Source organism: Mus caroli, unplaced genomic scaffold (genome assembly GCF_978045245.1).
Source record: "Mus caroli unplaced genomic scaffold, Mus_caroli_1 scaffold_3, whole genome shotgun sequence".
Classification (NCBI taxonomy): domain Eukaryota; kingdom Metazoa; phylum Chordata; class Mammalia; order Rodentia; family Muridae; genus Mus; species Mus caroli.
The window spans coordinates 67394782-67466870 of record NW_028227258.1 but is presented as its reverse complement, the minus strand read 5'-3'; the positions used below and the strand labels follow the sequence as shown (position 1 = coordinate 67466870).

The window sequence follows — 72089 nt, the reverse complement described above, 5'->3', positions numbered from 1 at the left end:
CCATTCGGTATTCCTCAGGTGAGAATTCTTTGTTCATTTCTGAGTCCCATTTTTTAATGGGGTTATTTGACTTTCTGGAGCCAACCTTCTTGAGTTCTTTATATATATTGGATATTAGTCCCTTATCTGATTTAGGATAGGTGAAGATCCTTTCCCAATCTGTTGGTGGTTTTTTTGTCTTATTGATGGTGTCTTTAGCCTTGCAGAAGCTTTGCAGTTTCATGAGGTCCCACTTGTCAATTCTAGATTTTTCCCCTGTGCCCATATCTTCAAGGCTTTTCCCCACTTTCTCCTCTATAAGTTTCAGTGTCTCTGGTTTTATGTGAAGTTCCTTGATCCACTTAGACTTGACCTTAGTTCAAGGAGATAGGAATGGATCTATTCACATTCTTCTACATGTTAACAACCAGTTGTGCCAGAACCGTTTGAGGAAAATGCTGTCTTTCTTCCACTGGATGGTTTTAGCTCCCTTGTTGAAGATCAAGTGACCGTAAGTGTGTGGGTTCATTTCTGGGTCTTCAATTCTATTCCATTGGTCTACTTGTCTGTCACTATACCAGTACCATGCAGTTTTTATCACAATTGCTCTGTAGTAAAGCTTTAGGTTCGGAATGGTGATTCCACCAGAGGTTCTTTTATCCTTGAGAAGAGTTTTTGCTATCCTAGGTTTTTTGTTATTCCAGATGAATTTGCAGATTGCACTTTCTAATTCGTTGAAGAATTGATTTGGAATTTTGATGGGGATTGCATTGAATCTGTAGATTGCTTTTGGCAAGATAGCCATTTTTACAATGTTGATCCTGCCAATCCATGAGCATGGGAGATCTTTCCATCTTCTGAGATCTTCTATAATTTCTTTCTTCAGAGACTTGAAGTTTTTATTATACAGATCTTTCACTTCCTTAGTTAGAGTCACGCCAAGATATTTTATATTATTTGTGACTATTGAGAAGGGTGTTGTTTCCCTAATTTCTTTCTCAGCCTGTTTATTCTTTGTGTAGAGAAAGGCCATTGATTTGTTTGAGTTAATTTTATATCCAGCTACTTCACCGAAGCTGTTTATCAGGCTTAGGAGTTCTCTGGTGGAATTTTTAGGGTCACTTATATATACTATCATATCATCTGCAAAAAGTGATATTTTGACTTCATCTTTTCCAATTTGTATCCCTTTGATCTCCTTTTGTTGTCGAATTGCTCTGGCTAGGACTTCAAGTACAATGTTGAATAGGTATGGAGAAAGTGGACAGCCTTGTCTAGTCCCTGATTTTAGAGGGATTGCTTCAAGCTTCTGACCATTTACTTTGATGTTGGCTACTGGTTTGCTGTAGATTGCTTTTATCATGTTTAGGTATAGGCCTTGAATTCCTGATCTTTCCAAGACTTTTATCATGAATGGGTGTTGGATCTTGTCAAATGCTTTTTCCGCATCTAACGAGATGACCACGTGGTTTTTGTCTTTGAGTTTGTTTATATACTGGATTACATTGATGAATTTCCGTATATTGAACCATCCCTGCATCCCTGGGATTAAACCTACTTGGTCAGGATGGATGATTGTTTTGATGTGTTCTTGGATTCGGTTAGCAAGAACTTTATTGAGGATTTTTGCATCAATATTCATAAGGGATATTGGTCTGAAGTTTTCTATCTTTGTTGGGTCTTTTTGTGGTTTAGGTATCAGAGTAATTGTGGCTTCATAGAATGAGTTGGGTAGAGTACCTTCTGTTTCTATTTTGTGGAATAGTTTGTGAAGAACTGGAATTAGACCTTCTTTGAAGGTCTGATAGAACTCTGCACTAAACCAGTCTGGTCCTGGGCTTTTTTTAGTTGGGAGACAATGACTGCTTCTATTTCTTTGGGGGATATAGGGCTGTTTAGATCATTAACCTGATCTTGATTCAACTTTGGTACCTGGTATCTGTCTAGGAACTTCTCCATTTCATCCAGGTTCTCCAGTTTTGTTGAGTATAGCCTTTGGTAGAAGGATCTGATGGTGTTTTGGATGTCTTCAGGATCTGTTGTTATGTCTCCTTTTTATTTCTGATTTTGTTAATTAGGATGCTTTCCCTGTGCCTTCTAGTGAATCTGGCTAAGGGTTTATCTATCTTGTTGATTTTCTCAAAGAACCAGCTCCTTGATTGTTTGATTCTTTTTATAGTTCTTCTTGTTTCCACTTGGTTGATTTCGCCCCTGAGTTTGATTATTTCCTGCCGTCTACTCCTCTTGGGTGAATTTGCTTCCTTTTGTTCTAGTGCTTTTAGGTATGTTGTCAAGCTGCTAATGTGTGCTCTCTCTAGTTTCCTTTTGGAGGCACTCAGAGCTATGAGTTTTCTTCTTAGAAATGCTTTCATTACGTCCCATAAGTTTGGGTATGTTGTGGCTTCATTTTCATTGAACTCTATAAAGTCCTTAATTTCTTTCTTCATTCCTTCTTTGACCATGGTATCATTGAGAAGAGTGTTATTCAGTTTCCACGTGAAGGTTGGCTTTCTATTATTTATTTTGTTATTGAAGATCAGCCTTAGTCCATGGTGACGTGATAGGATGCATGGGACAATTTCAATATTTTTGTATCTGTTGAGGCCTGTTTTGTGACCAATTATGTGGTCAATTTTGGAGAAGGTACCATGAGGTGCTGAAAAGAAGGTATATCCTTTTGTTTTAGGATAGAATGTTCTGTAGATATCTGCCAGATCCATTTGATTCATAACTTCTGTTAGTTTCACTGTGTCCCTGTTGAGTTTCTGTTTCCACGATCTGTCCATTGGTGAAAGTGGTGTGTTGAAGTCTCCCAATATTATTGTATGAGGTGCAATGTGTGCTTTGAGATTTACTAAAGTTTCTTTAATGAATGTGGCTGCCTTTGTATTTGGAGCATAGATATTCAGGATTGATAGTTCCTCTTGGAGGATTTTACCTTTGATGAGTATGAAGTGTCCCTCCCTGTCTTTTTTAAGGACTTTGGGTTGGAAGTCAATCTTATCAGATATTAGAATGGCTACTCCAGCTTGTTTCTTCATACCATTTGCTTGGAAAATTGTATTCCAGCCTTTCATTCTGAGGTAGTGTCTATCTTTTTCTCTGAGATGAGTTTCCTGTAAGCAGCAAAATGTTGGGTCTTGTTTGTGTAGCCAGTTTGTTAGTCTATGTCTTTTTATCGGGGAGTTGAGTCCATTGATATTAAGAAATATTAAGGAAAAGTAATTGTTGTTTCCTGTTATTTTTGTTGTTAAAGTTGGCATTCTGTTCTTGTGGCTGTCTTCTTTTAGGTTTGTTGAGGGATTACCTTCTTGTTGTTTCTAGGGCGTGGTTCCTGTCCTTGTATTGTTTTTTTTTCTGTTATTATCCTTTGAAGGGCTGGATTCGTGGAGAGATAATGTGTGAATTTGGTTTTGTCGTGGAATACTTTGGTTTCTCCATCTATGTTAATTGAGAGTTTGGCTGGGTATAGTAGCCTGGGCTGGAGTTTGTGTTCTTTTAGTGTCTGTAGAACATCCGTCCAGGATCTTCTGGCTTTCATAGTCTCTGGTGAAAAATCTGGTGTAATTCTGATAGGCTTGCCTTTATATGTTACTTGGCCTTTTTCTCTTACTGCTTTTAGTATTCTATCTTTATTTAGAGCATTTGTTGTTCTGATTATTATGTGTCGGGAGGTATTTCTTTTCTGGTCCAGTCTATTTGGAGTTCTGTAGGCTTCTTGTATGTTCATGGGCATCTCTTTCTTTAGATTTGGGAAGTTTTCTTCTATAATTTTGTTGAAGATGTTTACTGGTCCTTTGAGTTGAAAATCTTCATTCTCATCCACTCCTATTATCCGTAGGTTTGGTCTTCTCATTGTGTCCTGTATTTCTTGGATGTTTTGAGTTAGGATCTTTTTGCATTTTCTATTTTCCTTGATTGTTGTGCCGATGTTCTCTATGGAATCTTCTGCACCTGAGATTCTCTCTTCCATCTCTTGTATTCTGTTGCTGATGCTCGTATCTATGGTTCCAGATTTCTTTCCTAGGGTTTCTATCTCCAGTGTTGCCTCATTTTGGGTTTTCTTTATTGATTCTACTTCCCTTTTTAGGTCTAGTATGGTTTTGTTCAATTCCATCATCTGTTTGGATGTGTTTTCCTGTTTTTTGTAAGGACTTCTACCTGTTTGATTATGTTATCCTGTTTTTCTTTAAGGATTTGAAACTCTTTAGCAGTGTTCTCCTGCAATTCTTTAAGGGATTTTTGTGCTTCCTCTTTAATGTCTTCTACCTGTTTACCAGTGTTCCTTTGTATTTCTTTAAGTGTGTTATTAAAGTCCTTCTTGAAGTCCTCTACCATCATCATGAGATATGCTTTTAGATCTGTGTCTAGCTTTTCCGGTGTGTTGGGGTGCCCTGGACTGGGCGAAGTGGGAGTGCTGGGTTCTGATGATGGTGAGTGGTCTTGGTTTCTGTTAGTAAGATTATTACGTTTACCTTTCGCCATCTGGTAATCTCTGGGATTAGTTGTTGTCGTTGTCACTGTTTAAAGATTGGAGCAGAAGCTGTGTTCCACTCACCAGCAGTCTCAAAATCCTGTGGCGGGGGTGGGAGTCCTGGGTAGCTGGCGGGTGTCAGCCGACCCTGTGCTCTAGCTAACCCGGTGCTGGTCCGGCCGGAAGTGGCCTGTGGTCCTACTCAGGCCGTTTTTCGGCTTCCCCGCGCGCAATTGGATTGGAGCAGAAGCTGTGTTCCACTCACCAGAAGTCTTAAGATCCTGTGGTGGGTGTTGTGGGTAGCTGGCGAGTGTCAGCCGACCCTGCGCCCTAGCTACCCCGGCGCTTTTCTGACCGGAGAGGCTTGTGGCCCTACTGAGGCCGGATTTCTGCCTCCCCAACCAAAGCAGTCTCAGGTCCCGCGTGATTGGACTGGAGCAGAACCTAATAAAATCTTAATAGTGAATTGTTGAACAGTCATTCTATGTACATTTGCTTTCACTTAAATAAGAACTGATCCCAGAAGAACTGAGATTCAATGATTTTGTTAAATACTTTAATAAACTGTGCCAATTTATTGGAAAAAATAGATTTCAGGTTATACTGATCTTGTAGTCATATTACATTTTCGATGACACACTTGAATGGTTTACATACACAAAATCTTTTCTCCAATGTACAAGAATTATATGATATTTAACATGAATTGAGAATAGAACAGGAGATCATAATTGCAAAGTAAAGACTGACTGAGGGTATTAAACTTTAGTGCCTAGATATATGTGTGTGCCTTTTTGTCAGTGAGAGACCCCCCTGTGTGTGTGTGTGTGTGTGTGTGTGTTTCTGTGAGTTTGCCCATCCTTGCACAAAGAAAGTTGAGATGTATTATTTGAAAACTGGAAAAGCATGAAAACTGGGAATGGGTGTATCATATGAAGCTGTTAGTAAGAAAATATAGATGACAATATCACATATGAATTGGAATTGAACATGCACACAGAATATCATGAAGGGAGAATGAGGTTCATTGAACTGAGGAATGAGTCACTAGCAAGATAGGCAAGAGATAATGGTGATGGAGGTGCAGATATCAGTAAAGTAAATGCTACATTTGTGTCAATGTCACATAAATAACCCAAAATTAAATATGGTATTTTCAAATAATGATAATTAATAACCACAAAAAATGGACACTAAATTTGGACTCTTCGAAATTTCACTTGCAGTTATTTTCTTCATTATTGTATTGTATTTATTTATATTTCAAATATTACCCTATTAACCAGTTTCCAAATTGCTATGCAATCCTGTTTAAAAACATGAGTGATGTTATGGGGCCTGAGAATATACTATTCTATGTATTTACCTATCTATGTTATTGCATGGGCGGTGGACACCAGTTGCAGAACCCCAGGGTAGACAGTGTTTAAGAATTCCTCCAGGGCTCAGGAGCAATCTGAAAATAATATGAATCATAACTATGGAACAAACACCTCCTTTGATTAGAGAAATAAAAGCAGGCAGAAATTTGATGTGCTGATATGAATGGCACTTTACAATCCAGATTGATCAGGTTTAAAACAGGACAAATATGTTCCCTAGAGTGGGAGTCTTCTTTTTTTTTTTTGATTTTTAATATTTTTATTACATATTTTCCTCAATTACATTTCCAATGCTATCCCAGAAGTCCCCCATAGCGCCCCCCACTTCCCTACCCACCCATTCCCATTCTTTTGGCCCTGGTATTCCCCTATATTGGGGCATATAAAGTTTGCAAGTCCAATGGGCCTCTCGTTCCATTGATGGCCGACTAGGCCATCTTTTGATACATATGCAGCTAGAGACAAAAGCTCCGGGGTTCTGGTTAGTACATCATGTTGTTCCAACAATAGGGTTGCAGATCCCTTTAGCTCCTTGGGTACTTTCTCTAGCTTCTCCATTGGGAGCCCTTTGATACATCCAATAGCTGACTGTGAACATCCACTCCTGTGTTTGCTAGGCCCCGGCATCGTCTCACAAGAGACAGCTATATTTGGGTCCTTTCAGCAAAATCTTGCTAGTGTATGCAATGGTGTCAGCGTTTATAAGCTGATTATGGGATGGATCCCTGGATATGGCAGTCTCTAAATGGTCCATCCTTTCATCACAGCTACGAACTTTGTCTCTGTAACTCCTTCCCTGGGTGTTTTGTTCCCAATTCTAAGAAGGTGCACAGTGTCCACACTTTGGTCTTCATTCTTCTTGAGTTTCATGCGTTTATCAAATTGTATCTTATATCTTGGGTATCCTAAGTTTTGGGCTAATATCCACTTATCAGTGAATACATATTGTGTGAGTTCTTTTGTGATTGTGTTATTTCACTCAAGATGATGCCCTCCAGGTCCATCCATTTGGCTAGGAATTTCATAAATTCATTCTTTTTAATAGCTGAGTAGTACTCCATTGTGTAAATGTACCATAATTTCTGTATCCATTCCTCTGTTGAGGGACATCTGGGTTCTTTCCAGCTTCTGGCTATTATAAATAGGGCTGCTATGAACATAGTGGAGCATGTGTCCTTTTTACCGGTTGGGACATCTTCTGGATATATGCCCAGGAGAGGTATTGCTGGATCCTCCGGTAGTACTATGTCCAATTTTCTGAGGAACCGCCAGACTGATTTCCAGAGTGGTTGTACAAGCTTGCAATCCCACCAACAATGGAGGAGTGTTCCTCTTTCTCCACATCCTCGCCAGCATCTGCTGTCACCTGAATTTTTGATCTTAGCCATTCTGACTGGTGTGAGGTGGAATCTCAGGGTTGTTTTGATTTGCATTTCCCTGATGATTAAGGATGTTGAACATTTTTTCAGGTGCTTCTCTGCCATTCGGTATTCCTCAGGTGAGAATTCTTTGTTCAGTTCTGAGCCCCATTTTTTAATGGGGTTATTTGACTTTCTGGAGTCCATCTTCTTGAGTTCTTTATATATATTGGATATTAGACCCTTATCTGATTTAGGATAGGTGAAGATCCTTTCCCAATCTGTTGGTGTTTTTTTTTTGTCTTATTGATGGTGTCTTTAGCCTTGCAGAAGCTTTGTAGTTTCATGAGGTCCCACTTGTCAATTCTCGATCTTACAGCACAAGCCATTACTGTTCTATTCAGGAATTTTTCCCCTGTGCCCATATCTTCAAGGCTTTTCCCCACTTTCTCCTCTATAAGTTTCAGTGTCTCTGGTTTTATGTGAAGTTCCTTGATCCACTTAGACTTGATCTTAATACAAGGAGATAGGAATGGATCAATTCGCATTCTTCTACATGTTAACAACCAGTTGTGCCAGCACCATTTGTAGAAAATGCTGTCTTTCTTCCACTGGATGTTTTTAGCTCCCTTGTCGAAGATCAAGTGACCGTAGGTGTGTGGGTTCATTTCTGGGTCTTCAATTCTATTCCATTGGTCTATTTGTCTGTCACTATACCAGTACCATGCAGTTTTTATCACAATTGCTCTGTAGTAGAGCTTTAGGTCCAGCATGGTGATTCCACCAGAGGTTCTTTTATCCTTGAGAAGAGTTTTTGCTATCCTAGGTTTTTTGTTATTCCAGATGAATTTGCAGATTGCACTTTCTAATTCGTTGAAGAATTGATTTGGAATTTTGATGGGGATTGCATTGAATCTGTAGATTGCTTTTGGCAAGATAGCCATTTTTACAATGTTGATCCTGCCAATCCATGAGCATGGGAGATCTTTCCATCTTCTGAGATCTTCTATAATTTCTTTCTTCAGAGACTTGAAGTTTTTATTATACAGATCTTTCACTTCCTTAGTTAGAGTCACGCCAAGATATTTTATATTATTTGTGACTATTGAGAAGGGTGTTGTTTCCCTAATTTCTTTCTCAGCCTGTTTATTCTTTGTGTAGAGAAAGGCCATTGATTTGTTTGAGTTAATTTTATATCCAGCTACTTCACCGAAGCTGTTTATCAGGCTTAGGTGTTCTCTGGTGGAATTTTTAGGGTCACTTATATATACTATCATGTCATCTGCAAAAAGTGATATTTTGACTTCATCTTTTCCAATTTGTATCCCCTTGATCTCCTTTTGTTGTCGAATTGCTCTGGCTAGGACTTCAAGTACAATGTTGAATAGGTATGGAGAAAGTGGACAGCCTTGTCTAGTCCCTGATTTTAGAGGGATTGCTTCAAGCTTCTGACCATTTACTTTGATGTTGGCTACTGGTTTGCTGTAGATTGCTTTTATCATGTTTAGGTATAGGCCTTGAATTCCTGATCTTTCCAAGACTTTTATCATGAATGGGTGTTGGATCTTGTCAAATGCTTTTTCCGCATCTAACGAGATGACCACGTGGTTTTTGTCTTTGAGTTTGTTTATATACTGGATTACGTTGATGGATTTCCGTATATTGAACCATCCCTGCATCCCTGGGATGAAACCTACTTGGTCAGGATGGATGATTGTTTTGATGTGTTCTTGGATTCGGTTAGCAAGAACTTTATTGAGGATTTTTGCATCAATATTCATAAGGGATATTGGTCTGAAGTTTTCTATCTTTGTTGGGGCTTTTTGTGGTTCAGGTATCAGAGTAATTGTGGCTTCATAGAATGAGTTGGGTAGAGTACCTTCTGTTTCTATTTTGTGGAATAGTTTGTGAAGAACTGGAATTAGACCTTCTTTGAAGGTCTGATAGAACTCTGCACTAAACCCATCTGGTCCTGGGCTTTTTTTAGTTGGGAGACTATTAATGACTGCTTCTATTTCTTTGGGGGATATAGGGCTGTTTAGATCATTAACCTGATCTTGATTCAACTTTGGTACCTGGTATCTGTCTAGGAACTTCTCCATTTCATCCAGGTTCTCCAGTTTTGTCGAGTATACCCTTTGGTAGAAGGATCTGATGGTGTTTTGGATGTCTTCAGGATCTGTTGTTATGTCTCCTTTTTCATTTCTGATTTTGTTAATTAGGATGCTTTCCCTGTGCCCTCTAGTGAGTCTTGATAAGGGTTTATCTATCTTGTTGATTTTCTCAAAGAACCAGCTCCTTGATTGGTTGATTCTTTGAATAGTTTTTCTTGTTTCCACTTGGTTGATTTCGCCCCTGAGTTTGATTATTTCCTGCCGTCTACTCCTCTTGGGTGAATTTGCTTCCTTTTGTTCTAGTGCTTTTAGGTGTGTTGTCAAGCTGCTAATGTGTGCTCTCTCTAGTTTCCTTTTGGAGGCACTCAGAGCTATGAGTTTTCCTCTTAGAAATGCTTTCATTGCGTCCCATAAGTTTGGGTATGTTGTGGATTCATTTTCATTGAACTCTAAAAAGTCCTTAATTTCTTTCTTTATTCCTTCCTTGACCAAGGTATCATTGAGAAGAGTGTTGTTCAGTTTCCATGTGAAGGTTGGCTTTCTATTATTTATTTTGTTATTGAAGATCAGCCTTAGTCCATGATGATCTGATAGGATGCATGGGACAATTTCAATATTTTTGGATCTGTTGAGGCCTGCTTTGTGACCAATTATGTGGTCAATTTTGGAGAAGGTACCATGAGGTGCTGAGAAGAAGGTATATCCTTTTGTTTTAGGATAGAATGTTCTGTAGATATCTGCCAGATCCATTTGATTCATAATTTCTCTTAGTTTCTCTGTGTCCCTGTTTAGTTTCTGTTTCCATGATCTGTCCATTGGTGAAAGTGGTGTGTTGAAGTCTCCCACTATTATTGTATGAGGTGCAATGTGTGCTTTGAGATTTACTAAAGTTTCTTTAATGAATGTGGCTGCCTTTGTATTTGGAGCATAGATATTCAGGATTGATAGTTCCTCTTGGAGGATTTTACCTTTGATGAGTATGAAGTGTCCCTCCCTGTCTTTTTTAATGACTTTGGGTTGGAAGTCAATCTTATCAGATATTAGAATGGCTACTCCAGCTTGTTTCTTCATGCCATTTGCTTGGAAAATTGTTTTCCAGCCTTTCATTCTGAGGTAGTGTCTATCCTTTTCTCTGAGATGAGTTTCCTGTAAGCAGCAAAATGTTGGGTCTTGTTTGTGTAGCCAGTTTGTTAGTCTATGTCTTTTTATCGGAAAGTTGAGTCCATTGATATTAAGAGATATTAAGGAAAAGTAATTGTTGTTTCCTGTTATTTTTGTTGTTAAAGTTGGCATTTTGTTCTTGTGGCTGTCTTCTTTTAGGTTTGTTGAGGGATTACCTTCTTGTTGTTCCTAGGGCGTGGTTCCCGTCCTTGTATTGTTTTTTTTCTGTTATTATCCTTTGAAGGGCTGGATTCGTGGAGAGATAATGTGTGAATTTGGTTTTGTCGTGGAATTCTTTGGTTTCTCCATCTATGTTAATTGAGAGTTTGGCTGGGTATAGTAGCCTGGGCTGGAATTTGTGTTCTTTTAGTGTCTGTAGAACATCCGTCCAGGATCTTCTGGCTTTCATAGTCTCTGGTGAAAAATCTGGTGTAATTCTGAAAGGCTTGCCTTTATATGTTACTTGGCCTTTTTCTCTTACTGCTTTTAGTATTCTATCTTTATTTAGAGCATTTGTTGTTCTGATTATTATGTGTCGGGAGGTATTTCTTTTCTGGTCCAGTCTATTTGGAGTTCTGTAGGCTTCTTGTATGTTCATGGGCATCTCTTTCTTTAGATTTGGGAAGTTTTTTCTATAATTTTGTTGAAGATGTTTGCTGGTCCTTTGAGTTGAAAATCTTCATTCTCATCCACTCCTATTATCCGTAGGTTTGGTCTTCTCATTGTGTCCTGTATTTCTTGGATGTTTTGAGTTAGGATCTTTTTGCATTTTCTATTTTCCTTGATTGTTGTGCCGATGTTCTCTATGGAATCTTCTGCACCTGAGATTCTCTCTTCCATCTCTTGTATTCTGTTGCTGATGCTCGTATCTATGGTTCCAGATTTCTTTCCTAGGGTTTCTATCTCCAGTGTTGCCTCATTTTGGGTTTTCTTTATTGTGTCTACTTCCCTTTTTAGGTCTAGTATGGTTTTGTTCATTTCCATCATCTGTTTGGATGTGTTTTCCTGTTTTTCTGTAAGGACTTCTACCTGTTTGATTATGTTATCCTGTTTTTCTTTAAGGATTTGTAACTCTTTAGCAGTGTTCTCCTGCAATTCTTTAAGGGATTTTTGTGCTTCCTCTTTACTGTCTTCTGCCTGTTTAGCATTGTTCTCCTGCATTTCTTTAAGTGTGTTATAATAGTCCTTCTTGAAGTCCTCTATCATCATCAGGAGATATGCTTTTAGATCCGTGTCTAGCTTTTCCAGTGTGTTGGGGTGCCCTGGACTGGGCGAAGTGGGGGTGCTGGGTTCTGATGATGGTGAGTGATCTTGTTTTCTGTTAGTAAGATTATTATGTTTACCTTTCGCCATCTGGTAATCTCTGGGGTTAGTTGTTATCGTTGTCACTGTTTAAAGATTGGAGCAGAAGCTGTGTTCCACTCACCAGCAGTCCCAAAATCCTGCGGAGGGGGTCGTGGGTAGCTGTCGGTTGTCAGGCAACCCTGCGCTCCAGCTACCCCTGCGCTGATCCGGCTGGATGAGGCCTGTGGCCCTACTCAGGCCGGTTTCTGCTTCCCTAACTAATGCAGTCTCAGGTCCCGCGCGCAATTGGATTGGAGCAGAAGCTGTGTTCCACTCTCCAGAAGTCTTAAGATCCTGTGGCGGGTGTTGTGGGTAGCTGACGAGTGTCAGCCGACCCTGCGCCCCAGCTGCCCTGGTGCTTTTCTGACCGGATGAGGCTTGTGGCCCTATGTAGGCCGGATTTCTCTCTCCCCAACCAGAGCAGTCTCAGGTCCCACGTGATTGGACTGGAGCAGAAGCTGTGTTCCACTCACCAGCAGTCCCAAAATCCTGCGGCGGGGGTCGTGGGTAGCTGGCGGGTGTCAGGCAACCCTGCGCTCCAGCTACCCCGGCGCTGATCAGGCTGGATGAGCGGGAGTCTTCTTTCTCCTCAAGATTCAACTTCTCATGGCCAATTACATGCTTTTGGAGACTACACATGAATGAAGTCAATGATAAAGATTTGGATAAAACTTGTTCCTTAAAAAAAAAAAAAGAATTTCTGTTAGTAGATTCTTTGCTCCCATCTGAACAGTCTTTTGCTTAGTTGGGAAAGTCTAAGTCTATCGTGAAAAGGTATCTATGAACACCAGCAAATATTTGTTTCTGAATTTTCCTGGTTTTACATCTATGACGTACATTTACTGATAGACTCTTGGCTTGGTGTTCTGGTATTGAGTACTGGGTTGTTTTCCATTGGCAACTGCATTAGTCATTTGACAAGCCTTACAGATTTTAACAATTCCAACTCTTTTAAATTGGCATCTTCAATTCTGATGTGGGACTGGCAGACTAAATTCTGCAATTTCCAGGGCCCCATGAGTGAAGAACAATGGATCTTTTTCAATTTGTGTAGACCCATTTTGTCTGGTATAATTAGTTTGTAGTCTGTTAGCTGTCTTCTGTCATCTCTTATGACACTGACACCTGGGCAGTGTTTTGGCCCAGATCACATCTTCTGTCTGGTCAGTGTGTGGGATCTCCTGGGTCTAGGGTAATCAAGGACATGAAGGGTCCAATTTCTAGGGGTCACCCACTGGGCTGTCTTGTTGTCCTCTGGGATAAAGTTTAGTTCATCCTTCTGCTGTCAGGAGGCATCTCTCCCTATAGATATGTAGTCCCACAGATATAAGTGGTAGCAGAAGCACACTGGCTATCATGTCTCTTGCCTTTTCTCGCCTCTAATGCCTTGGTCGAAGTTGCCAGTTCAGCTTTCTGAGCTGATCTTCCTGCCAGGAGTAGCTCTGCCCATATGATCTCAGTGTTTGAGACCATTGCTACCCCAGCATACCTCTGTCCTTCCTGAATGAGGCTGTTGCCATTGGTGAACCATGCTACCTCTGCATCCATCTATCAGTCCTGCAAAGGCGCATCATTCCAGCTCAGGGCCAGACAGCAGGGCAGCTGAAAAGTTATCCTGGGGGCATTCAAGCAAAGAGGCTGGTAATGGGTCATTCTGGCATCTTCTTTAACCAGGAGGTCATTGCTGCACTGATGTGTAAACAGGATGAGAGCCAGATTCTGCCAACTGGTGACATATTGGCCATTGGCTGATGACAGGGACCCAATTTTGAGTATATATTCCCAGATCTAGGGACGTCACCTGTAATTGACAGAGTAAGGCCTTTTTAGCAGAGGCTTAATAGTCCAAAATATTTGGGATATCTAAGAGGTCTTTAGGGTTTTTTGTTTTGTTTCTGTTGCCACTGGAAAGTCATTTAGAAACTGATGAAGAGACTTTATCTTCAGATTTTAGCAAAACAAAATGTGGAACTTTGTTATCAATAAAAAAAGCTGGTGGGTTTCCCCTTTAATTTTAGGGTTACCCTGGACATGGGGAAGAGGCACCTTTGATCTTCTGGTTCTCGATTATCATCTTTTTCTGATGCTGTTTCAGGTGTCTGCAATGGTCTTCTGGTTTGAACACGGCTGCTAACAGGATCTTTGCTAGGTCTGGAGTCTGTTGCTTCTGCCAATTCACTTGTTTTCCTCTGTAGTCTCACTTTTAGTAAATATTCTCTTTGTCACTATCCCTGGGTCTCTCAGACTCTTTTCTCTTAACCTCTCCAATCTCTATACATTTTTCTTAATATATGGTCTTGCCTGATTGATAGACGCTAAAGCAACTGCTGCCTTTGCTTTTGGTAATTCAGGGTCCATTGGGGTGTATTGTCGAAATGCCTCCATGACCCTCCTTAAAGGGCTTTTACTCGCTAATATCATACATCATGGTCATTTTTGTGGTCCTGTGTCCTTGAGACCTACCAGAAGAGCCTGAAGGTAGACCAAGAGCCTCCTCTTACCTTTAATGGTGTTAAAATCCTTGTCTGGATAATTCATGGTTAAGGAAGCATATAGGAGGGGGATCCCCTGTGGGGTCAGCAACCAGCTTCCTGGTCTCTTGTGTGATGTAGGAAACCTGTAGATTGTGGTAGACATAGCCTTTCTCTTGTTAATAAGTCCATCAAAGTCAAAGTTACTTTGTCAGAGTCAACTGGCAAAGTCATGTCATCAAAGTTACCTGTCAAAGTCATGTCATCAAAGTTACCTCTCAAAGTCATCTCGTTAAAGTCACCTCATCAAAGTTTCTTTGTCAAAGTCATCTTGATATGAGAAACACAAACACAACATACAAAACATATATAAAACCTTCCCTGTCTTTCAAGCAGAAAGAAGAAAGAACCAGAACTGTCACTCATGTAAAAGAGCTCCCTATGACACCCAAAACACAAGGCTAACCTTTTCTCTTTATCTGGCAGAGATGAGAAATACCAGCATTGGAGCCAGACATACAAGAGAGCTGGGGGTGGCTGAGCTGTTTGAACCACTCTAGGTATCTCTGTGTCCTCTAGACTATAGTTCTAAGACATGAAGAACTGAAGAGATGAGAGATGTAGGAAGAGATTTACACTTCATTTTACATGAGGGCAGTAATGACAAACCATAATCTTTGATATCTGTTGCATGTATGCTGCAGTGTCTCCCCTTTCAGGACTAATACAGTAAGCATGGCAGTTCCATGTCTGAAGAGGACAAAAATCACCTGTGGAGGATGTACTCTATGAGGCATTGATAAGGTGAATCCTGCCAATTAAAGTGTTGAATTAAGAATCGTTTAGGATATTTCTAAACCAGAACCTTAAGTGAAAAATGATTTCCAGTGAGGTTTTCCTGAGGGGGATGTACAAGATCACCAACCAAATTGGGAGGAGTCATCACAAGATCTGTGGGTGTAATCTGAATAACACACTGGAAAAAAGAAAGTCACCTTAAGAGGTTTGGGGTTTTGCTTTCTGCCCACTATATAGAAGCTCTTCTACATGCCCTCCATTTTGTGAGCACTCAGACTGCTGATAACTTCTGGACAAAACACCTTCCTTAATCATGTTTATGGCAGGAATCAGTGTAAGACCAGCACAAGGGAAAGTAACAGATGTGCAGAGATTGACATTATGTCTTCATTTGTGGAAGAGTGACCCCAGTAATCAAAGTACACTAGTGATGGCCATTCTTCCTGTCTGGATACTCTGAACTTACATAACATGCAAAACTAAAGGGCATAGCTTTTAATTTTTTTTTCTTAAGATAAAGTAGTTAGATCCAGTTCAAATACAGACCCATGGGGTAGAAAAACACGCACCTTTAATCTCAGTCTTGAGACAAGAATTCACACACCTTTAATCCAGAAATTGAGACTAGAAGAAACACCCTGAACTGGGTCACACCTTCTGATAGGGGCCTATATAAACACATGGAAGAAGGAAGATTTGTCTCTTGGCCTGCTTGCTCTCACCACACTAGCAAGCTCATTTCTTCAGTGACATTAGAAACTACTTCTTCAGGATTCTGGTATATACTGAAGAACACCTGAGACTTCAAACTTTGTGGACTAAGTAAGTACTGGCTTTAGCAGCTGTTATATTAGCTGGACCTCTGCCCGTACTCTTTGGTTGGTAGTCCAGTCCTGGGGAGAGTGTAACTAGTGACACCATTGCTCAGAAAATGGGCTTGCAAACCACCTCAACTCCTTCAGTCTCTTCTCCAAATCCTCCATTGGAAACCACATTCTACCTCACTACTTGTGTTCAGGGAAATGGTTTATCCTTTGAGTAGAAGGATAAACCATTTGAGGAAGGCTTTGTTTGAGTTAATTTTATATCTAGCCCTGCTGAAGTTGTTTATCAGGTTTAGGAGTTTTGTGGTGGGATTTTTGGGGTGGCTTAAGGATACTATTATATCAGCTGCAAATAGTGATATTTTGACTTCTTCCTTTCCAATTTGTATCCTTCTCATATCCTTTGTTGTCTAATTGCTCTGGTTAGGACTTTGAGTACTCTATTGAATAGGTAGGCAGAGTCCCTGATTTTAGTGAGGTTTCTTCATGTTTTTCTCCATTCATTTGATGTAGGCTACTGGTTTGCTGTATATTACTTTTATTATGCTTAGGTTCGGGCCTTGAATTCCTGATCTTTCCAAGACTTTCACAATGAAGGGTTGTTAAATTTTGTCAAATGCATTCTCAGCATCTAATGAGATGATCATATGGTTTATTTTTTGAGTTTGTTTATATAGTGAATTATGTTGATGGATTTCCATATATTGAACCATCCCTGCATCCCTGGGATGAAGCCTAACTGACTGAGGTGGATGATCATTTTGATGTGCACTTAGATTCCATTTATGAGAATTTTATTGAGTATTTTTCCATTGAAGTTTATGGAGGAAATTGTTATGAAGTTCTCTTTTCTTTGATGGGTCTTTGTGTGGTTTTTGTTTCAGCATAACTGTGGCTTCATGGACCGAATTGGGTAGTGTTCCTTCTGTTTAGATTTTGTGATATTAGTAAGAAGAGTATTGGTATTAGGTCTTCTTTGAATGTCTGATTGAATTCTGCACTAAACCTATCTGGTTCTAGGGTTTTTTGGTTGGGAGACTTTTAATGACTGCTTCTATTTCTTTAGGGGTTACGGGACTGTTTAGATGATTTGCAGGAAGGGCAAGTCACAATCAGAACCAGCGAGACCAACTAACACCACAGATAACCAGATGGCAAGAAAAATGCAGCACAATATAAATAAGAGTGTTTAAAATTTTTCAAACTCTTAGAAAAGTGGATAGAATAGCCAAAACTAGGTACCACAGACCTAAGATTCAATAAACACACAAAGACACATAAAGGCAGAGACAAAGAGAGACACAAACACAGAGGGGGGAGACAGAGAGCAGGAGACAGAGAGGGGGAGACTTAAAACTCCCTACAGATCTATATTATCTTCTATAAAACAAATATTGAAACCTAGAGAAAAATACGGTAGAAACACAAGTTTCCAACGTAATAGAAGGGGCAATTTAGGAGAAATTGAAAAACTGTATCTATAATTTTATCTAACAGGATCAAGGGGAAATAACTTACAGTTCTTTTTTACAGATCAACTTAAATCTCGAAACTACCTCCAGCAGAAATGTCAGGAGACATGGAAGCCACTGGGTGGGGATACAGACATATCAGCATTTACAACTTCTGCCACAAGTGGACCATTAGCAACTTTTCATTTTTCATGGATGGAACTAGGGAAAAGATTACAAGCCCAAAATTCTCACTGGAGGCCAGTGACAAAGTAGACTGTTGTTTGAGGGTACACCCAAACGGAAGTGATGAAGAAAGCAAAGATTACCTGTCAGTTTACCTGGGGTTACTCCACTGTCAAAAGAGCCCAGTTTGGGCAAAGTATGAATTCTGGATCATAAATTCCCAAGGAGAGACTTTTCAAAGTATGAAGAGCACAAATGCCGTTAGCTTTGAAAAAAACCAATACAGGGGATTCAAAAAGTTTATCCTACGAGATTTCCTCTTCTCCAATCCACATAGTCTCCTCCCTGAAGACCAGCTTACCCTCTGCTGCCAAGTGAACATAGTGGGAGCCTTCTTTAACACATCTGAACAGAACATAACACCTGCAATCCCGGATCCAAGACACATGATGGCAGATGACCTAGGTGAGCTGTGGGAGAATTCCCTCTTCACAGACTGCTGCCTGTTTGTAGCTGGCCAAGAATTCAGGGCTTACAAAGCCATCCTGGCAGCTCGCTCTCCAGTTTTCAGAGCCATGTTTGAACATGAAATGGAGGAGAGACTAACAAACCGTGTTGAGATCCATGACCTGGATCCCCAAGTCTTCAAGGAGATGATGGGCTTCATCTACACTGGGAAGACTCCAAACCTCCACAGCCACTCCATGGCCTGTGATCTGCTGGCAGCTGCTGACAGGTATGGCATGGAGGGCTTGATGGTCATATGTGAGGATGCTCTCTCCAGGAACCTCTCTGTGGAGAATGCTGCACACACTCTCATCCTGGCTGACCTCCACAGCACACAGCAGCTGAAGACTCAGGCCCTGGATTTCATTGCACTTCATGCTTCTAAGGTCTCTGAGACCTCAGAGTGGAAGTCAATGGTCGAGTCAAATCCCCACTTGGTGGCTGAAGCATTCCACTTCCTGGCTTCTGCACGGTGTTTTCTTGGAGTCCTCACTTAAACACCTAAAATGAGTTTAGGGGATGGACAGCTATGACCAACATCTGTCTTCCAATAGCATAACCAGTGTTGTTACCACCGATTTCTGGTTACAGTACAGTATTGCTGGAACATTTATGGTGAACCTGGGAAACATTAGCATGGTGGCTCAGCATTTAAAACTGTTATATGTTAAAATGGTGGGTTGGGGATGGAGTCTGGGCAGTCTACTTGACATCTACTCTGTTATTGTTCTAGTTTGATTTTTGTCTGATGACATGGAAATTGGGATTTAACTTAGGTGCTGGACAAAGCGCAGACAATCCCGAGTTTCTTCAGAGAAACTTGTCTGCATTGGACTATGTAGAAGAGATGACTGGGGCCCAGAGCAAAGGATAAATCAAGCACAAAACCTTGTCTTCTGGAACTTGCAGTGTGATTTATAAAAAGGCATACCATAAATAACCATGTTAAACCTTATCAAGACCTGTTTAGCCTTTGAACTATAGATGAGAGTCCATGTGGACTGATGTTGTTGGGAGCTATTAAGACAACTCTTGATCTCTGAATTGGGCCTCCCCCCCCCAGAAGGGGGCTTTTATTGCCCTACCCCTCCCACTGACAAGTATCTATACGTCCCCTTTTGCTTGTGCATTTAAGCCTTGGGCCTTTGTCAATACATTTGGGGCTTTGATGCATTCCAGAATGCTTCCATGTCGTTATTCGCACAAGGCCCTCGTCCCTCTGTACCCCCCATTTGGTTCTTAGGAGGAGGTCCCCTCGAGACCCTCGAATAACTGGACCTGCTGGACGGGTCACGTGGCACCCAATGTGGGGCATGAGGTACGACCACTCTTCGGACAAAGGATTAAAGAGGTACCACGCAGACAGGGAAACAGTGGGACAATCAGCTGATACTTCGCTAGTATCGAGTATTGAGGACGGACATCAGAGAGGTACGCCTAGGCATTCAGTTGTTGTCCCATTAACCATGGGGAAGGTTCTGTCCAAAGAGGCAGTTTTTATTCAAGAGATGAAGGGTTCTCTTAAGGAGAGAGGGATAAGAGTTTAAAAAAAGGATTTAATAAAGTTTTTTTGTTTTGTGGACAAGAGATGTCCATGGCTGGTATTAAATGGTTCTGAAATACACCCTTTAACCTGGAATAAAGTAGGCAAAGAAATCAATAGTTTAATAAAACAAGAAGATGTCCCTGAATCCTTTTTTAGTTATTGGGGAATCATCAGAGACCTCCTTGAGCAGGCAGAAAAAGGGCAGAGAAGGCACTCACTTCTTAGCCCTCACTGAAGATTTTTTTAGAAAACTCCCGATTGCCGTCTCCTAAAAGCAAAGCTGAGCCATCGGCGAATCATCAGTCTAGGCTGTCATCGATTATCTATGCCCCGGCCCCTAAGGACTCCCTGCCTTCCCCTTTTTCTCCCCAAATTACATTAGATTCTAGAAAAGGGGCCACTGTTCAACCCTCTGTTGGACCAAAAAGAATTTACCCCGTTTTGTATAAGGAGTTGTCAAACAAACCCCTCGATCCTGCCTCAGAGGCAGAATTGGATGAGGAAGCCTTTAAATATGAACAAGACCACTATGGTCCCGGGCCCGGTGCCTATCTTACCGTGGAGCTCTTCAATTACCTCCTCCCCTCCTTACTTGCCCCCCATTTCCCCTACCGCCCATCCCATATCGCTGGCTTCTCCATCCGTTCGGCAATTACTTCAAACTAAAAAAGAACTTCAGACTCAGATCACCAATCTTAAAGATGTTCTAGGGCTTCAAAAGGAGCTAAAAGACCTCAGTCTAGAGACCCAGAGTCTACAAAGAGCCTTCATGGGGAACCTTCAAGGTCCCATCTCAAAAAATCCTCAAACTGGCCGCAGAGGTCCCTCTCAGAAACAAGGGAATAAAAATTTGACCTTCCCTGTCCTCACCCAAGCTCAAGCTTGTCAGGTTGTTCCAGGTCATGAGGACCCCCCCCCACTGGCTTTTCTGATAAAGATCAGGGGGAACCAGAGAGTGATAAGGAGGAGGATCAAGCAAACTGACTTCGATGAGGGTGGCATGTCCCCTGATGAAGGGTTGGACACCAACAGCGAACCAGTCTACAAAAAGCTAAAACTGAAACATGTAAAAGATCTTCATTCAGCAGTCAAAAATTATGGGGTTAATGCCATGTTCACAGTATCTATATTAGAAGGTTTAGCAGGAGAAGGCTACTTGATACCCAATGAATGGAATAAAGTTGTTTAGTCTGTCCTCACTAGAGGCCAATATTTAACTTGGAAGTCAGAGTTTGTGGACAGAGGAGAAAATTTGGCTGCAAATAATAAAAAGAATCCTACCAGTAAGGCAGCCTCCTAGACTGCTGATAAAATCTGCAGTAAAGGCAATTTTGCTACAGACATAAAACAATTAGAGCTCTCCCCAAGTATCCTCGCCCAGATGGCGCAGGCGGCCCTGGGAGCTTGGCATGCTGTCCCTGCTGCAGGGGCGCTAACTATGCCCCTAACCAAGATTATACAAGGGCCCCAAGAGTCCTATGCACAGTTCGTTGCCAGATTGCAGGAAGCAGCTGAGAGAATTTTGGGACCTGAGGAAAGTGAGGGAGGGTCTGTTAGTCTGACAACTTGCTCTTGAAAACGCCAATTCAGCATGTAGGGCTGCCCTGAGAGGTAAAACCAAGAGTTTAGATATAAATGGTATGATCAAGCTTTGTAATGAGGTAGATGTGTTTTCTCAGCAAGTTTCTAAGTCTATTAACCTGGCCATTGGGGCTGCTCTACAACTAAGTAAAGGACAAAAAACTTGCTATAGATGCAACCAACCTGGACATTTTGCTAGAGAATGCCCTACGCAACGACAGACCACCCTAGTCTCAACCAGGCCTGTTACCCAACAAAAACTCTCCCCCGGTCTTTGCCATAAGTGCAAGAGAGGACACCATTGGGCACGAGATTGCCGATCTAAGACTGATATCAATGGCCATCCACTATCTGCGGTTTAGGGAAATGGCCAAAGGGCCCCCCTGCGGGGCCGTCTCCCCTAATAACAACTGCAGACAACCCCCTAGCCCCCATGGGAGATTGTGCAGGGCCACGACAGGAAATGCAGCGTTGGACCTGTGTTCCTCCACCACCAGTATTATAACTCCTGAGGAGGGAACAGTGGTCATCGAAACAGGTGAATTTGGGCCCCCTCCCCAAAAGACGTTTTTTCTCATCATCGGCCGAGTGTCCAAACTTTTACAAGGCCTAACAGTGACTCCTACAGTGGTTGACACCGACTACCATGGGGAGATAAAAATCTTAGTCACCGCCACGCAGGGACCACTTACCCTTAGGGCTGGAGAGCGCATAGCTCAAGCCCTACCACTCCCACTATTTGGCCATTTCCCTTATATGAAAAAAGAGGGAGGACCATCCTCCCCGGGATCCTCAGAAGTCTACTGGGCACAGAAAATAACTGATTCACGGCCCATGTTGACTTTGTTTCTAGAGGGCAAACAGTTTCAAGGACTCCTGGATACTGGGGCAGATGTGACAGTAATTTCCTTAACACATTGGCCTGCAGCCTGGCCCTTACAGCCCACTGCCACTCATTTAAAAGGCATAGGTCAAACACAGGACACCTTACAAAGCTCCAAACTACTAACATGGTCAGACAAAGAAAACAATACTGGAACTGTTCGACCCTTTGTGGTCAAAGGCCTTCCTGTAAACCTATGGGGAAGAGACATACTCTCCCAAATGGGGATGATAATGTTTAGCCCCAATGAGACTGTCACCAATTTGATGCTAAAAACAGGGTACCTCCCAGGGAAGAGTCTAGGGAAAAATGAACAAGGAAGGATTTCTCCCATTATGCCCACACCCAAAAATAATAAAATGGGTTTAGAGGCAGACCTTTTTTCCTAGAGACCACTGTTCCTCCTGCATTCCAGGCAGATAAAATATCTTGGAAATCCAATGATCCTGTCTGGATCGATCAGTGGTCTATGCCTCAAGAGAAAGTTCAGGCAGCCTTACAGTTGGTGCAGGAACAATTAAGACTGTCACACCTTGAGCCTTCTACCTCCCCATGGAACACACCGATATTTATCATAAAAAAGAAAAGTGGAGCCTGGAGACTGTTACAGGACCTTCGAGCTGTAAATAAGACCATGATGCCGATGGGGGCACTTCAACCAGGCTTACCATCTCCTATCGCAATTCCCAGAGGTTATTCTAAAATTGTCATAGATATTAAAGATTGTTTCCTTTCTATCCCACTTCATCCCCAAGATTGTGTCCCTTTTGCCTTTTCCATTCCCATTGTAATTCACGTGGGACCAAATCCCCGCTTTCAATGGCGGGTTTTACCCCAGGGAATGGCTAATAGCCCTACCTTTTGTCAGAAATATATGCCACAGATTATTAACCCTTTAAGACAAGAATTCCCTGATGCCTATATAGTACACCATATGGATGACCTGCTCGTTGCCACAAAAGAATTATCCTCCACCCATGTGGTTGCCCAGGCCATAGTTAGGGCCCTCCAAAGGTGGGGATTTGTCACAGCTCCTGATAAAATTCAAATTCAGTACCCTTTCATGTTTCTAGGCTTTCAGTTAGAACCCATTAAAGTTCATTCCCAGAAATTAACCATCCGCACCTCACAGCTGAGGTCCTTAAATGATTTCCAAAAGTTGGAGATATAAATTGGTTACGTCCCTATTTAAAATTGACTACTGGAGACCTAAAGCCCCTTTTTGATACACTCCGGGGAGATTCTGACCCAAACTCCCTGAGAAAGTTATCTCCTGCTGCCCTAGAGGCGATTAATGGTGCAGGGACTTGTGCAAATGCCACCCAACATGCGGCCCTCAGAGATCAACTCTTTTCCAAAAACAGTCATTCTGAGGGATTTTACGTATGCCCAGGTCCCTCACATTGTGCTCCTAATCTTGGCCATAAGTGCGGCTATGACAATTCGGTTTTTTTGTGCCTCCTGGGGGTGTGAGACCACTGGCGATGCCTATTGGAGCCCCTCATCTTTGTGGGACCTTATTACCCTCAAAAATATTGGAACATATTCCACCAATGATGATCCTTGCAAAAGTGAAGGGCCCACTAAGGGATGGTGTAATCCACTGATCCTAAAATTTACTGCTATGGGGAGGAATTTAAAAGCATGGGAAAGTTCACGCCCTCTGGCCTGGGGCCTAAAATTGTATCAAGATAACAATGATAATGGCCTGACCTTTAAGGTTTAGCTTCTTAAAACCATCCCTAACAATCATAAATTTTTCTATAGGGCCTAATCCCCAGTTACACCACCCTATATCCCCAAACAGTCCCTGACTTCCAGGTACCCGCCCTCCTGTTCCTGCCCCAGGGCATAATACAACCCTATTTCAGCCCACTCTCCCTGCGGGGGGGTGGGGGGGCCTCTTCCACTGATTTACTGTGGTCTATATTGAATGCTTCTGCTTTAGCCTTGTTAGATAAGACACAAAGAGATAATGTGTCAGAATTTGAAGATTGTTGGATGTGCTTTTCTGCTTCCCCGCCCTTTTATGAGGGCATAGCCTTATTTGGAAATTTTACCCTGCTTTCAGATGCTAGGCAGCTTCCCTTTGAGTCAGTTCAGTTTACCCTGACAAAACTCTCTGGGATAGGAAGTTGTGTGTTGGTCCCAGACATGCTTCTGCCACGGCCCTTGCTAGAGATTTGCAATAACACGTTTAGAGTAAATAAAAATGGGTTTTCTTATCTTCTTGCCCCAAATGATACCTTTTTAGCATGTTCCACGGGCCTTACACGGTATATTATTATACAAGATTTTATAAATAATAGAGATTATTGTGTCCTGGTTCAGCTTTTTCCAAATTTTAGTATTCATAAGTCAGATGACTTATTAAAGTTTTGGGACCGAGGTGCCTCCTTGCCATCTCGCTACAAAAGAGAGCCTATCTCAGCAGTGACCCTTGCGGTCCTTCTTGGCCTGGGTGCTGCTGGGACTGGAACCGGAATCGCAGCCCTTGTGTCATCTCAACAGAATGTGTGAAATTACCATCTGCTCAAAGAGGCTATTAGCCAAGATATAGAGAATATAAAAAGGGACCTAGATGATCTTACTGATTCCTTGGTCTCCCTTTCAGAAGTTGCCCTTCAAAATAGAAGGGGATTAGATTTCCTCTTTCTACAACAAGGAGGCTTATGCACTGCAGTTAAAGAACAATGCTGCGTATATGCTGATAAAACTGGATTAGTTAAAGATAGCATTGCCAAGGTTACTGCCAATTTAGAAAAAAGAAAAAGGGAGAGAGAACAACAAGAGTCATGGTATCAAAATTTGTTTTCAACCTCCCCCTGGCTCTCAACCTTGTTGTTGCACAAGGCCTCATCCCTCTCTACCCCCCATTTGGTTCTTAGGAGGAGGTCCCCTCGAGACCCTTGAATAACTGGACCTGCTGGATGGGTCATGATGTGACAGAATTTAACCTTCAAATGCTCTCCAGTTTTGTTGTTTTTGTTTTGTAAGCGGCTTTGGAAAAATTATATGATAGTAGGTGTGGTAATTCATGCTCCTAACCCCAGCACTGAGGTAGCTGCAACAGAAAGATTAGTAGACCCCAACCTGGGCTAAAAGAGAAGAAATTTACATTATGCGTTATTATGTCTGTTTATCTGCCTTATATTATTATGAAATTTAAAAATTGAGTGCTGAGAAAGACTGATGAATTTTTCATTTATTTATATAAAATTGTCACAGCAAGTTCCCCCTTCCCCTGAACCTTGTGACTTTCAAAATTATTTTTATGGACAGCTGAGAGTGAAGAGTCCTCTCAGGATAGGAAACGAACATGTATTGAACCAGTGCAGGGCTGAGGAAATGCATGCTACATCCTTCAAAACAACTATCTTGTAGGCCATTCAACTAATACATTATTAATGTTGAAAAAATAAATGACAGAAATCCAAAAGTATGTTCTTCTTCGTGTCTTATCCTTGTTATTCGTGTCTCCACTTAAACTCTAAAGAATGTGTGGATACTTCCTAGTGAACTTTGGTGACATTCTTGAAAAGTCAAAACATCTGTTGAAAGTAAGACACTCAGACAGGCACAGTGGCTCACACCTTTAATCCCAGCACTAGGGAGGCAGAGGCAGGTAGATCTGAGTTCAACCGTCTACAGAGCCAGTTCTAGGACAGCCAGGGCTATACAGAGAAATGCTATCTTAAAAAACAAAAAGAGAGAATAAGACACCCTGTCAGCAGTTTGAGGGTGGGGTTCATACTATTTTTGTTGTGCAGTCTGCTTTTGTAATGTGTTTAATCCTCATGGTACTCCGTGGCCCTCTGTAGCTCTGTGCTGGAGGAAGACTTCAGCAGTAGTAGACACAGTCCAGTCTCTGTCTGATCTGCCTTCCATGGGTAACCAGAGTATATTCTGCCACCCTGAACCTTGTAAGGAAAGTGTAAGTGCTCCTTCTTTGTAGCAGGTTGTCCTTCCCTCCCCACGTTTGCTTTGTAAGATGAATGAGCAATATGGCAGATCTCTGATCCCATTCAATAGTCCTTTCTTCCTCTCTGAGGTGGAAGAAAGCTGCCTTTCTAAGGGAAAAGATTTGTATAAGCATGGCAGCTCATGTCTATTATCCTAACATTTAGACTAAGGAAGAGGTTCATGAGTTGAAGGCCAGCCTGAACTTCAAACCAAGAACTTGTCTCAAAGCAGCATAACAGTACATCAGCAAAGGGTGTTTAACAGCCTCACATCTTCCTTTCCTGTGTCTTGCTGGATAGGTCATATGCCCCAGTGTCTGAAAGTATGCTGCAGTGACAGTAATCTCATCTCCTAGCACAAGGAGCTTTCCCATGACCAAGGGGACCTTCCTTCCCTCGATGCTGCTGACAGCGGTCGTGGGAGCTGGACATCATGCTCTGATGGTTCTCATGACAACATACAGACCATTCAGCACCAGAGAAGCTGGGAAATACTGCCATTTGGACACACTCACTTTAACTATTCAGGGGATACTGTGGGCGTCTTCCATGGGCTACTGGGGAGAAGATTCAGAAGGCTACACAGGCACTATCAAGCCAAGGGGTGGGAAGGATGTCTCCACTGTGGCAGAGAGCAGCAGCATGGAGCCCATGACTACAGAGGAAGCCAAACCTGTCCCTATGGCTGCCCACATAGCTGTGATGCCAAGCACTACCAAGGGACCCATCAGTAAGTGTGGAAATGGAATGCTAGGGGGCACACCTCAACTATGGCTGTAACCTAGTTACTGTGGAAACTGGCTCCTCAATTGTCCATTGCCACATATGGTCCCAAATCAGAACTTCGAGGAAAGCAGATGCTGTTTTGGTTTCCAGGACTTCCCACATTATCATCATGAACCAGTCTTCTGATTTTATTTTTTTATTTTTTAAAAAATTTTATTAGCTATTTTGTTCATTTACATTTCCAATGCTATCCCAAAATTCCCCCATGCCCTTCCCCCTCTCTCCTGGCCCTGGCGTTCCCCTGTACTTAGGCATATAAAGTTTGCAAGACCAATGGGCCTCTGTTTCCACTGATGTCCGACTAGGCCATCTTCTGATACATATGCAGCTAGAGATACAAGCTCCGGGGAATACTGGTTAGTTCGTATTGTTGTTCCACCTATAGGGTTGCAGATTTCTTTAGCTCCTTGAGTACTTTCTCTAGCTCCTCCATTGGGGGCCCTGTGATCCATCCAATTAGCTGACTGTGAGCATCCACTTCTGGGTTTGCTAGGCCCAAGAATAGCCTAACAAGAGACAGCTATATCAGGGTCCTTTCAGCAAAATCTTGTTAGTGTATGCAATGCTGTCAGTGTTTGGAGGCTGATTATGGGATGGATCCCCGGGAATGGCAGTCTCTAGATGGTCCAACCTTTTGTCTCAGCTCCAAACTTTGTCTCTGTAACTCCTTCCATGGGTGTTTTGTTCCCAATTCTAAGAAGGGGCAAAGTGTCCACACTTTGGTCTTCGTTCTTCTTCAGTTTCATGTGTTTAGCAAATTGTATCTTATATCTTGGGTAGTCTAAGTTTCTGGGCTAATATCCACTTATCAGTGAGTTCATATCATGTGAGTTCTTTTGTGATTGAGTTACCTCACTCAGAATGATGCCCTCCAGGTCCAACCATTTGCCTAGGAATTTCAGAAATTCATTCTTTTTAATAGCTGAGTAGTACTCCATTGTGTAAATGTACCACATTTTTTTGTATCCATTCCTCTGTTGAGGGGCATCTGGGTTCTTTCCAGCTTCTGGCTATTATAAATAAGGCTGCTATGAACATAGTGGAGCATGTGTCCTTCTTACTGGTTGGAACATCTTCTGGATATATGCCCAGGAGAGGTATTGTGGGATCCTCCGGTAGTATTATGTCCAATTTTGTGAGGAACCGCTAGACTGATTTCCAGAGTGGTTGTACAAGCTTGCAATCCCACCAACAATGGAGGAGTGTTCCTCTTTCCCTACATCCTCACCAGCATCTGCTGTCACCTGAATTTTTTATCTTAGCCATTCTGGCTGGTGTGAGGTGGAATCTCAGGGTAGTACACAGCCATCATAGCAAAGTCTAAACGTAATAAATGGAAATCACTATCATTCAATTATAGATAAATAAATATTGACATTTTTGTAAATTCTCCTGGAATTTTTTTGTAGTTTTTATCTTATTTGTGTCTGTGTGTTTGCCTGTTTAACTGTATTGTTACAAAACGAGGGGCTTAGGGCTGAAGAGATAGTTCTGTGTCTAAGAGCTCTTGTTTCTTGGCCAGAGGAGCAAAATTCAGCTCCCAACACTCATGTGGACATCTTAGAGCCCGCAGTAACTCTAGATACAGGAGATCCAACACACTCTGCTGGCCACTGGATCTCATGTGTGTGCGTGTGTGCTCGTGTATGTGTGTGTGTGTGTGTGTGTGCATGTGTACATACAGAATTTTAAAACCACGCTTTTTAAAAAGGAAGGCCTGGAGAGATGGCTCTGTGGTTAAGCATATAAACTGCTCTTGCAGCACAGTTCAGTTTCCACACCCATGTAGGTGTGGCTCAGGACTGCCTAAAATGTTAGTGCAGGAAATCCAGTCCTTTCTTCTGGCTCCCAGGGACAACTTTGCTCCCATGCATGTACCTCACACAGAAACAGGCATACATATAAATCTTGTTAAAATACATCTGGTTTTAGAGCTTAAATAAACTTCACTAATTACATTCCAACCAATAAGCATGTACATAGTTTTATTTATTTATTGCAGTCTGAGTTTGGTTCCTCTGTCTGTTATAAAACCAATCTGACCAAAAGCAACTTGGGGAAGGAAAGTGTTTATTCCATCTTCCATTCCAGGTAAGAAAAGCCCATCATTCAGGGAAGTTGGAGCAGGAACTGAAGCAGGGTCCTGGGAAATACTGCCTACTGGATTACCCTCAGGCTCACAGTCAGCTCATATAGGCCAGGCCTACTTTCCAAGGGAGGGCACCACCTGCAGTGGGCTGGACCCTCCTGAGTCAATTAGCAATCAGGAAAATGTCTAACAGGCCACCTACTGGAGGCAGTTCCTCAAGTTGAAATTTCCCTTTTCTAGGTTAATCAAGGTAGCACCCTAGACTGGCCATCACAGTTATTACTGTATATAAGACAGTAGGCTGGACCTGCTTCAGCTACTTACTCCTGGCTCAGCTTCCTAGGTGCTGGAATATGGACCTAAACAACCACACCCAGCTGCCTTTTTAGTAGATTTTATAAACCAGGTATGACAGTGTAGAAATTGAATCCCAGCTTTTGGGAAGCAGAGGCAAGAGGATCTGTTCGTGTTCAAGGCCAACCTGGTCTACATATCACCTTCTAGCATAGCCAAGGCTACACCCACCCCCAAAGATATATACATATATTTTTGTGGATGTTGTGGATATCTGTTAAGATTTGCATGATGTACCCATTTTGTTGTTTTTGTGCATGATAGCACAGAGAAATTATCCACTTGTTGATTCCTTATTTTGTTTTCTCCCCTGCTGTGTTTGCAGAAGATGAACAAGTGTCTACTGTTTGAGGCACAGGCTCCTTGATCCAGAATGAGCCACCCAAAGGAGAGCACAAGAAAACATCCCAAGCCTTGGAGCCTTGGCATGCACATCTGAGGATGGTGGACCAGTTCGCCTCCTTCCCTGCCTTAAAGTAGCATGGGGCTTCTTCTCCCCTTCTTCCTTTCCCCTTTGCATGTGAACATGTGAAATACTGAGAAGAAAGGCGATTCCCTCTGGCAGTCCTTCTCCATGCCTGGAAGGAGATTCCAATCTTCCTCTTAGATTTCAATCCAGTCCTAGCCCTGGATCTCATTTGGAAGATGAGATAAGCTAGCCTTTGAACTACCCGGGGTCTCAAACCCACCAAATAAGACAAAGACTGATATGAAATCCTTTAAGTACAGTGTTTGTCCACTTGTTTACAATATCCTTTAAAAAATTAGTTTGAAGATTGTGTTCACAGAGTAAATGTTATATCCATTTAATGATTAGAGTATTATTTTGAACCTTATCTAGGATTGCCAGCCTGGGTTTCTGGAAAACCAAATATGTCAGACAGGGTTTGGCCTCACAAAGGGAAGACCTGTGCAGTGACTCTGTCTTCCCATGTCCTTCTGGCCTTACCCGGGAAGTGCCCTATCCCAGAAGCATCAAACATTAGCCAATTACTTAAATACCAAGACTCCTCACCTGCCCCTTCCCCAGTGGGTGAGGCTCTAATGTAAAACAGTTTGCACATGACCATGGGAGGGAACTAGGACTTGTATGTCCTGTCTGAGCCTTATGAGGCAGGATGGTGTTATTTAAGTTGTGTCCTGCTCAATTACAATGGCAACCCCTGTTTTTTTGTTGTTTTTGTTTTGTTTTTAGATTTTGAGACAGGGTTTCTCTGTATAAACCTGGCTATCCTGGAACTCACTTTGTAGACCAGGCTGGCCTTGGACTCAGAAATCTGCCTTCCTCTGCCTCCGGAGTGCTGGGATTACAGGCGTGTGCCACCACACCTGGCTAGCAACCCCTGTTTTTAAGTTATGTTTGTTTGTTTGTGTTTTATGTTTGTTTTTTGAGTTTTGTTAATTTAGGATTTTAGAGCTTTTTGTTTTTATTTCTTAAAAGAAACGTTTATAACTGGATAGCATTGCAGTGAGGCAGCTTGGGGTGTTGGAGCAAATGCCAGCTATTTGTACTGCTCTTTTAAGACAGCCTCCCCTTGTTGGATTGGCACCAGAGAGTATGTCTTTAAACACGATTAAAGGTCACAAACATGGTTAAATATGCCAGCCCTTGCAAAGTGGTTAGTCTCCAAAGACTGACATATAAGTAGCTTTGGGGACACTGCATATGGAGAAGGCCTAAGTGTAGCACCCGTCTGCTCATAGCTGCTCATAGCCCTAGAATGACTGAAAATGACCCAGCCAGTCTATTCTTGTGTTGCTTTTGCACAGAATCCAGAAAAGTGAAGGCTGCCAATCTGAGTAGTACTCAGATGTGAGGGGCTGCTGATCTGGATTTATCCATTAAATTCAGCTGATCATATTGATCAGTAGATAAACGTAAATAGCTTCAAGTTTTAAAGGTCGAATTGTGGTGTTTTTCACTGTGTCAGACAATGTCAGTGCTTTAATAATTCTCTTCTATGTCATGGCATTTGTCTACTTCTGTATCACATTGTCACATATGCATTTGTAATTTTACATGTAATATGCATTATTGCCAGTTTTACTCTATAGGCTACGAACCTCATGTGCTATGAACCTCATGAGAAAGACAAACCTCTAGCTCTACCACAAATTGCACAGATGTTATCTAAGCATTAAGTAATTGTAGAACGTAGGACTGCTAATCTCAGTTCGCTCTGTGATGTCAAGTGCAGAATGTACAATTAACTAGTGATTTCCTCACTCTTTTGATACCACCTGTACCTGTATGTCTTTTACAAAGACATTGGTGGAGTCTGTATCCCTTTTGTATTTTTAATACAATAATTGCACATATTGGTTATATTTTTTGTTGAAGATGGTAGAAATACTATGTTTATGCTTCTACATCCAGTTTGTACAAGCTGGAGAATAAATAAATGCAACATAAAGCCTTGTCTAAACGTTTAATGGATTGTGCATGCTTTTCTTGGCTCTTTATTGAGTCAAAGGAATTAATATCATTAGTGTTAGCACCAATTAAGCCATGGTCAAATTCTTTCATGTTTCTTGAGGCTCAATGTAGCACTTGTCTCCTCTGTACCTTCTCCCAATGTAAATCTCTGTAGGACATCAGGACACCTTGTTCATTGAAGTCACGGTCACTAAGAGAACAGGTTGGCTGTTCACTGCTGACATCCAGCTAGCAAGTGATAATCTTTGGTGACCTGTTTTGTTTTTATTGCTGGGGTTGAGCTCAGAGACCTGTGCCCACTAAGTAAGCTTGGTCTGTTAAGTTTCAGGGATAGTATCTCAGTCCCTCAAAAGAGCATTTTTATCTTAATAGGTAAAAATCAGTTAAGTAGCTGCCTGCTTAAATACATGTTGAGAGCAAAGACTCTTCCTTCGAGCAGATGTAAGTAAAATTCTGAGAAGCTGGACTAAACACATGGAGACTGGGAGGCCAGGAACTGAATGAGATGGAGGAGGGTGGCTCTCCCACCCACCCACTCCTGCTAAATCTGTCTATCAAAATGGTTCAGAGATGTGAAGAAAAAAGAAAGGTTGTCCTAGTGACTTCACCTGTTTAAGAGAACGTTCTCCTGATTGCCTTTTGCTTTCTGCAAAAAATACAAAACTAAGACAAGTCACTTGCAGCTGCTATCCATGTCTTACTACTCTTCCACACTCTTAAGTAAGCAACCAGTATAGCCAAATAGCCATCTGTAGGACTTTAATCAGCAAGTACCAGCCAGATACCACCAGTAAGAGGAACAGTTTGCATGTACATGTGAAAAATATAACTGCTGTTCACCACTCTAGTTGGCAGCATGAACCTAGGAGAGGGGGACCTAAAAACGAGGCACTCTAAGGTTGCACGCAGTAGCCACCTTTATTCTGAGCATCTTTGTCCAGACAGTTTATACTCTGAAGGTTAAGAATCACATAAGTAATGCTCTCAATCACAGGGACAAACCACATGTGCAGAAAATATAGTTTCCCATAGAGGCATATGAATAACAATAGCTGAAGTAAACTCACTTCAATCTGCTACACTAAAAAGCAGCTTAAAAACATTTTCCAAGAAAAGCTCTGTGTTTTGAAGAAAGTGAGGTCACAGACTCTCCTCTTGTTTCCTTGGAGTTTTTCCATAAGCAATCTGGCATCTCCTCCTTTTTTATTTTTGATAGGAAGATATCTAGAGTGATTTTGATTTGAGATGTTGTAGATAAATCTAATTCTCATTTGATGCATGAGTATCCTATAAATACAATGGATGTTAGAACTGTTAAAGTATTGTGTTTAATACTTTGCCACCAAGAACAAAGAACCAAACGATGTCAGGTACTACTAGTGACATTATTAGGTTGACAACAGAAATCTAGAGAATAGCTTGAAAGGAGACCCAGACAATTTGTAGTTCTGGTATCTTGTAGAATATAATCTCACATTTGCCTTTAATAGTAATAAAAACTTTGTGATGTCCTATGCAGTCAGGAAGTGATTCAGATTCCAAGGGGAAGTCCTTTCTCCAGATAGAGGAGTGACTGTTACAACCCAAGGTCTAGGTACCTTCTCCCCTGGTGCCATCATTGGGGCCCAGGTGGGCAACTTGACTTTTGATGGTAGAGCCACATCTCCCTTTTTCCATTAGCAAGAGGCTTGCTATCTTTCTTGTGACTTCCACTTTCTCCTCACACTCCACAGGTATCTTTGATGGCTCAGGGCTGGTGAAGCTAAAGAGGAATTCGTGATGTTTTAGTGGCTCCATTTGCAATGACAGATGCACACCCACCCCTGCCCAACTTTCTTCTGGAAGAGTAAAAATGGGGCAGGTTAATGTATCAGCCTGCTTATTATACAGGCTCTACCTGTAATAGATGAATCAAAACAGCCAGTACCACCTGTTGGGCTGAGGAAAAAGAAGTATACCATGAATCTCTCTCATACCCTTAGTTGAACCAACGATAAAATAAGGATCTGTGGAATGGGAGAAGGTTGGACAATTTTTGTAATTACAAGTTCTGTTTGTGAGAGAACCCTATAGCTTACCAGATGGATAATGATTTCCTATCCTTCCATAGTAATCTGCCAGTGAAATTTAAAAAAATCTACAGAGTTCTGTAATGCTCTTTTAAAATGTTAAGATTAATATGATACAGCAAGGGTGGAAACCATGTATCTTAGTCAGGGTTTCTATTCCTGCACAAACATCATGACCAAGAAACAAGTTGGGGAGGAAAGGGTTTATTCAGCTTACACTTCCATACTGCTGTTCATCACCAAGGAAGTCAGAACTGGAACTCAAGCAGGGCAAGAAGCAGGAGCTGATGCAGAGGCCATGGAGGGATGTTCCTTACTGGCTTGCTCAACCTGCTCCCTTGTAGAACCAAGATTATCAGCCCAGAGATGGTCCCACCCACAAGGGGCCTTTTCCCCTTGATCACTAATTGTGAAAATGCCTTTCATCTGGATCTCATGTAGGAATTTCCTCAACTGAAGCTCCTTTCTTGGTGATAACTCCAGCTGTGTCAAGTTGACACAAAACTAGCCAGTACACCATGTAATTGTGAACATCAGGTTCCCCCCACCCCCACCCCACAGACACACACACACATCAGATTTACTAAACTGAGCAAGAAGAGTAAGGTAAGCAGCTAGTATTTTATGGCCCCTGTGCTGTAAATGAATTCATCCCGAAGTTTATCCTCTTGTGCTATATAATACCTACAGGAGACAATTTATTGAGGAAAATTAAATTTAAAGGCAGTAAAGAGTTCACATGATGAGCAAATGCCTCTTTAGTCTGTAATCAAATAGCTGTAGTTCTTGCATCTCTAGATAATATAGGAGGACTGTCCAATGCTGCCTTTCTTTTGAGAGTTTGAAATAAAGACCATAGGGCTTAAAATAATTTTGATTTTGTTGAAATTACACTGGAAATACCAAGTGTACCTCATGAGGCCAGGGAGAAACTGCTAAATATCTGCATGGTTTCCTGCCATGGCCTGGCTTGCCTAGGTTGTGAAGTTAGCATTTTCATAAACTCTCCTCATCAAAAAGTAGAGAAAATTCAGTATTATTTTGATACTAAATTCCCCATCCCATACTTCAGAGTCATTTTCAGGCGATGGCGGGTTTGTCTAAAGGAGACACCACTAACAGCTGAGGGAGCTGTCACCCACACAGGTGGTAGTGGTTTTAATTTTGATATTGCCTGCACAGAGAAAACCTCCTTCATTGCCTCTCATCACTTTTAAGGCTTGATCACCCAGTTTCTATTCATTTAAAGAATTAGCCACCTCTTTCTCATGATTAATATCCTCCCTATCTTTTCCAAGAATTTTAATAACAGCCCAAATTAATTGGTCCAATTTTGACCCAAATTTTAACAGTGTGGTAGTTTGTATATGCTTGCTCTAAGGGGTGGAACATTTAGAGGTACTGCCTTTTGGGAGTAGGTCTGTCATTGTGGGCATGGGCTTTTGTTTGTTTGTTTTATCAAGGATATTCTTTTTTTATTAGACATTTTCTCTATTTACATTTCTTTTTTTTTTTTCTTTTTACTTTTCTTTGGATTTTTTCTTTATTTCCTTTTCAAATGTTATCCCCTTTCCCGGCTTCCCTCCCTTCCGGAAACGCCCTAACACATCCTCCCTCCCCCTGCTTCTCTGATGGTGTTCCTCCACCCTCCCAGTCTCACCTCCCCCACCCTTGATTTCCCTACACTGGGGCATCTATCGAGTCTTCATAGGACCAAGGACCAGTGCTACGCACACTCCAGTGAAGTCTGCTTGGCAGGCCTAGAGGCCTGGAAGCACTCACAAGGCAGGGAGTGTCAAGGAAACTCAACCTCCTGGATCTAGGCATTCTCATAATTCGTATATGCATAACCTATCCCTGTGTTAGTCTGGTGTATGGATCCACATGCTCTCTTTTAGTATTATTTTATTATAAGTGCCTTTAAATATTTAATTCTGACATAGCTAAGCCTTCACCAGTGTTCCAACATCATAGAAAATCCTTGAAGCCAACAAACTTGGAATTCAGTAGAAAGACAGTAAGAATGTTACCTACTCAGTAACATTGAAATTTACTTGTAGTAGAGACAGTGAAACTAATTAGGCATTACAAAGAATGGAGCCAAATAGCTCAGGGCTGGTCTGTAGAGTGTTTACTTGGGACAATAGCCAGTCTTACCCAGATAAGGGAATTCACAGTGGCCTATAGAATAGGTGGTTTTACCATGAAAAAGTTAGGGAATCCCCCTGAAAAGGGTATCTTCACTAGGCCCAAAGAAACAGCATAATCAGGCATTTACTAAGAACCCCTGGTGGTGGGCTTAACAATAGACTAGCATTACACCTGGCTCCCTTCTTAGTGGCAGCAGACTGGTCCCTGCCTTCTTTTGATGTATACATTTCTTTTGTATTGTGTCACTGTAACTCGACAGATGTATCTCCCCTGGTTTCTTGTTGCTCTTCTGTATAAAAAGTTTGATGCTCGACTTGAAAAATTACACTCAGATTCTACACAATCTCTTGTGTTGCTTCTGTCTGTTATTTGCCGACTCCTTGTCCACCTGCAACTAGAGACTCATTCTACACAGACAGGGACTAAAAACTTAATAAAGTCTTAGAAAGAGGGGTCAAAAGGTCAAGAGACAAAACAGGAGATAGTCCTCTTAGCCTTATGTAACTTACTTTGAGTTGGAATTAATTCAGTAGTTCAACCAAAACCTGAGGTTTAGGCCCTAAGAAGAATTCTTTAAAATATTCTCCATATGTATGAATTCTTGAAAAACTAAAAAGATCCTTTATATTTTTTTCTTTAATATAAGTAACTTGCAAAGCACAGTGCCACTATAAACAAGCTAAATCGAATTAAAAATTAAAAGCAAGGCCAAGCATGGTGACCTTTAATTCCAGCACTTGGGACACAGAGGAAGGTAAATCTCTGAGTTTGAGGCCAGACTGATCTAGAGCATGAGTTCCAGGACTGCTGGACCCTGTCTTGCTCGTCTTGTGATAAAGCCAGAGGAGAGCTTGGTTCCTTGACAGCACTTTGCAATCAAAGGTAACATTATCCTGTGCTGGTGGACAGTGTTCCACAAAACGTTTGATCTTGATGGGCTCATCCAGGTAGACATGACACTCCTGAAATGGGTGCCACCTCAGGCAACATGTGAAGATGGCTGAGGCTGACCATGTGGGGGGTTTCTGGATCAGGGACAATGAGGAGCTCCTCCAGATTTGAATGCTCTTCACAAGCCGCCACCACCATTCCCACAACATTTTAAAATCAAACTTCGCATTATCTAAGCACAGGTATCAACAACTCTTCAATTGGGCAGGAAGAAGTCAGTGCAAGCCCCATTACATCCTTTAAAATACAGAAACTCCTTAACTAAAATAATGTCTTCACCTAGCAGCTTTCAGTCCATCTTCCCTAGGATGAAAAGGCTCAAACATTGTGCAGCTTCGAACTAATAAACTCCTAGAAGACAGTTTGGGGACTGGAGGCTTCCCAGCAGTTAAGTCACACATCAGTCTTGTGTTTTGTTTGACAACCCAGCCTGTTCTCTGCTTCAACCCTTCCTTAGCATAAAAGGTGCAGCACTGAAGCATGAAGAGGGTTGACTCTGAGCAGCCAGGAAGGTACTTCAGGGCCCAAAGAAGAGAAAGAGAGGACTGTGGGAAGCCATTGACCCGTCCAGCAGGTCCAGTTATTCGAGGGTCTCGAGGGGACCTCCTCCTAAGAACCAAGTGGGGGGTAGAGAGAGACGAGGGCCTTGAGTGAAAAACGACATGGAAACCGTTCTGGAATGCATCAAAGCCCCAAATGTATTAAGAAAGGTCCAAGGCTTAAATGCACAAGAAAAAGGGGAAGTACAGATACTTATCAGTGGGAGGGGTGGGGCAATACAAGCAAAAGGAGAAGTACTTATGGGAGGAGGGGGCAATAGAAATTCTTTCTTTTGGCAGCTACATGGGGAAGCAGGAACTTGGTGGTATCAGGGTGTGGTCAGGACATCAGCAATGACTTAGGGCTGGAACATCCCGTGGTTGTTCTCAGAATCCATGTGTCACTGGCCCGCTTTTGACCCCTTTTTCTTCTGGGGGGAGAGGTCCAATTTAGAGATCAAAGGTTGACTTAATAGCTCCCAACAAGCCATCACTGGGCCTCAGGGGTGAGAAGACATGCAGGGACAGAGGAGGAGGGCTAGAGGGTCAGCAGGCATGGCTCCGGTGCCCAGGTGTGCCAAGGCTGCCCAGGTGTGGCAGGGGTCCACGGCCCACGTGAACCCAGACTGTGATCCGGGCTGTGGGCATGGGAGGGATGCCTGGGCAAGGGCAGCCTCTGGGTCTCGAGTCCAGGGCACCTGGCAGTTATCCCCGGGACCAGTGTGGGTACCTGACTCTGCAGAAAGGTGCAGAGAGAGCCAGGAGCTATCCCAGAGAGGCTTCAGAGCCCAGGCCAGCAGGAAATTAGTTCCTTGGAGCTCTGGGCTCTGCTGCTCAGCAGGTGGAGCACCTCCCCTCAGGAGCATCCTCCACAGGGTAGCATCTCATGGATTACCATCTCAGGGAGTATTACATTGTGGGAAAGAGAGGCTGGCTCAGAGGTGGAGGGAGAAGCCTGGAGGTCAGGGAAGGGACCATGGCAGCCTCCTCCAATTGCAACCAGGGAGGCAAGGGGCAGGAAACTTTTGGACCTTGCCAGCATTGGCTGCCATAGTGACACTGACTGAAACCTACCAGGTGCAAGGCCACCTGAACGTGCACCATTTTCAAGGGCCCTCTTGTGCCTTCTCCTATACAGTAGTCTGGAGATGCCATGTACTTGATGCTGAGGAAGCCATATTTGTCACTGGCAGAGACAAGGGAAAGATTATTATTAACTTGATGATCCCACCACACCATCCCTCTACTACTACACCGTGGCCATCTTTGTTTTCTAAGCTCCAGATATCCTTCAGGGCCATTTTGGTTAAGGGCAAGAGAAACATTAAAGTGTTGGATATTTCAAAAACATACAGCAGCCAGCAACTTATGAGTAAGAAAGTACCGATGCTTACTTAATGTATTTACTACAGTTCTCACTGAAAACACTTAATAAATAAGAAACATAGTTCTAGACAAAGGAAACACTCATAATCACCCATCATAGCTGTGGACAACTGAGTCACTCAACCCTGCAATACAGATGACCAAATTGCACAAGTCCCTAGATTTGATGACACCTGAAGGACTTTCCTCCCTAGCTAAATTCTCAGTGTTTTATGAATTCCATTCCAAATTCCTGTCCTTTTCACTGATGCAACAATGTTTCTCAGAACTCATTCCAGGATTCTACCCTGGAGAATGGAAATTTGTTTGTTTGTTCGTTTGTTTGTTTTTTTGGTTATGTGGGGGGGTGTTGTTTTATATTGTTGGGGTGATGGTGGGTTTAGAGACAGCTTTTCTCTGGTTGTCCAGGATCTCTTTATGTAGATCAAGCTCAACAATTCCTCCTTAAGCTCCCTCCCCCTAACTCCTTGCTGTATGCTAGCTGCTAACTCCAGCTTTCACTCACTGAAAACTCACTGACCAGTCCTGACAGAGAAGCATGGAAACTGCCTGTAGATGTTTCCCTCACCTTCACTTCTTGTAGAAACACACTTTCTAGTCTAATCCCCAACTCTATAGCAATCAAAGTGGTGTGACCACTTTTCACTGTCTCCCCAAATTGCAAGGAGACAAAATAAGCAGGTTGTGGTGCAATCTCCTCCCTCCTGTGAACCCTTTCAGACTTTTAAACTTTCCCCATCCCTAAGTGTCAGCTCCCTCTACATGGAAACATTAAACCACCAGTGGCCAAAAGTATTAGGTCCAAAGGAAAGTTCCTGCCTAACAGAAGTGGTGGCTGTCCTTAATGGTTAACTTGACTGTATCTGGAATGAACTACAATCCAGAATTTATGAAGATATTGTAAAAATGTAAACAGAGGATTATGTCCAGGCCTAGTAGTACATGCCTTTAATCCCAGCATTCAGGAAACAGAGCCATGCAGATCTCTGACTTCAAGGTCAGTTTACAGAACTAGTTCTAAGACAGCCAGGCCTAGGCAGTGAACATGTAATAGAACCAAAGGAGCATGTTCCAGTCCCAGCAAGCAGCAGCAGTGGGCATCTTGCGTCTAGACTAGAGTCACCTTTTGATCAAGATGTAGAGATGTTAGCACTTCTAGCAGCAAGTCTGCCTGCATGATGACATGCTTCCCACCATGATGATAATAGACTGAAACTCCAAAATGGAGAGCCAGCACCAAATAAATGTTTGCCTTTATACGAGCTGCTTTGGTCATGATGTCCCTTCACAGCCATGAGTCCTAAACATTGACAACATATAGCAAAGATACTCTTCAAAAATCTGGAGAGGGAACACAAGTCAAGAATCAGAACTGCTACCCAACACAGACAAATGTAGAAATTAGAATCTAAATCTTTAATCATTGCAACCCCAGAATCTTAGATTCTAGCATAAACAATATAGTCAGTAACAGCCAGGGCAAAAAGTCTACACTGTAGCCCAGCTGTCCTAACACAGCAGTCCCTGAACATTCCAACATGGCTGAAGAACATGCAAAAACCTTAAAACAATCTGTATGAAGGTGATAGAGGTCATTAAGGAGAGAATGAAGAAATCCCTTAAACCAATCCATGAACCCATATATAAACAGTGTAAGGAAAGAAAGAGATCCATTAAAGAAATCCACAAAAACAAAGTAAAGAGTGAAAGGAAATGAGTGAAATTGTTTAATGTGTGAAAATGGAAATAGAATCCATAAAGAAAACAAATACTCAGGGAATTTTGAAAATGAGGAATTTAACATTTCCATACATGAAATTGGATATAGTACTAACAGAGGATGCAGCAATACCACTCCTGGGCATATACCCAAAAGATGCTCCAAAATATAATAAGGACACATTCTCTACTATTTTCATAGCAGCCTTTTGTATAATAACCAGAAGCTGGAAAGAACCCAGATGTCCCTGAACAGAGGAATAGGTACAGAAAATGTGGTACATTTACACAATGGAGTACTACTCAGCTATCAAGAACAATGAATTTAAGAAATTCATAGGCTGCTGGGCGTGGTGGCACACGCCTTTAATCCCAGCACTCGGGAGGCAGAGGCAGGCAGATTTCTGAGTTCGAGGCCAGCTTGGTCTACAAAGTGAGTTCCAGGACAGCCAGGGATATACAGAGAAACCCTGTCTCGAAAAACAAACAAACAAACAAAAAAAAAAAAAAGAAAGAAAGAAATTCATAGGCAAATGGTTGGATCTGGAGGATATCATCCTGAGTGGGGTAACCCAATCACAAAAGAACATACATGATATCCACTCACTGATAAGCATATATTAGTGCAGAAACTTAGAATACCCAAGATATAATTTGCAAAACACATGAAACTCAAGAAGAAGGAAGAGCAAAGTGTGGATACTTTGTTCCTTCTTAGAATGGGAAACAAAATACCCATGGTAGAAGTTAGAGGGACAAGGCAAAAGACATTGTCAATAAGACAAAAAAGACACCAACATATTGGGAAAGGATTTTTACCAATCCTAAATCGGATAGGGGACTAATATCCAATATATACAAAGAGCTCAAGAAGCTGGACTCCAGAAATTCAAATAACCCCATTAAAAAATGGGATACAGAGCTAAACAAAGGATTCTCAACTGAAGAATATCTAATGGTTGAGAAGCACCTGAAAAAATATTCAACAACCTTAATCATCAGGTAAACGAAAATCAAAACAACCTTGAGATTCCACCACACACCAGTCAGAATGTCTAAGATCAAAAATTCAGGGACAGCCCAGCATGGTGGTGCATGCCTTTAATCCCAACACTCTGGAGGCAGAGTCAGGCTGATTTCTGAGTTTGAGGCCAGCCTGGTCTACAAAGTGAATTCCAGGACAGCCAGGGCTATACAGAGAAACCCTGTCTCGAAAAACCAAAAGAAATAAATAAGTAAATAAATAAATAAATAAATAAATAAATAAATAAATAAATAAATTCAGGTGAAAGCTGATGCTGGTGAGGATGTGGAGAAAGAGAAACACTCCTCCATTGCTGGTGGGATTGCAAGCTTGTACAACCACTCTGAAAGTCAGTCTGGCAGAAAATTGGACATAATACTACCGGAAGATCCAGCAATACTTCTCCTGGGCATATACTCAGAAGATGTTCCAACTGGTAATAAGAACACATGCTTCACTATGTTCATAGCAGCCTTATTTAGAATAGCCAGAAGCTGGAAAGAACCCAGCTGTCCCTCAAAAGAAAAATGCATACAGAAAAGGTGGTACATTTACACAATAGAGTACTACTCAGCCATTAAAATAATGAATTTATGAAATTCTTGTTCAAATGGATGTATCTGGAGGATATCATCCTTAGTGAGGTAACCCAATCACAAAAGAAGTCGTTAGATATGCACTCACTGATAAGGGGGTATTAGCCCAGAAACTTAGAATACCCAAGATACAATTTGCAAAACACAAGAAAATCAAGAAGGAAGACCAACGTGTGGATACTTCATTCCCCCTTAGAATAGAGAACAAAATACCCATGAAAGGAGTTACAGAGGCAAAGTTTGGAGCTAAGACGAAAGGATAGACTATCCAGAGACTACCTGGGAATCCATCCCATAATCAGCCACCAAACACAGACACTCTTGCATATGCCAGCAAGATTTTGCTGAAGGGACCCTGGTATAGCTGTCTTGTATGAGGCTATGCCAGTGAATGGCAAATACAGAAGTGGATGCTCACAGTCATCTATAAGATGGAACACAAGGCTCCCAATGGAGAAGCTAGAGAAAGCACACAAGGAGCTGAAGGGATTTGCAACCCTATAGGTGTAACAACAATATGAACTAACCAGTATCCCCAGAGCTAGTGTCTGGAGCTGCATATGTAGCAGAAGATGGCCTAATAGGCAGGGAATCACTGGGAAGAGAGTCCCCTTGATATTGCAATTTATATTTGCCCCAGTACAGGGGAATGCCAGGTACAAGAAGTGGGAGTGGGTGGGTAGGGGATCAGGGCAAAGGAGGGTATAGGGAACTTTCAGAATCTCATTTGTAATGTATATAAAGAAAATATCTAATAAAAATGAGTTAATATAAAAAAAAAGTTACAGAGACAAAGTTCGGAGCTGAGATGGAAAGAAAGACCATCTAGAGTTTGCTAGAGTTCTACTTCCCATATATGACCAACAAACTCAGACACTATTTCATATGCCAGAAAGAATTCCTGACAGGACCCAGATACAGCTCTCTCTTGTGAGGCTATGCCAGTGCCTGGCAAATACAGAAGTGGATGCTCACAGTCATCTATTGGATGGAAGACAGGATCCCTAATGAAGGAGCTAGAGATAGTACCCAAGGAACTAAAGGGGTCTGCAGCCCTATTGGAGAAATAACAATATGAACTAGCCAGAACACCCAAGAGCTGTGTCTCTAGTTGCATATGTATTTGAGGATGGCCTTGTTGGCCATCAATGGGAGGAGAGACCCTGTTCTTGTGAAGATCATATGCCCCAGTACAGGGGAATGCTCGGGCCAGGATGCAGAAGAGGGTGGGTTGGAGTGCAGGGCAGGGGCAGGCATATTGGGGCTTTGGGGTTAGCATTTGAAATGTAAATGAAGAAAATATCTAATTTTTTTTTCCTTAACATGAAGGAGATAGTTCCAGTTCAAATAAGCCATAGAGGGGAAAAAAAACCACACACCTTTAATCTGGGTTTTGAGACAGGAAAACACACACCTTTAATCTGGGTCTTGAGACAGGAAAACACATACCTTTATTCTGCATCTTGAGAAAGGAAAACACACACCATTAATGCAGAAATGGAGACTAGAAGACACACCCTGAACTGGGCCACAACTTCTGCTTTGGGTCTATATAAGCACATGGAAGAAGAAAGATTTGTCTCTTGGCCTGCTTGTTCCCATCATACAAGCAAGCCCGTTTCTTCACTGACATTAGAACCTACTTCTTCAGGATTACCGTATATATTGCAGAACACCTGAGACTTCAAACTTTGTGGACTAAGTAAGTACAGGCTTTAGCAATTGTTATATTAGCTGGACCTCAGCCTGTGGTTTTTGGTTGGAAGTCCAGTCCTAAGGAGACTGTAGCCATTTAACACTGTTGCTCCCAAAATGAGCCTGAAAACCCCCTCAACTCTTTCAGTCCTTTCTCCAATTACTACTCCATGTGGGAACTCACCCCACTCCACTAAATGTGCTCAGTAAAATGGTTTATCCTTTGAGTCGAGGAAGGCTACTGATTTGAGGTAATTTTATAGGCAGCTACTTTGCTGAAGTTGTTTATTAGGATTAGGAGTTCTCTGGTGGGATTTTGGGGTGGCTTAAGGATACAATCACATCAGCTGCAAAATGTGATATTTTGATTTCTTCCTTTCCAATTTGTATCCTTTTGACCTCCTTTTGTTGTCTAATTGCTCTGGTTAGGACTTCCAGTACTGTGTTGACTAGGCAGGGAGAGAGTCCCGGATTTTAGTGAGGTTTCTTCAAGTTTTTCTCCATTTAGTTTGATGTTGGCTACTGGTTTGCTGTATACTTTTACTATGTTTAGGTATGGGCCTTGAATTCCTGATCTTTCCAAAAATTTTACCATGAAGGGTGTTGAATTTTGTCAAATGCTTTCTCAGCATATAATGAGATGATCATGTGGGTTTTTTTTTCCTTTGAGTTTGTTTATTCAGTGGATTATGTTGGTGAATCTCCATATATTGAAGCATAACTGCATCCATTGGATGAAGTCTTTTAGATCAAGGTGGATGATGTTCTTTCTGATGTGTTCTTAGATTTGGTTTTTGAGAATTTTTTTGAGTATTTTTTCAGTAATGATCATATCTGAAATTGGTCTGAAGTTCTCTTTCTTTGTTGGGTCTTTGTGTGGTTTTGGTGTGAGCATAACTGTGCTTTTATGGAATGAATTGGGTAGTGTTTCTTCTATTTCTATTTTTGGAATAGTTTGAAGACTATTGGTATTAGGTCTTCTTTGATGGCCTGATAAAATTCTGCCTCAGACCCATCTGGGTCTGGGCTTTTTTTTGGATGGGAGACTTTTAATGTCTATTTCCTTTTCTTTAGGGGTTATGGGATTGATTAGATGGTTTGCAGGAGGAACAAGCCACAGTCAGACACAGCAAGACTAGCTAACACCACAGATAACCAGATGGCAGTAGAAATACAACACTATATAAAGGAGAGTGTTTAAATTTTTGCAAGCTCTTACAAAGTTGGATAAAATAGCCAAAACGAATTACCATAGACCTAAGATTCAATAAACACACAAACACAACGGCAGTTACAACACAAGTTGCCAACATCATAGAAGGGGCAATTTCGAAGAAATTGAAACTAAAAATAAAGTGTATTATAATTGTAACCAACAGGATGAAGAGTAAATAACCTCTAGTTCTTCTTTTCAGATCAACTTTAACCTCCAATCTACCTCCAGTAGAAATGTCAGAGGACATGGAAGCCCAGAACTGGGGCTACACACATATCAGTGTTAAGGAATTCTGCTATGTGTGGACCATTAGGAACTTTTCACCTTGCATAGATGGAACTAGGAGAATGATTACGAGCCCAGTCTTCTCTTTAGAGGCCAATGATGAAGTGACATGGTGTTTGAGAGTATACCCAAATGGGGTCGATGAAATAAGTGAAAGTTACATGTCAGTTTTCCTGGAGTTGCTCAGCTGTCGAAAGAGCCCAGTTTGGGCAAAGTACGAGTTCTGGGTCACAACTTCCCAAGGAGAGAAATATCAATGTATGAAGAGCTTCAATGTCGCTAGGTTTCGAAAAAACCAATACAGGGGATTCAAAAAGTTCATCCTTGGAGATTTCCTCATCTCTCATCCACGTCGGTTTCTCCCTGAAAACAAGCTCACCCTCTGCTGCAAGGTGAGCATAGTAGGAGCTGTCTTTGGCATGCCTGGACAGAACATAACACCTGCAATCAAGGATCCAAGGCACCTGTTGACAGATGACCTAGGAGAACTGTGGGAGAATTCCCTGTTTTCAGACTGCTGCCTGTTGGTAGCTGGCCATGAATTCAGGGCTCACAAGGCCATCCTAGCAGCTCGCTCTCCAGTTTTCAGAGCCATGTTTGAACATGAAATGGAGGAGAGACTAGCAAACCCCACTGAGATCCATGACCTGGATCCCAAAGTGTTTAAGGAGATGATGGGCTTCATTTATACTGGGAATGCACCAAACCTCCAAAGCCACTCCATGGCCACTGATGTGCTGACAGCTGCATACAAGTATGGCCTGGAAGGCCTGAAGGTCCTGTGTGAGGATGCTCTCTGCAGGAACCTCTCTGTGGAGAATGCTGCACACACTCTCATCCTGGCTGACCTCCACAACACACAGCAACTGAAGACTCAGGCCCTGGATTTCATTGCACTTCATGCTTCTGAGGTCTCAGAGACCTCAGACTGGAAGTCAATGATGGAGTCCCATCCCCATTTGGTGGCTGAAGCAGTCCACTCCCTGGGTCCGGCACAGTGTTTCTTGGAGCCTTCACTCAAACACCTAAAATGAGTTTAAGTGATGGACAGCTATGACCAACATCTGTCTTCCAATAGCATAACCACTGTTGTTACCACTGATTTCTGGTTAGAGTACAGTATTGCTGGAACATTTATAGTGAACCTTGGAAAAGGCAGCATTGTGGCTCAGCATTTAAAATAGCTGTTGTATGTTAAAATGGTGGGTGGGGGTTAGGCAGCACTGGAGTCTGGGACAGTCTCCTTGACATCTACTCTGTTAATGTTCTAGTTTGATTTTTGTCTGGTATTTAGGAAACTGGGATTTAATTTAGGTGCTGTCCCTAAGGACAGACAAACCTGAGTTTCTTCAGAGACACCTGTCTGCATTTGGACTATGTAGAAGAGATGCCTGGGGCCCAGAGCAAAGGATAAATCAAGCACAAATTTTAACTCATTGGAGAAGGAAAAGACAATGAAGACTTTTTATTTTTTAAAGATTCAGTTTGTGGGTGCGTAGCTGTAGAAGCAGTTACAGTTCACTCAGAGAACTCTGGTTCAGTTCTCAGCACACAGGAGAGTTTTTCAGCCACCTATTAACTTGTGATCCAGAGTATCTGAGGCCCTCATCTGGTCTCCATTGCTACAAACAGCTCTCTAGACAAAACTTTAACCAAATAAAATATAATATGAATAAAACTTTTGAAAACAGTTTGTGGATTCTAGAGATGTTTATGTTCAGAGAAGTCACATGTAGTTTAATTAGTCCTGCTCAGCTCTGGATGTTTGTGCAGACCTCTCACTGTGCTACACTGTCAATACAAAGTGCATTACTTTCATGTTACCAAGTTTGACTGCCAGTTCTTATATATGAATGTATGATGGTGCAGCTTTTAATACTTCCAGATATTAAATCCTATCTTTTATAAGTCTATTTCTAGAACAGAAGTTATGTAATATATTACCCCAATTTAGGGGTATCTATAGAGACCTATTTTCCTAGATTGGTTCATGCCATTGTAAGACCCCCTTTTGGGGACCCCCACTCTAGCCTTGGGAGAGAGAGAGAACCCAAAATACACGAGAATCCTTTCTTGTTGTAAACACATGAGGCAGTTTAATGACAGAGCTCCGGGTCGAAAAGTATTTCACACAGGAGGCAGTGGATTCGACCCCAAGGCTCGAAAACTAGGGGTTCTTATGGGGTAAAGGGCTTAGGGGTGTGGAATTCAGTATAGCAACACACAATTGGCTTATTCAAACATCAGCAGAAAAATTACATGTACGTGCAGGGTGTCAGAGTTCTGTGAGTTGTTGACACAGTTCAGATAGCCCTGTTATGTCTTCACGTTCTTCTTTATCTTTAAGGTTAAGCTGTTCCCAGGAATGTTTTAACTACTGGGCATACCCAGGTTTTTCTTTTTTTCTCAGCCCCAGGCAGCCTCTATGCTCACAAAAATCCAGCAATTTCTGGGTACTTTATATGACTTACAGGTCTTGAAATTTCATCTTTCACCATGTATTGGTGTCTAGAATGACCCCAACTTTGATCACTTAGTTTTCCTTTCCTTTTTCTTTCCATAGCAGTTGGGCATAGACTCTTCTGTCTAACCTTTCTCTGATTTTTCAGTTTCTCTGCACACTTGGGCTTCTTGATACAAACTAATTTTATCTTCAGTTTTGGGGATTAAAGGTGTATACTAAAGGTATGTATATCTGTATTACAGCCAGAGAGATTAAAGATCTGTGCAAAAATCTGAGTCACTCTACAACTAAAAACAGGTTTCGTTTTTTTTTTTTTTTTTCAGCAAGCAACACAATTTTGGGGTTTACAGTATGATCAAATATGCTATAACAGCTTCATTTTGGGGCAGATGTATCAGGCTCCTTCTAAGTGTTTTGGGAATGAACCGATCAAAGAAAATCATGGCAATCCGGATCTCAGATTGAGCACCCTCTGGAATTCCTTGACCATTGCCCTCTTCCTTGCCCTGAGGGGCTCAGAGACCCCAGTATCTCAAAGTGTACTCTCTGGAATTTCTATGGTGCCTCCATGAAAGTTTTAGGGTGTTCTTCTGAGAATTCTTCTTGAGCATGAATTTATTTTATTGTATTATATTGTATGAAATTTCCTTTTAGATATTACATCCCAACATCAATTTTCCCTTACTCCTTTCCTCCAAGTAGCTTCCCCCCAAGACTCCTTCTTCTATGTCTACTCCTTTGCTTCTTTTCAGAAGATAGCAGACCTGCCGAAGATGTCAACCTTACGTAACAAGTTACAATAATATTGACACTTGCCCTCATACTAAGGCAGGACAAAGCAACGCAGTAGGAGGAAAGGGGTCCCAAAAGTAGGCAAAAGATTCAGAGAATTATAGCGGGTAAATATAAAAAGTAATCCACAATATGTCTGGCCACTTGCTTTCAACCGAGATCTCACCTGCCCCCATGGTTTCTGCTGCAAACTGGCTGCCAAGCTGCCCAGATCTTCCCAGTCTAATTGCCTCCTTTGGGTAGCCAGCAGAAAGCCAGCTGCTGCTTGCTCAAGTCCCTGTAACCCAGTAAAATAAAACTCCAGAGGCCTGTAATTTATCAGTCACATTTATAACTCTAAATCATCAACCCCTAAAATGATTACACAAAGAATTCAAAAGTCAATTGATATAAGGACAAGCTGCATACCTAGATAGGGCAAATGTATGCCAAATTACTCAATTGCCCTTCAACGATATCCATAGCTACCTGTGGCTCTTTCAGACCACGTGGTTATGGTTCATCTTCTTCCTTCATCTTGTCTCCATCCTCTGTCTTGTTTCTTCCTTTCCCTGTCTCTGTTTCTACCCTTTCTAAAATTTTCACTCTACTCCCTCCTCCCACTTCCCAATCACAGCTTCTAGCCTTATATAACTAAGAATTCACCTGACTACACCTGATTATGTGTACTCTTAAGGAAGCAGAACATATAAACAGCAGTCTACAAGAGACAGGCCCTCCTCCCACTGTTAGGAATCCCCCCAGAACACTAAGCTGCTCAACTATAACATACATATATGTGTTATATGAACACACACACACAAACACAGACACACATTCATTGATGCAGAGGTCCAAGAGTCTTCACCCATTTGTGCTCCCTGATTGTTTGTTTAGTCTCTGGGATCCTCCATGGGACCAGTTTAGGTTGACTAGTTTAGGTTAGTTGATTTTTTGAGCCCTGTATTTGTATTATCATTGACACTTCTGCCTTCTAAAATCCTACCTCCCCTTCTTTTGCAGGATTCTTTGATTCTGCCTAATACTTGGTGTAGTTTATTTCATCTGCTCCCGTATTTTGATAGATGACGTTTCTCTGGTGACAATTATTCTTTTAGGCTCCTGTCTAAAAATATAGCAGAGAATCACTAGGAATTGCTCCATTGACTTTCTTTTCCAGTTGTATTTGTTTCTGAATCTTTTCAGTTTCATGAGATCCTATGTATTATTTGTTGATTTCAGTGACTACACTGTCTGTCAATGTTCTGTTCTGGAAGTTGTCTCCTTTGACAATGAGTTCAAGCCTGTTTCTCACTTTCTCTTCTATGAGGTTCATTGTACTTGGTTTTATCTTGAGGTCTTTGATACATTTTGAGTTGAGTTTTGTGCAGGGTGATAGATATTTATATACTTTCATTTTGTGCATGCAGTCATCCAGTTTGACCAGCTTCTTTTGTTCAAGAGGTTGTCTGTTTTGCATTGTGTAATTTTGGCTTTTTTTTTAATCAGTTTTTAATATTGGTGTTGGTTTACGTATGGATCTTCAATTTGATTCCATTGATCATTGAGTCTGTTTTTATGACAATGCCATGCTTTTTCTGTTAATATAGTTTTATACCTTGAGATCTGGAATGGTGAGAGCTCCTGAAGGCCTTTTATTGTTTGACTTTGGTTTAACTCCCCTGGGTTTTCCTGTGTTTCCTTCTGAAGGTGAGAATTGTCCTTTAACAAATTGGAAGAATTGCATTGGATTTTGGTGGAAATTGCATTGAATCTGTAGATTGCTTGTGGTAGTATGGCCATTTTCAATTCTGTTCATTCTAGTGATTCATGAATATGGGATATCTTTCTATCTTCTGAGATTTTCAATTTGTTTCGTCCAAGACTTGAAGCTTTTATCATATAAGACTTCCACTTGTTTGGTCAGAGTTAGCACAAGGTATTGTATATTGCTTGAGACCATTGTGAAAGGTGCTGTATCCATCATTTCATTCTCAGTCTGTTTGTCCTTTCTATAAACATGGGCTGTTGAGGTTGTTTGTTTCACTGTAGTTAATCTTGTATTCAGCTACTTTGTTGAAAGTGTTTTTCTGCTGTAGGAGTTCTCTAGTAGAATTTTAGGGTCACCTATATATCCTATCCTATCATCTGCAAATAACATTTGACTTCTTCCTTTTCAATCTCTTTTCCCTTGGTCTCCTTCACTTTCCTTAGTTCTACATAAGACTTTATATATTGTATTAAGTAGATATGGAGGAAGTCCACAATCTTGTCTTCATCCTGATTTTACTGGAATTATTCTGAATTTTTCACCATTTAAGTTGATACTGTCAAACCAAAAAAGAAAAGGCGATCTTCCTTCCTGTGTACCTACCATATCATCATCTGATTGACAGTGAATATCTGTCATTTTATACACACACAGACAAGCACAAGCAAACTGACTCATATATGTGTTTGTGTAAAGTAAATACACATATATGAAAAATTCATGATACTTGAGAAAAAACAATATCCAAATTAAAAATGGGCTATAGTAGTAAACAGAGAACTCACAATAGGGAAATATTCAAATGGCTGAAAATCACTTAAAGAAATTTCCAACATTCTTATATATTAGGGAAATGCAAGTCAAAGTACTTTGAAATTCCATCTTACATCAATCAGAATGTCTAAGATCAGTTACACTAGTAACAGCTCATCCTGACCAGGATGTGGAAAAATAGGAACACTTCTCCATTGCTGGTTGGAATGAACATTTTTACAACTACTGTGTAAATTACTGTGGTAATTCCTCAGAAAGATAGGAATCAGTTTACCTCAGGACCCACATATATCACTGCTGGGCATATATCCAAAGGATGCTTCTCTCTAGCACAGAGATCTTGATCAACCATATTTATTGTTTCCTTATTCCTCATGGCCAGAAATTAGAAACCTGACTAAATATAATGTGGTACATTCTTAAAATGGTGTGTTACTCAGCTATTAAAAATAATAATAATAAAAAAGGGAGGAAACGCTCTTCCGGCCGGACCAGCACCGGGGTAGCTAGAGCACAGGGTCGGCTGACACCCGCCAGCTACCCACGACCCCCGCCACAGGATTTTGAGACTGCTGGTGAGTGGAACACAGCTTCTACTCCAATCCAATTGCGCGCGGGACCTGAGACTGCATTAGTTAGGGAAGCAGAAAACCAGCCTGAGTAGGACCACAGGCCTCTTCCGGCCGGACCAGCATAGGGGTAGCTAGAGCGCAGGGTTGGCTGACACCCGCCAGCTACCCAAGACCCCCGCCACAGGATTTTGAGACTGCTGGTGAGTGGAACACAGCTTCTGCTCCAGTCCAATCACGCGGGACCTGAGACTGCTTTGGTTGAGGAGGCAGAAACCCGGCCTGAGTAGGGCCACAAGCCTCTCCAATCAGAAAAGCGCCTGGGTAGCTAGGGCGCAGGGTCGGCTGACACCCGCCAGCTACCCACGACCGCCGCCACAGGATTTTGAGACTGCTGGTGAGTGGAACACAGCTTTTGCTCCAGTCCAATCACGCGGGACATGAGACTGCTTTGGTTGGGGAGGCAGAAATCCGGCCTGAGTAGGGCCACAAGCCTCTCCGGTCAGAAAAGCGTCAGGGTAGCTAGGGCGCAGGGTAGGCTGACACTCACCAACTACCCACAACGCCCGCCACAGGATTTTAAGACTTCTGGTGATTGGAACACAGCTTCTGCTCCAATCCAATTGCGCACGGGACCTGAGACTGCATTAGTTAAGGAAGCAGAAAACCAGCCTGAGTAGGACCACAGGCCTCTTCCGGCCGGACCAGCACTGGGGTAGCTAGAGCGCAGGGTCAGCTGACACCCGCCAGCTACCCACGACCCCCGCCACAGGATTTTGAGACTGCTGGTGAGTGGAACACAGCTTCTGCTCCAATCTTTAATCAGTGACAACGACAACAACTAACCCCAGAGATTACCAGATGGCGAAAGGTAAACGTAATAATCTTACTAACAGAAACCAAGAATACTCACCATCGTCAGAACCCAGCACACCCACTTCGCCCAGTCCAGGGCACCCCAACACACCGGAAAAGCTAGACACGGATCTAAAAGCATATCTCATGATGATGGTAGAGGACTTCAAGAAGGACTTTAATAACACACTTAAAAAAATACAAAGGAACACTGGTAAACAGGTAGAAGACAGTAAAGAGGAAGCACAAAAATCCCTTAAAGAATTGCAGGAGAACACTGCTAAAGAGTAACAATTCCTTATAGAAAAACAGGATAACCTAATCAAACAGGTAGAAGTCCTTAATGAAAAACAGGAAAACACATCCAAACAGATGATGGAAATGAACAAAACCATACTAGACCTAAAAAGTGAAGTAGACACAATAAAGAAAACGCAAAATGAGGCAACACTGGATATAGAAACCCTAGGAAAGAAATCTGGAACCATAGATACCAGCATCAGCAACAGAATACAAGAGATGGAAGAGACAATCTCAGGTGCAGAAGATTCCATAGAGAACATCTGCACAACAATCAAGGAAAATGTAAAATGCAAACAGATCCTACCTCAAAACATGCAAGAAATACAGGACACAATGAGAAGACCAAACCTACGGATAATAGAAGTGGATGAGAATGAAGATTTTCAACTCAAAGGACCAGCAAACATCTTCAACAAAATTATAGAAGAAAACTTCCCAAATCTAAAGAAAGAGATGCCCATGAACATACAAGAAGACAAAGAACTCCAAAGAGACTGGACCAGAAAAGAAATACCTCCCGACACATAATAATCACAACAACAAATGCTCTAAATAAAGATAGAATACTAAAAGCAGTAAGAGAAAAAGGCCAAGTAACATATAAAGGCAAGCCTATCAGAATTACACCAGATTTCTCACCAGAGACTATGAAAGCCAGAAGTTCCTGGACAGATGTTATACAGACACTAAAAGAACACAAACTCCAGCCCAGGCTACTATACCCAGCCAAACTCTCAATTAACATAGATGGAGAAAACAAAGCATTCCATGACAAAACCAAATTCACACATTATCTCTCCACGAATCCAGCCCTTCAAAGGATAATAACAGAAAAAAACCAATACAAGGACAGGAACCACGCCCTAGAAACAACAAGAAGGTAATCCCTCAACAAACCTAACAGAAGACAGCCACAAGAACAGAATGCCAACTATAACAACAAAAATAACAGGAAACAACAATTACTTTTCCTTAATATCTCTTAATATCAATGGACTCAACTCCCCAATAAAAAGATATAGACTAACAAACTGGCTACACAAACAAGACCCAACATTTTGCTGCTTACAGGAAACTCATCTCAGAGAAAAAGATAGACACTACCTCAGAATGAAAGGCTGGAAAACAATTATCCAAGCAAATGGTATGAAGAAACAAGCTGGAGTAGCCATTCTAATATCTGATAAGATTGACTTCCAACCCAAAGTCATCAAAAAAGACAGGGAGGGGCACTTCATACTCATCAAAGGTAAAATCCTCCAAGAGGAACTATCAATCCTGAATATCTATGCTCCAAATACAAAGGCAGCCACATTCATTAAAGAAACTTTAGTAAATCTCAAAGCACACATTGCACCTCATACAATAATAGTGGGAGACTTCAACACACCACTTTCACCAATGGACAGATCATGGAAACAGAAACTAAACAGGGACACAGTGAAACTAACAGAAGTTATGAATCAAATGGATCTGGCAGATATCTACAGAACATTCTATCCTAAAACAAAAGGATATACCTTCTTTTCAGCACCTCATGGTACCTTCTCCAAAATTGACCACATTATTGGTCACAAAACAGGCCTCAACAGATACAAAAATATTGAAATTGTCCCATGCATCCTATCAGATCACCATGGACTAAGGCTGATCTTCATAACAAAATAAATAATAGAAAGCCAACCTTCACATGGAAACTGAACAACACTCTTCTCAATGATACCTTGGTCAAGGAAGGAATAAAGAAAGAAATTAAGGACTTTTTAGAGTTCAATGAAAATGAATCCACAACATACCCAAACTTATGGGACGCAATGAAAGCATTTCTAAGAGGAAAACTCATAGCTCTGAGTGCCTCCAAAAGGAAACTAGAGAGAGCACACATTAGCAGCTTGACAACACACCTAAAAGCACTAGAACAAAAGGAAGCAAATTCACCCAAGAGGAGTAGACAGCAGGAAATAATCAAACTCAGGGGCGAAATCAACCAAGTGGAAACAAGAAAAACTATTCAAAGAATCAACCAATCAAGGAGCTGGTTCTTTGAGAAAATCAACAAGATAGGTAAACCCTTATCCAGACTCACTAGAGGGCACAGGGAAAGCATCCTAATTAACAAAATCAGAAATGAAAAAGGAGACATAACAACAGATCCTGAAGACATCCAAAACACCATCAGATCCTTCTACCAAAGGCTATACTCGACAAAACTGGAGAACCTGGATGAAATGGAGAAGTTCCTAGACAGATACCAGGTACCAAAGTTGAATCAAGATCAGGTTAATGATCTAAACAGCCCTATATCCCCCAAAGAAATAGAAGCAGTCATTAATAGTCTCCCAACTAAAAAAAGCCCAGGACCAGATGGGTTTAGTACAGAGTTCTATCAGACCTTCAAAGAAGGTCTAATTCCAGTTCTTCACAAACTATTCCACAAAATAGAAACAGAAGGTACTCTACCCAACTCATTCTATGAAGCCACAATTACTCTGATACCTGAACCACAAAAAGACCCAACAAAGATAGAAAACTTCAGACCAATATCCCTTATGAATATTGATGCAAAAATCCTCAATAAACTTCTTGCTAACCGAATCCAAGAACACGTCAAAACAATCATCCATCCTGACCAAGTAGGTTTCATCCCAGGGATGCAGGGATGGTTCAATATACGGAAATCCATCAACGTAATCCAGTATATAAACAAACTCAAAGACAAAAACCACATGGTCAACTCGTTAGATGCAGGAAAAGCATTTGACAAGATCCAACACCCATTCATGATAAAAGTCTTGGAAAGATCAGGAATTCAAGGCCCATACCTAAACATGATAAAAGCAATCTACAGCAAACCAGTAGCCAACATCAAAGTAAATGGTCAGAAGCTTGAAGCAATCCCTCTAAAATCAGGGACTAGACAAGGCTGTCCACTTTCTCCATACCTATTCAACATTGTACTTGAAGTCCTAGCCAGAGCAATTCGACAACAAAAGGAGATCAAAGGGATACAAATTGGAAAAGATGAAGTCAAAATATCACTTTTTGCAGATGATATGATAGTATATATAAGTGACCCTAAAAATTCCACCAGAGAACTCCTAAGCCTGATAAACAGCTTCGGTGAAGTAGCTGGATATAAAATTAACTCAAACAAATCAATGGCCTTTCTCTACACAAAGAATAAACAGGCTGAGAAAGAAATTAGGGAAACAACACCCTTCTCAATAGTCACAAATAATATAAAATATCTTGGCGTGACTCTAACTAAGGAAGTGAAAGATCTGTATAATAAAAACTTCAAGTCTCTGAAGAAAGAAATTATAGAAGATCTCAGAAGATGGAAAGATCTCTCATGCTCATGGATTGGCAGGATCAACATTGTAAAAATGGCTATCTTGCCAAAAGCAATCTACAGATTCAATGCAATCCCCATCAAAATTCCAAATCAATTCTTCAACGAATTAGAAAGTGCAATCTGCAAATTCATCTGGAATAACAAAAAACCTAGGATAGCAAAAACTATTCTCAAGGATAAAAGAACCTCTGGTGGAATCACCATGCCGGACCTAAAGCTTTACTACAGAACAATTGTGATAAAAACTTCATGGTACTGGTATAGTGACAGACAAATAGACCAATGGAATAGAATTGAAGACCCAGAAATGAACCCACACACCTATGGTCACTTGATCTTCGACAAGGGAGCTAAAAACATCCAGTGGAAGAAAGACAGCATTTTCAACAAATGGTGCTGGCACAACTGGTTGTTAACATGTAGAAGAATGCGAATCGATCCATTCCTATCTCCTTGTACTAAGGTCAAGTCTAAGTGGATCAAGGAACTTCACATAAAACCAGAGACACTGAAACTTATAGAGGAGAAAGTGGGGAAAAGCCTTGAAGATATGGGCACAGGGGAAAAATTCTTGAATAGAACAGTAATTGCTTGCGCTGTAAGATCGAGAATTGACAAGTGGGACCTCATGAAACTGCAAAGCTTCTGTAAGGCTAAAGACACCATCAATAAGACAAAAAAACCACCAACAGATTGGGAAAAGATCTTCACCTATCCTAAATCAGATAAGGGACTAATATCCAATATATATAAGGAACTCAAGAAGGTGGAATCCAGAAAGTCAAATAACCCCATTAAAAAATGGGGCTCAGAACTGAACAAAGAATTCTCACCTGAGGAATACCTAATGGCAGAGAAGCACCTGAAAAAATGTTCAACATCCTTAATCATCAGGGAAACGCAAATCAAAACAACCCTGAGATTCCACCTCACACCAGTCAGAATGGCTAAGATCAAATATTCAGGTGACAGCAGATGCTGGGGAGGATGTGGAGAAAGAGGAACACTCCTCCATTGTTGGTGGGATTGCAAGCTTGTACAACCACTCTGGAAATCAGTCTGGCGGTTCCTCAGAAAATTGGACATAGTACTACCGGAGGGTCCCACAATACTCTCCTGGGCATATATCCCGAAGATGTCCCAACCGGTAAAATGGACACATGCTCCACTATGTTCATAGCGGCCCTATTTATAATAGCCAGAGAACCCAGATGTCCCTCAACAGAGGAATGGATACAGAAATTATGGTACATTTACACAATGGAGTACTACTCCGCTATTAAAAAGAATGAATTTATGAAATTCCTAGCCAAATGGATGGACCTGGAGGGCATCATCTTGAGTGAAGTAACACAATCACAAAAGAACTCACACAATATGTATTCACTGATAAGTGGATATTAGCCCAAAACTTAGGACACCCAAGATATAAGATACAATTTGCTAAACGCATGAAACTCAAGAAGAATGAAGACCAAAGTGTGGACACTGTGCCCCTTCTTAGAATTGGGAACAAAACACCCAGGGAAGGAGTTACAGAGACAAAGTTCGTAGCTGTGATGAAAGGATGGACCATTTAGAGACTGCCGTATCCAGGGATCCATCCCATAAGCAGCTTCTAAACGCTGACACCATTGCATACACTAGCAAGATTTTGCTGAAAGGACCCAAATATAGCTGTCTCTTGTGAGACGATGCCAGGGCCTAGCAAACACAGGAGTGTATGTTCACAGTCAGCTATTGGATGTATCACAGGGCTCCCAATGGAGAAGCTAGAGAAAGTACCCAAGGAGCTAAAGGGATCTGCAACCCTATTGTTGGAACAACATGATGTACTAACCAGAACCCCGGAGCTCTTGTCTCTAGCTGCATATGTATCGAAAGATGGCCTAGTCAGCCATCACTGGAAAGAGAGGCCCATTGGACTTGCAAACTTTATATGCCCCAATATAGGGGAATGCCAGGGCCAAAAGAATGGGAATGGGTGGGTCGGGAAGTGGGGGGGGCGCTATGGGGGACTTTTGGGATAGGATTGGAAATGTAACTGAGGAAAATATGTAATAAAAATATTAAAAATTAAAAAAAAACTCAATAAATCAACTTCTAAAATAGAAAAGATAAAAAGGGAGGAAACAAGGCTTAGGCTAACGCAATAAGCTACAATCTAATCATGGATCTGATGCTTTGAGATGGTCCACCCCACATTGTACCCTATCTACCATCTCCTGGAGGTCATGGAGGAACCAAGTACATATGTAGTAGAGGCTCACTTTGTTTGGCCTCAGTGGAAAAGGAGTGACTAATCTTGGAGAGACTTAATGACTCATGGAGGGAAGTGCTGTGGGGCACCCTCTCAGAGGCAGAGGGGATGTGGAAGGACTAAAGAAATCTGAGAGGGTTACTGGGATAGGGCAACATTTGGGATGCAAATTAATAAAATAAATAATGAAAAAACAAGAAGCCAGAATACAGAGAAAAGAGAGAAGGTAGGTTTTCCAGGAGAGTTTTTCAGAGACAGGAAGAAGATAGAACAATGGAGACACAGGTATAGAAAGACAGAATGATTCAGAGAGCCAGAAAGATCCAGAAGAGTAGAACAGATTGTCAAAAATTAGTATGAGGCCAAGCAGAGCATTTCAGGAAAAACAGAAACAATACAGATTGAATCGGTGACCTGGAGAGGAGCCTTAAATCAACCAACTAGTGCTCAGAATGAACTAGGAAGGAGTGAGCTTATTCAGATATAATTTTCAGATGCTGAAAATATTCTAAGGGTTGAATAGATTTAACAGAAACTCAACGCTTCTAGTTCTAGGCCAAGGTTGACATGTGGAGGCAGAAAGCCTCAGAAATGTTAATAAATATAGGTGAATAATAGTTAGTGTTACAACAAACATGTTAGAAAGTCAACTGCTAGATCATCTCTAGAGGAAAGTCTGGTCAAGGCATCTTCAGTTTAGATACCAGTGTCCAGAGACTGTGAAAAATGTGATTCTAGGTGTTTGAGAACTGGGATCTGAGTCTCTGGTCCTTCCCACCAAGTTCTTAAAACAACCTGATGAAGAGTCACTGCTGTTAATAATAGCAATAAGTCCAAGGAAGGAATCAGAAATCAAAACCAATTGATTTATCCTGATGAATGAGCAGCACTGAAGCCAGAAATACAGGAGATCTGGGAGTATCTGAGCTAATTGAATCACTGTAGTTGTTTCTGTGTCCTCTAGACTATAGGTGTAAGACATGAAAAACTGGAGATATGAGAGATGTAGGCAGAATTTTACACTTCATTGTACATAAGGGCAGTAATAACAAATCTTTGATATCTCTTCAATATATGCTGCAGCCCTTGGAAAGCAGTAAAATCTCTCCCCTTACAGGACTAGCAGAGAAAGCAGGGCAGTCCAAGTCTGTAAAGGACAGAACTCATCAGGGGAGAATGCAGAGTTAAGAGGTGAATCCTGCAAATTAAAGTGATTGAATTGAGAAGCATTTAGGATATTCCTAAACCAGACCCTTAAGTGGCTCTGAAAAAGGAATTCTAATTATGATTTCCTGAGGTGAAGTACAAGACCACTACCCAAATTGGGTGGAGTCATCACAAGGTTGGTGGTTCTGATTAGAATAACACGAAGGAAAGAAGAAAGGCATCTTCATAGTTTGGGGGCTCTGATTCCTGCCTACCATATAGGAGCTCTTCCTCATTCCCTCCAGTTTGTGAACACTCAGACTTCTGACATGTTAAGGAAAACACTTCTTCCCTGATCATTTTTATAGCAAATATCAGTGTAAGACAAGCACAAGGGTAAATAAACAATCTCTGTGCAGAGATTGACATGATCACTTTAATTATGGAAGACTGACCCTAGCAAGCAAAGTAAACTGTTGATGGCTATTCTTCCTGTGTTACTACCTGTGGACTTAAGGACCATGCAAAAATTGATGGCATACCTTTAATTTTTTTTTTTTTTTTTTTTTGCTTAAGTAAAAGTAGATAAATCCAGTTCAAATACAGACTCCAGGTAGAAACACACACCTTTAATCTGAGTTTAGAGGCAGGAAAACACACACCTTTAATCCAGCTTTGAGACTAGGAGACACACCTTCAACTGGGCCACACCTTCTGTTCTAAGCCTATATAAGCACATGGAAGAAGGACGCTCTGTCCTTGTCTGCTTGCTCTCATAAGAGCAAGTCCATTTCTTCACAGGTATTGGAGCCCACATCTTCAGAATTCCAGCATCTACTGAAGAACACCTGAGACTTCAAACCTTGTGGACCAAGTAAGTACTGGCTTTAGCCATTGATGGATTAACTGGATCTGATCCTATAAGTTTTTCTCACATATCCACTTCCTATTATTATAAAGGAATTAATTCTGTGTGTTCTCTATGTGACCCTGACTAATACAATGTATTTGAATGTGAATGTGTAACATTTTCCAAGCTCATCCAAAGTTCTATATAATAATTGCTGTGCTTTATATGTTTGTTAGAACCAAATATGGTAGAGTGGGTGGTGTACTTTGGCAGGCCCATGCTGAAGCATCCCTTCCGCCTGTGGTATCAGCCACAGTGTCTAATAGAGTTTATTGTACAGTTTGGTTTAGTACAGGTTTTCTCTAGAATACAGTTTATTTAGAGCACTGGAAGGGGAGTTGACTAGGGATGAGAAGAGAATAGAGGCAGAGAAAGAGGGGGGAGAATAAGTAAGAGAAAAAAGAAGTGGAGAATCAGGCTAGGAACATGTGGAATAAATGGGGGAAAGAGGAAGGGGAGAGAGGGAGAAAGTGGTTACAGAGTCAGGGAGAATAAGAGAGAATAAAAGTGCAAGGAGGGGGTAAATAAACTGTTTTATAATGAATCAGACATACCTGGCTATTGACAGGTAACTGTTGATTGGAGCTTAGAAAGAATGATAACATTCTTTCATTTTGGATTAATTTAAAATAAAAGGTAACACTAGGCAGAGACAATTGTGGAGCACGAATAGGGTCAGTCATTATCTTTAGTTACTTCCTGCTGACTTTGGGATGATGAGTCTTTGGGAAACCAAAGAAAATATGGATGGAGATGTTGGCCCAGTCTTAGGAGAGTTTACTGATTCCTTGTTATCCGGGGTCTGTGGAACCATCTGTAGGTAAATAGAGGATATCCAGTTGAAGCATCTGTGTCTGTGAGAGTAGACTGGAGCATTGGGTTGCTTCTCTGGATCTGTCATGGAAGTGGATTTTGAGTAAAGTCCTGGACCTGACAAGATGCTGAATCATTGTGTGTGTGTTGGTAGTAGTAAAAGTAGTAGTAGGAGGAGGACGAGGAAGACGAGGAGGAGAAGAAAATAATACATATGTAGTAGAGAATGAAGTTATGTATATATTTTGGGAGAAAAGAAGTACATTTTTCTTAGGAGTACATTTGAAACCCTTAGGTCTTGGTGGTTGAGGTGAGGGGAGTCCCAATGCTAGGGAACAGGAGAGGAATCCCATTTTCTAGAATAGGTTGCAAGTGGGAACATAGATTATTAATTGGCAGGTTTAATTATCAAAATGGTGTCTGTTTGGTCCATGAGAGGTAGATCTCATTGTGTTTCTTGGAGCTTATAAGTTTACAAAAGAGATAAATTTGTAACAGCATGAAGAGTTTTTAAGATGAGTTTAGGGAAGACAAAAACCTTTTCTGGAGCAGAAAGAGCAAGAAGGTCTTTTTCTTCTGTCTAGGAAACTTAAAAAAAAAAAAAGGTTTAATGAGAAGCCTTTTGAAATCTGTATTGAAAGGACAGTTAATGGAAACTGGAAAATTTGATGATCTTGTGAATATGATAATTGATCCTATCGTTTAGCATGAGAATCACCTTAAGTCTATAGTTAAAAGGCAACCAAAGGGCAGTGGTGGCACACACCTTTTAACCCAGCACGTGGGAGGCAGAGGCAGGTGGATTTCTGAGTTCCAGGCCAACCTGGTCTACCGAGTGAGTTCCAGGACAGCCAGGTCTACACAGAGAAACCCTGTCTCAAAATAACCAAAAAAAAAAAAAAAAAAAAAAGAAAGAAAGACAACCAAAGGAAACTCATATTTGTACCTATGACAGCTGGTAGTATAGATTTAGCATGAGAAACACTTAAAGGCTATAGGTTAAAGACAATAAAAAAAAACTCAAAATTTACTCTTGTGATTATAAGAGTTGGGATATATACTGGAATGTTTTATTAGGGTTAGGCTAATTTATAAGTACTCTATTGATTAAAGTTAGGACAGTAGTTTAACAAGGGAAGGAAAATGATAATTAAGTTTAGGAAAGGAAATAACAGAAGGTTATGTCTGTGGAAGGTTACATCTGAACTTGTGTATCCTTTATATTGAAGCTGGAGAGTAAAGAAAAACTGTCTATGATAAGAGATCAGGTAGTCTTAAGTAGTTAGCAAATTGACTAATGAGCTAATAAGATGGTAAATTACCTTGGTAAGGAGCTAGAGGTTTGTTTTCTAGCTGTGGTTAGCTCAGCTCTCAATGTAGTTAGAAATTTGGGAAAAATAAATTATAATCTAGATGTCATTAATTAAAATGACAGATTCATCAATAGTCAACTATGTAGAAAGTTTTCTGAGGTCCCTGCATTCTCCATCACAACTCAGGCAGATTTTGGGTGTCCATTAAGCCCAGAAAACAAGAAGCAATTTTCTTGTGGAATAGGAACTAGGGGAAAAGACTCAGCTTGTCCTAGGCAATATGAGAGATTTAACTCTCTGGGAATCCTCAGTTTGATATTGTAGGCTGAGTCCAGGCACCCTCAAGGCAATGGAGCTCTGTAACTCGTGGTTATCATAACACAATCTATGCAGTCTTGTCACTATGCCTACATCTTCTGGGAGACCTTGGTGGGGTTAGGTGAGGTTGTAACGGTTTTGCTTTGGGTGGGGTGTGTCCTCTGTCCTAATAAGCTTAAACATAAGGCAGTGATCATTAACCTTTTTTACTATTGTAAATCTTTAAATTAATATTAAAAGTTATTATTTACCAAGGCAGGATAGAAGTAGGAGACCCTATGTCAGGATGTTCTAAGGTGAGGAGGCAGTGAGGTAGGAATTGCCTATAACAAAGATTATGGTTGGTTATTGGACTGTCATTAACTAAGATGGCACTGAAGCTACAGCCATTCATGTGACCTCCCTTGGCTAAAATGGCAATGAAGCAATAGCATAGAAGAACCTTATCTGCCCACAGAAAAGATGGCAGACACTCACAAATTTGCCCCAAACCAAGATGGTGCTGAATCTACAGTTCTGCCTGGAGGAATGTCACATGTTTGTTATATCTTGGAATGGCAAAGATAATTGTTTATCAGCAGATAAAAACATATAAAATGACAAACATATAGAGATAAATGGACATATTTTGTTTGGACAAAAGGTTACTGCTTTCTCCATAGTCAGTTTTTTGTTTTTTTTGTTTTTTTTTGTTTTTTTTACTGTAGCCAGACCAGTGGGTCTGATCTACACATGGAGCAGGTCAGCTGTTACACCTGGTTTAGAGCTGATGCAGAACAGAATGGAAAGTAATCAGAGTTGAGAGTAGTGGTGGTGGGTAGGCCACAGGAGCACAGAAGCATAGGCAGAACTCAAACTGGTATGAGCAGGACACAAGTGCTGCAAGGAAAAGAGAGCAAGCACCTTGGGAGGGGCAGGGAGTAAGAGGCAGGGCCTGCAGCTGTGCTCTGTCTGCCTGCAATTCTAGCAAGCATGTTTGGGCCCCGTGGTTTTGGGTAGGGCAGAGAGCAAGCATGAAAGGGGGAAACTACAGAAGAAGCTAGAGGCAGCCACAGAGGCAATGTCTGAATCAAAAGGGGGAACACTGTTTCTCAGTGGTTATCATACCCCAATCCAGGCAGTCTTTCACTGTGCCTGTATGCAGGAGGGAGAGCAAAGAATAAAGTGGCAAGAGATGGAGGTGGTGGGAGGGGACCCTGCATAGAAACCTTTCGATTTTTCTGGATGGCTGGTGAGAGAATTGTATAATATATATAAGTGTCCTTAAACAGCAATGTAGAGTCATTGCTTAGTGGATATTGGGGCCAAATGTAGCCTGTGAATTCAGAAGCCTTAAAGAGAGGGAGGCATCTCAGTAAGGATCCTGGGAGTGGCTGCAAAGGCATATCCTTTCTGGGTGAGAGTGGCAGTTATTAATTTCCCCTACCAGCATCCTGAGGATAAGTTAACTAAAACAACAGGAGGGACAGATCACCAAGACCTCAAGTAGTCAATTGGGGTCTGAGATCAGGCCAGTACCTGAGTGAGCAGAGAGGTAAATAATGGTTTAAACAGGCCTGGGGTTTCTCAGCAGTAAGAAAAGTGAAAGACACAGAGGAGAGAGGAAATGTCACTCAAGAAAAAAGTCCTAAAATGAGGAGTCAGCAAGGAGGACAATCATAAAGACTGGGACTGTCTCCATCCACAAAGACCACACAGGGTGGCTGTGAGCTCAATATCCCTCCCTTGGGACAAGGTGACATTCACACTGACCAGTGTGGGAGAGGGAGCTTACCCATTTGCTGGTGTTTGGATGGAGAGTTCTATCCAGCAATGTGTGGAAGCAGAAGATGTTAACTTGCAAGTTTTTAAATCTGTATCACAATATCAATGTTGTGTTTTTACAAATGAATCCCAGGACATGTTTGCTAGAGCAAGGTATGGTGAGGTAGGGAGTGGTACCCTGGTGGGCCAGTGCTGAGGCATCCTTCCCCCTCAGATAACAGCCATATAACAGGATTAGTAGAGATAAAAGTTTATTTATAGCATGGGAAGTGGAGTTGAGTATGGATGAGAAGACAGGAGAGGCAGAGGAAGACAGAAAAAGAAGACAGAGAAAGAGAGAGGGAGAGAGAAAGAGGATCTAAGAGAAATTCAAAATAAAATCTAAAGTGACCTATAATTTTATTCAACAGGAAGAAGAGTAAAGAACTTCTACTTCTTCTTCTCAGACCAACTTTAACCTCCACAAATCCTCCAGCAGAAATGTCAGAGGACATGGAATTCGAGAACTGGGGCTCCACACAGAGCAGTGTTGAGAAATTCTGCTATAAATGGACCATTAGCAACTTTTCATTTTGCATGGGGGGAATTCAGAGAAGGATTACAAGCCCAGTGTTCTCATCAGAGGAGAATAAGGAAGTGGCATGGTGTTTGAGGGTATACCCAAAGGGGGTTGATAAAGAAAGCAAAGATTACCTGTCAGTTTACATAGTTTTGCTCAGCCATCTGCAGAGCCCCGTTTGGGCAAAGTTAAAGTTCTGGATCATAAATTCCCAAGGAGAGAAATATCAAAAAACAAAGAGCCCCACTGTCGAATGCTTTCTGACATATGAACAGAGTGGATTCAAAAAGTTTCTCCTTCGAGATCTCCTCCTCTCCCATCAGAATTGCCTTCTACCTGAAGATCAGCTCACCATCTGCTGCAAGGTGACCATAGTAGGACGCACATATAACATGCCTAGACAAAACATAACACCTGCAATCAAGGATCCAAGGCACATGTTGACAGATGACCTAGGAGAGCTATGGGAGAATTCCCTCTTCACAGATTGCTGTCTGTTGGTAGCTGGCCATGAATTCAGGGCTCACAAGGCCATCCTAGCAGCTCGCTCTCCAGTTTTCAGAGCCATGTTTGAACATGAAATGAAGGGGAGTCTAAAGACCCCTATTAAGATCCATAACCTGAATCCCCAAGTCTTCAAGGAGATGATGGGTTTCATCTACACGGGGAAGGCACCACACCTCCACAGCCACTCCATGGCCTGTGATGTGCTGGCAGCTGCTGACAAGTATGGCCTGGTGAGCCTGAAGGTCCTGTGTGAGGATGCCCTCTGCAGGAACCTCTCTGTGAAGAATGCTGCACACACTCTCATCCTGGCTGACCTGCACAGCACAGAGAAGCTGAAGACTCAGGCCCTTGATTTCATTGCCTTTTATGCCTCTGAGGTCTGTGAGACCTCAGAGTGGAAGTCAATGGTGGAGTCTCATCCCCACTTGGTGGCTGAAGCATTCCAGTCCCTGGCTTCTGCACAGTGTTCTTTCTTGGAGCCGAAAGTGATCTCAGGATCTAACCAGCTATGATTTACATCTTTCTTCCAACAGCAACAACAACTAGTGTTTTTACCAATGACTTCTGGTTAGACTATGGTATTGGGGAAGAATTTACATTGAATCTGGGGAAAGGCATCATGGTGGATGAGGATTTAAATCACCTGGAAAATGGTTAAATAGTGGGTGTAGGAAGGGCAGCACTGCAGTCTGGGACATTCTACCTGACATCTACACTTTTGATATTCTTGTGTGATTCTTGCCTAATGTCTTGCAAACTGAATAATTTAGGTGCTGGCCCTAAGCATGGGCCAACTGAGTTTCTTTGAAGAAATCTATCTACAGTGGACTGAGCAGAACAGATGACCATAGTCAGAGGAAAGGAGAAATCAAACATGAGTGTTTACACATCAGAGAAGGAAAAACAGTGTAGAGTTTCTTTTGAAAGACTCATTTGTGGGAACTCAGCTGTAAAAGCAATTACTGCTCTCTCGGAGAACTCTGTTTAACTTCCCAGCACACACAGAGGAGTTTTCAGCCACCTGTAACTGGTTATTCAGAGGATCTGACGCCCTCTTCTGGTCTCCATAGCCACAAACATTTCTGTAGACAAATCTTTAAGCAAATAATTTTTAATATGAATAAAACTTTTGAAATCATTCTGGATTCCAGAGATGTTTATGTTAAGATAAGTGACGTGTAGTCTAAGTAGCCAAGCTGAGCTGTGGATGTTTGTACAGAACCCTTGCTGTCCCACCAGTAGTAGAAACTCATTGTCCTTTTTCTTGGAATTTAATGGTGGCAAATTAGAACTCCACCATCACGCTCTTATGACAACTAAGAAGTGCAGGCCAAATTGGAGGGAGTCTACTCCTTCTGGGAGAAGTGTTTGTGGGTCAACACATGCAAAAATGTTTCATCTATTTTGAAAACATTTGAAGGGATTGATTCATTACACATGTATATAACCTCATCTAGTGGTTTTCAAATTCATATATATATATATATATATATATATATATATATATATATTATGTATTTTCCTCAATTACATTTCCAATGCTATCCCAAAAGTCCCCCATACCCTCCCCCAAACTCCCCTACCCATCCATTACCACTTTTTTGCACTGGTGTTCCCCTGTACTGGGGCATATAAAGTTTGCATGCCCAATGGGCCTCTCTTTCCAGTGATGGCCTACTTACGCCATCTTTTGATACATATGCAGCTAGAGTCAAGAGCTCCAGGGTACTGGTTAGTTCATAATTTTGTTGCACCTACAGGGTTGCAGATCTCTTTAGCTCCTTGGATACTTTCTCTAGCTTCTCCATTGGGGGCCCTGTGATCCATCCAATAGCTGACAATGAGTATCCACTTATGTATTTGCTAGGCCCTGGCCTAGTCTCACAAGAGACAGCTATATCAGGGTCCTTTCAGCAAATGCTTGCTAGTGTATGCAATGGTGTCATCGTTTGGAGGCTAATTGTAGGATTGATTCCTGGATATGGCAGTCTCTAGATGGTCCATCCTTTTGTCTCAGTTCCAAACTTTGTCTCTGTAACTCCTTCCATGGAAGATTGCTTCCAATTCTAAGAAAGGGCAAAGTGTCCACACTTTGGTCTTCATTCTTCTTCAGTTTCATGTGTTTTACAAATTGTCTCTTATATCTCGGGTATACTAAGTTTCTGGGCTAATATCCACTTATCACTGAGTACATATTATTTGAGTTCTTTTGTGATTGTGTTACCTCACTCAGGATGATGCCCTCCAGGTCCAACCATTTGCCTAGGAATTTCATAAATTCATTCTTTTTAATAGCTGAGTAGTACTCCATTGTGTAAATGTACCACATTTTTGTATCCATTCCTCTGTTGAGGGGCATCTGGGTTCTTTCCAGCTTCTGGCTATTATAAATAAGGCTGCTATGAACATAGTGGAGCATGTGTCCTTCTTACTGGTTCGACAGCATCTGGATATATGCCCAGGAAAGTTATTGCGGGATCCTCTGGTAGTACTATGTCCATTTTTCTGAGGAACCTCCAGACTGATTTCCAGAGTGCTTGTACAAGCTTGTAATCCCACCAACAATGGAGGAGTGTTTCTCTTTCTCCACATCCTTGCCAGCATCTGCTGTCACCTGAATTTTTGATCTTAGCCATTCTGACTGGTGTGAGATGGAATCACAGGGTTGTTTTGATTTCCATTTCTCTGATGATTAAGGATGCTGGGACTTCTTAAAAGAGTTTTTCATGTTGTGAACAACCAGAACCATTAAAGTACTTTCTGGCTACCTCATAATTGTAATGTTGCTTCTGTTATGAATCATACTGTAAATAGCTGATATACAGTATATCTGACATTCAACCCTTATGAATGGATCATTAGACTGAGAAAGGGATGGGGAGTCACAGTTTAAGTACCATGGCTGCAGGCCATGCCTGCCAGCATACCAGGTAGACTTCTGCTTACAGATCTTCTCTTACATCAGTTCCCACAGACCCAATCCCACTATCTCAACTCCACCTCTGTAGTGTACCACCTGGTGGAGTTTTCATTGCCCATTCTTCCCATATCGTGTGGACCACACAGATCTTCTCCTTTGAATCTCTCTCCTCCTACTCTTTGCTCTGTCCCAGACCCCAAGCCATCCTTGCCCCCATGCTAACAAAAGTGCCAGTCTGTGTGTAGTAACAGAATTCTAAAGGCAGACCCACATCTCTCTCTTTGATCCCCCACTTACAATTTCCCCATTCTCTTTCCCAGATGTATAGCAGGAAATCTGCTTGCTTTTTCTTTCCTGTAAAGCGCCAACCCAGGAGGATCACAAAATCTTCTTCCCTACTCTTCCTTTACAAAAGCTAGCCCATTATCTCAGCCTTCAAATGCAGCAGGCATTTCACTAAGAACACAGCAAAAGAAGAGAGCAGGGAAACACTTATGGAATTATTCCCTCCTCCATGCCAACTTCAATCGCCTACGTTCAAATGTCACTACTGAACAGGGCAGGTTCTAAAAGCACTAAGGTGGAGCCTTATTAACTATAGGGTGCCCAAATTTAAGGGCAGTGAGCTGTGCAGTAGCCTGGAATATACAAGACTCTACCCTAGCTTGCAGAACCACAGGATTGCCTAACTCTGGGCTACATTAAGGTACCTGAAGTGAGTCTTGGCAATGTTCTAATATTTATAGTGTTTTGTTTTGTTTTATATTTTGTTGTTTTATTGTTATTTCATAGAAGCCTGTGACCAAACCAGCTCACTCAGTCAATAGGTTCTCCAGTTCAGGAATGAGGATTAAAAAGAAAAACAGACATTTAAACAACATTGTAGCATGACCCCAGCCCGTTCTGAGACTGAGGTGGGTTTATTTTTTCCCAGTCTGCTTTTATACCATTTTAATTACATGTAAGTAATAAGGTCAGTTCAAGGTTAAGGAATAAGCAAGACAGTAAACACAAATAGTAGAGGAACAAGCAAGGCAATAAACAAAATCCCATGATCATCCTGATCACTGTTTCTAAGGGCTTATCAGGATTACCAAGATATCTGAGCCTACTTCCCTGTCCTAGCCCTAAATCACATTCTTGCCTGAAGCCTACTTCCTTGTTCTAGCCTAAAATTGGATTCCTGCCTGAGCTTAATATCAGATTTCTGCCTGAATCCCATTTCCTTGTCCTTGACCAATGTCAGATTCCCAACAAACAGCCCCCAAAGCTTTCCACAAGCCTGTCCTTTTCTGAAAGACAGAAAGGGAGTGGATCTATATGGGAGAGAAAGTAGGAAGGAACTAGAAGTAGAGGGAGAGGAACTGTATTCAGATTTTACAGTATTGGAAAATATTCTATGTTTAATAAAAAAGAGAAAAGGGGCAGGGGAAAAACAGATATTTGAGAACTTTCAGAATGAGATTAAAAAGTGTTGCTAAGTATCCCCCCTCTGCTTCTGTTTTAATGTAATGTCTTTAGGGACATTAATATTCATTAATATTAGCAGTAACATTGTATAAAAACACATTTTAACAAAAATCAGAGTAAATTAAAGTACAGAACCTTGCGCTAGATTTTCTTGGCTGTTGCTCCCAAATCTGATGAAAACCTTGTCTCCCTCCTTTCAATTTTCATTGTCTCAGCCAATGTTTTGGAAAATTAGTTTATTTTATGTTTATGATATTGTTTCTCCATGTGTATCTGTGCATTATATGCATGTATGCTACTCACAGAAATAAGAAGAGGGTAATGGATTTCATGAGACTGGCATCCAGATGGTTGTGAGGAGTCTTTTTTTTTTTTTCTCTAGGAATAAACATGTATTGTTCTGAATAGGCAGCAAGTGTTCCTAACTCTACAGCAACCTCTTGAACCTTATTCCCACTTAGTTCTTATTCCACATCTTCTGTTACTCTCAGCAGAAGTTCATGTCGTATGGAAACATGACAAACGAATTCTCAGAGTTCAGGAGCAACAGAAAGGGAAGCACAATTTATGCTTTTATGAGCATATCTATACCTTTGGTGTTTGGAATGCAGGAGTCTAGTGTCCAGCCCTATCTTTTCTGTTTACCCACATTCAGTTGTTTCTATGCATTTCTGTAACTATTACTAATATTGATCTGTTTGAGTGTAGAGAAGTATGTTATCTTTTCCTGTACTAGAAATTTCTACAGGAAGAACCTTGAGTATATTGGCACCAGCTAAGACACCTTGATGAGCACAATACCAACAGCCCAGTCAGCCACAATGATGAAGAATTAATAAGATGGACTCAATGGAACTGTAATGTTTCTATAAGGCACCTCAACTCTGGTAATAGAAAAAGGTGGCAGCCTACTGAAATGCAGAAGTTTCACCAACCCAACATCTGAGAGAAGACTAATTTACAAAATATATAAAGAACTTAAGAAAACAGACATTATCAAACCAAATAAACCAATTTAAAATGGGGTACAGATCTGAACAGAAATTTCTGAACAGAGGAATCTCTAAATATCTGAAAAGCATTTAAAGAAATGTTTAACATCCTTGGTCATCAGGAAAACGCAAATCAAAATGACTCTGAGATTCCATCTTATACTTTTCAGAGTGGCTAAGATAAAAAGCACAAGTGAGTGCTCATGCAGGTAAGGCTGTGGAACAAATCTGTTCTTCCATTGCTGGTGGAAATGCTAATGTGCCACCACTCTGGAAATCAATATGATGCTTTCTCAGATAATTGAAAATCCATCTACCTCAAGACCCAGCTATCCCATGCCTGGACATATACACAAAGGAAATTCCATCCTACCACAAGGACATTTGATCAAATTTGTTCATAGCAGCTTTAGTCACAATACCCAGAAACTGGAAAACTAGATGACCCTCAACAGAAGGATGGGTAAAGAAAATTGGCACATTTACACAATAGAGCATTACTAGGTTGATATTAAAAAAAAAATAGCTGGGCGTGGTGGTGCACACCTTTAATCCCAGCAATCCGGAGGCAGAGGCAGGCAGATTTCTGAGTTTGAGGCCAGCCTGGTCTATAGAGTGAGTTCCAGGACAGCCAGGGCTATACAGAGAAATCCTATCTCGAAAAAAACAAACAAACAAACAAACAAATAAATAAACAAGTAAGTAAATAACATCATTAATTTTGCCGGCGAATTTATAGAAATATATTTTTTTTCTTCAGTGAAGTAACCCAGTCCCAGAAATTCACACATGGAATCAACTCACTTGAAAGTAGCTATTAGCTGTAATGAAAAGGATAATCATACAACAGACACTTAGGAATAATACCAAGGAGAGCTCAAGTGTGGAATGCAGGAATCTCCCCAGGAATGGACAGTAGATTAGATTTCCTGGGAAC

The 72089-nt window shown here is 41.4% G+C and overlaps 3 protein-coding genes across 3 annotated transcripts; all 3 read left to right on the top strand.

Moving 5' to 3' along the window:
- Nucleotides 1–17472: 17472 nt before the first annotated feature.
- LOC147005543 (TD and POZ domain-containing protein 5-like) lies at nt 17473–18546 on the top strand. The gene has a single exon (XM_085835288.1). It carries the CDS (start codon nt 17473–17475, stop codon nt 18544–18546), a length of 1074 nt encoding a protein of 357 aa, XP_085691414.1.
- Nucleotides 18547–45266: 26720 nt separating this feature from the next.
- On the top strand, nt 45267–46352 carry LOC147005542 (TD and POZ domain-containing protein 5-like). The gene has a single exon (XM_085835287.1). It carries the CDS (start codon nt 45267–45269, stop codon nt 46350–46352), a length of 1086 nt encoding a protein of 361 aa, XP_085691413.1.
- Nucleotides 46353–65184: 18832 nt separating this feature from the next.
- Nucleotides 65185–66282, top strand: LOC147005541 (TD and POZ domain-containing protein 1-like). The gene has a single exon (XM_085835286.1). The coding sequence runs from the start codon at nt 65185–65187 to the stop codon at nt 66280–66282; it is 1098 nt and encodes a 365-aa protein (XP_085691412.1).
- The last annotated feature ends 5807 nt before the right edge of the window (nt 66283–72089 follow it).

Excerpts from the sequence above, each read along its gene's own strand:
- LOC147005543 (XM_085835288.1), top strand. The coding sequence starts at position 17,473 with ATGTCAGGAGACATGGAAGCCACTGGGTGGGGATACAGACATATCAGC.
- LOC147005541 (XM_085835286.1), top strand. The coding sequence starts at position 65,185 with ATGTCAGAGGACATGGAATTCGAGAACTGGGGCTCCACACAGAGCAGT.
- LOC147005542 (XM_085835287.1), top strand. The coding sequence starts at position 45,267 with ATGTCAGAGGACATGGAAGCCCAGAACTGGGGCTACACACATATCAGT.